Source organism: Cupressus sempervirens, chromosome 2 (assembly GCF_028749045.1).
Source record: "Cupressus sempervirens isolate cs-2001-9-10 chromosome 2, ASM2874904v1, whole genome shotgun sequence".
Taxonomy (NCBI): Eukaryota; Viridiplantae; Streptophyta; class Pinopsida; order Cupressales; family Cupressaceae; genus Cupressus; species Cupressus sempervirens.
Genome location: NC_143119.1, coordinates 81,055,427 through 81,127,515, shown reverse-complemented (window position 1 = coordinate 81,127,515; position 72,089 = coordinate 81,055,427). Strand labels below are relative to the sequence as shown.

General features: G+C 34.1%; 3 protein-coding genes and 1 long non-coding RNA gene across 7 annotated transcripts; all 4 read left to right on the top strand.

Annotated features, from left to right (window-relative positions):
* The first annotated feature begins 17,395 nt into the window (after nt 1-17,395).
* Nucleotides 17,396-19,597, top strand: LOC149571141 (G-type lectin S-receptor-like serine/threonine-protein kinase LECRK3). Its single transcript, XM_089812691.1, has one exon. It carries the CDS (start codon nt 17,614-17,616, stop codon nt 19,204-19,206), a length of 1,593 nt encoding a protein of 530 aa, XP_089668817.1. The 5' UTR covers nt 17,396-17,613; the 3' UTR covers nt 19,207-19,597.
* Nucleotides 19,340-54,834, top strand: LOC149571140 (uncharacterized). Of its 4 annotated transcripts, XM_089812692.1 has the most exons (9): nt 19,340-19,476; nt 25,832-25,891; nt 45,087-45,299; nt 45,403-45,466; nt 45,598-45,729; nt 47,932-48,001; nt 53,928-54,068; nt 54,183-54,245; nt 54,343-54,834. In XM_089812692.1, exons 7-9 carry the CDS (start codon nt 53,997-53,999, stop codon nt 54,712-54,714), a joined length of 507 nt encoding a protein of 168 aa, XP_089668818.1. In that variant the 5' UTR covers nt 19,340-19,476; nt 25,832-25,891; nt 45,087-45,299; nt 45,403-45,466; nt 45,598-45,729; nt 47,932-48,001; nt 53,928-53,996; the 3' UTR covers nt 54,715-54,834. The 4 variants fall into 4 exon arrangements, with proteins under 4 accessions (XP_089668818.1, XP_089668820.1, XP_089668819.1 ...); XM_089812694.1 differs by lacking the exons at nt 19,340-19,476; nt 25,832-25,891; nt 45,087-45,299; ... (1 more) ...; nt 45,598-45,729; nt 47,932-48,001 and adding an exon at nt 48,016-53,630 and having other exon boundaries at nt 53,722-54,068; XM_089812693.1 differs by lacking the exons at nt 19,340-19,476; nt 25,832-25,891; nt 45,087-45,299; ... (1 more) ...; nt 45,598-45,729; nt 47,932-48,001 and adding an exon at nt 48,016-53,822.
* An 8,893-nt stretch (nt 54,835-63,727) lies between these two features.
* Nucleotides 63,728-64,486, top strand: LOC149571139 (cyclin-dependent kinase F-4-like). The gene is made up of 3 exons (XM_089808542.1): nt 63,728-63,884; nt 64,093-64,171; nt 64,297-64,486. The coding sequence occupies exons 1-3, from the start codon at nt 63,877-63,879 to the stop codon at nt 64,417-64,419; spliced, it is 210 nt and encodes a 69-aa protein (XP_089664668.1). The 5' UTR covers nt 63,728-63,876; the 3' UTR covers nt 64,420-64,486.
* A 1,462-nt stretch (nt 64,487-65,948) lies between these two features.
* LOC149571138 (uncharacterized) lies at nt 65,949-67,135 on the top strand. Its single transcript, XR_016358427.1, has 3 exons — nt 65,949-66,812; nt 66,909-66,970; nt 67,064-67,135. It is a non-coding gene; the product is annotated as an uncharacterized LOC149571138 (long non-coding RNA).
* The last annotated feature ends 4,954 nt before the right edge of the window (nt 67,136-72,089 follow it).

The following is a 72,089-nucleotide window of genomic DNA, read 5'->3' as shown; positions in this document are numbered from 1 at the left end:
TTATCCCCAAGGGAATGGACTGGATGTGTCCTCCAAAAAAAATCTTATTAGAATAATAAAAGTGATAATTGAAGATAATCAGAGGTGTTGGAATGCCAAATTAAGAATAACTCTTTGGGCTAATAGGATTACACCTAAGAGAGAAATTGGAAACCTATGCTTCATGTTTGTATATGGGAGGGAAGCAAGGCATCCTATTTAACTCAAATTTCCCTTTCTTGAGTTAGCTTATCAATTGGAGCTAGTTGAAAATGGTGCCATGACAGTTAGGATGGATGAACTAGTGGAATTAGAAGAAAAATGCTAGCAAGCTATATAAACACTTAAGAAGTGCCAATAGAAGGTCAAAAGAAGTTTTGACAAGGGTGCTACTACTTGAATCTTTAAAAAGGGTAACCTTATTCTTATAAGAGATGTGGATAGAGCCAAACCAGGTAATTACTCCAAATTTGATTCTATGTGGAGTGGTCCATACATTACTACCAATTGTAAAGAGGCCAATGCTTGTCAATTATCCAGGCCTGATGGTGACGTTCTTCCAATCCCAGTCAATGAGATTCATCTTAGGCCTTACGTTTGGAGGAGGTTAAGTTTCTATACATGTAATATTTTAGATGTTTCATGTTTCCAAGAAGTGCATGAGCACAATTGTTTCCTTCCTAGAGGTAGTTGTTTTTGAAATTTTGTTAGGTTACAAAGTTGCTAATTTTATGTTATGATAGAGATGTACATCATGTTTTGACACTTATGACTCCATGCCCAATGAATTTCTTCAAGGCCACTGATCAAATACTTAGTAGGAAAGCATCCCCCTTGAGTCACCATAAATGTTGACATTTTTTGTCAACATTTATCACATTGCAAATAACTGATTAGAGACATCTTTCGTGGGATAAATTCTACAATTTTTGGCCAGGAATGATGGTACTTCATCAAATGAATCCAATATTGAATGAACACCTTTTTTCTCATTCAACATTTTGCTTTTAGATTGTGATCTTGCATGGTGGTAGAGTTTCAAGTGTTGAAGGAGTTGCATGTTAGATGAGTTTCTCATTGAATGAGAATTGTTTTTCTCATTTGATGCCTCAAATTTGTGACCTTGCAATGCACAACATTAGAGGGTCATTTTTTGTAGCATGTTTTCATGTTGCAATGTTGTGATTGGTGTATTTTTGTGCTCTACGCAGTGTCACAAGTCAGTTTGCCATGAGCAATTTGAACACTGTGATGGTGTGCAAGCCAAAAAATGCAATGTGGTTTTGTTCTCTACACAATTTTTTTGGTTGAATGTAACTTGAACCGAAAGCTAAATATTTATTATTGAACTGCATTCATTTGGCTTTTTTAGGCAATGTAAATGGTTGTCCTTTCTTTGTTTCCACTTGCAAAGGGCATGGGCATGATTTTCTCAATATGGGAGCATTTATTGGCCTATTTTATGTAACTTCATGAGTAGCTTTCTGTACAAAATCATTTTTTTTCTTAATTTCTTTCTTGATTTTCACTCTCTAATCTTAACTCTAGTTAGTGAGAGTTTGAGTTGTATTGTTGTAATTGAGTTATGTCAGATCTCTTTAAAAGGCAACTTTGTACATATTTTGTAAGTTCTTCTCTATTGTACTTTTGCAATAATACTATGCTTTGCAATAGTATTACTTTTTCCTACCATTAATGAAATATTTTATAATGTCCCATTTCAAATGTACTTCGAATTGTTATTAGTTTCCAACTTAAGGTGCTATGAATTACTTCAAGTATTTACTCAATACTTGAAATTATAGGAAATTAATATTTATTTTCAAGAATTTCCAATTTCTTGAATAATATATATACATTTAAGGAATGAAAACTTCATGTATAAGACAAAATAAAAATGAATATAATCTTTCCTAATAGTATATTAGTTTGTACTATTCTCTTTATGGATTTATGCCCCTTTACTTTATTGACAAATCAACTTACAAACTTATTAACAATACCCTCTTTACTTATGGGTCTTCCTTATAACATTGACCTTTGTCCATTTAATGTAACTTGTTTAATATTCCATTTGCATGCTTTTACCAAAGGCAATATTATGTATGGTGCTCCACAGTTTCGTATTAATGTCCACATGAACTAGATGATGGTGTCCCTCATACAGAGTTCATATCTTTGTTGTGAATGCAATATTCTATGTCTTCTCATGTCCAATGGAATTCGGTGATAATAGTCTCCTTGTTTTAAATGTGCCACCTTGATGAAAAATCTTATTGTTCCCCTTTGTCCTCGTTCTACACTTTTTTTTGTGAATGGGATATTCGATGCTATTCCCCTTCCTCAATCCTTTTTCAACTCTCATAACTACTGCTAACTCGGCGGTGAGAAGATGTGTCCTTTGAAGTGAGTAGACATGTCCTTTGTGTTATAGGTTATGTAATGCTGTCAATTTTTTTTATTAATATATTGTTTATTGCATTTAGTCATATATGTTGATTATATAAATATTGGTTAGGTTTATTTATTGGATTTGTGTATTAATTGTATTTTGTTAGTATATTGATTTAGGTATAGTTTGTTTGTTTTATTGGATTATATTTGGATTATTGTTTTATTGATTTAGATGTTCTTTTCTATGTTCTTAGTTTGTGTGTGTTTATTATGGTACTAAATGTTGTATTGTGAAGTTCTTCTTCCTTTCAATAGTTTCATAGTTTCTAACTTGCATACAAATCCTTTGGAGATAGATTGGAGTTTAGAACTATGTAGTTTGGTGTTCTATTGATGTGTAGTGCATTTATAGGTAGAGGCGGTAACCAAATTTCCATTTGGTGCATCTCCTTTCTCTTTCAACATTTTAATTTCAGTATTCCATTCTCTCTTTTCTCTCAAAGAAGTAGTTTAGGTGCATCCTTATTGTAAGAAAGACGAGCTTCTCCAAAGATTTAATCTCTCATTTCAAGTCCCACACTTGGAGATTGTTTCCATGTTACACAAGGTCGTTTGAGGATCTCACCTCAAGAAAGGGTGCAAACATGTGTCAACAGTAATCACTAAGGTTGGATTAGTGGAATAAGACTTATGAGATCCTTGGATATGCAATTGTCTCTCTAAATGCTAATGACTATGATTTAGACTTGGATCTCCCTCCCAAATATGATGAAGGATATTTGGATGCTGAGATATTTAAATAGTTACTATATGTTGTAATAGTTCAATGAAAAATTTTGTATGTCCAATAGCACTTTTGATCTAGTATGAACAATTGATTGGTTATTTACTTTTTAATATATAAACTCTAATGTAATTACTATTAAATGATTTATAATAGGAAAAAATACATATGAAAAATAATCAAAATATAAGCTTCTTAATCGATATCATACAAATTCTAAATCAAATTTAATACAAGAGGTGGAAAGAAGTTGAATGAAATTTTAGAAAATTATGAAACTTAAAAGTATTAACACTAGTTGCTTATTGGTTAGTATATTTTTAAAAAGATTCTTAATAAGAAGAAAATCAAACCCAATAAAATTAGGGTTATCTAATCAATTTTTTTTTAAATAGAAAAAATAAATAAATACTAAAAATATCAACCATACAAACTATATAATAAATTCATTTTTGGCATGGATTTTGACACAAACTATGACAACTAAAAACAATTATGTATGGGAGACTAAGAAGTTCTTTAATAAAAATTTTGTATGAAATTGTATTAAACTCTAATCTAAATATGGAAAATGTTTGAAATTAAAAAGTTTAGTCTATAATTTTAAATTTAGGACTTAAAAGTACTTTCAAACACTCTTTTATTATTGCTCGACATTTCCTATTTAAAACTGATTATACCAAGAGTAATGCTACTACTACGCTAAGTCAATCAATTGACTATACAATTATAACTATTACCCTAGGTCAATCAATTGACTACTATTGTCTACATGATTATAGACACATCTATGGGATATCCTTGGACAACGATATCTAATAATATGATTTGATAACTAATATTATCACAATTTTTCAATTAGTTTGAAAGTAATAATTTATTTTTATCGAAGAAAGTTGATAAAAAAAATATACAAACAAATAACTATAGTTATGAATATACAGAGAAAACTTATAGTGCTGAACAAACAAAACCATGTTGTAATCAGCCAAAAGGCTTAAAAACTAGAAGTAGTTGACCTGCTATGACATACAATGAGCCAAAAGGCCTAAGAACTAGAAGAAGCTGACAAGTAGTCACGTATAGTAACAACTATTACAAAATATCTATGTTTAAAATTAACAAGAGCTCTGAAAGAGCTAGAGTCCTTACCTTAAGAAAGGGTTCAAAGGTATAGAAAGCTATGGTCATTTTCATTGTACAAGCTTATTCAAAAGTATAAATATTTGAGAAATAATAGAAAATGATCAATGAATGTGATTTATTTGATTATCTTATGCATGTGATAAGTGATATAGAACATTAGTAAAATTAAATTAATAGATTACACAACTATCTATATATATATATATATATATATATATATAATTACACAATTGTTTATCATGAACATTTCAAAGTATATCTTTGCATTAAAATGTAACTAAGCCAAAATAAAATTCTTTCAGAAATTTGAGTAAAATTTTATTTCCTTTAAATTCTTTATACATATTCTTCTATTTGAAAAATAGATAAGCAACTTATAATTATTTCATTCTAAGTATAATTCAAATTCTCCCACTTTAAAGAATGAAAATGATTGTTAAACTCTATACCTCACTTCTAATTAGAATACTACCATTCTAAATTATATATAAAATATATCTTTCCAATGTTAGAATTAGATATGTAATTAATTTTATGATTATATTATCTAATTTAGAAAGGTAATTAAAAATTCTTCTCACACCAAAACATTTTGATTGTATTATATTGAATGTTTCTATAAATGTTCATATGAACAAACTACTTATCCCGTGAGTAGGATATGCTATAGAAATTTACAAATTAGAATCATACCTAAAATTTATCTCAATTTTAAATATATAAAATTTAAAATCAATGTAGTTTCAATGTTTTTGGTTTCTGATTTGCTATAAAAACCACTGCCTCATTTTTTTTAAAAATTGGTTGAGTAACAAATTAGCAAATTCTTGACACAAATTTCTAGCATCAATTTTCATTGATGACAAAATCATAAATTTTTGTGCAAATACCAACTCTAAAGAACCAATTCTAGACTAACTGTATCACATCATCATCAACCAAAAAATGTGGAAGAGAACCAATCACATTAAAGTGGAAAAGTCAAAACTATTCATTAACAAAAGATTATGAATACATCATTAAAGTGTTGATCATCAATTCCTCTTACATACATCCATGTTATATCATCCATCAATACAGTTTGCTAATCAAAATTACAACATTACAACAATTACATATAATTTATAATTTGTTGATCATACATATAGCATTTACATGTATTTACAATTTGAGCATCAGCTTTCTAGTTGTTCATAACTTGAGTTACAATGACATGATTAAGTACATCTCAAATGATGAGCAAAATAATCAAACTAAGATGACATTTCCATTGTGTTCTTTAGTGAATCTAGTCTCCAAAGCTGTAGGACGTCTCCCACCTGCTTCCTAAGACAAAAGTGTGGCCCAAGTGCTTAAACCTCACCAACCATGGAGTGAAGTAGTCCCTTGGGATTCTTCCTAACATGAAGAATTTCCCAACCCTGGCAGAAGAAGCCTAGCTTCTTGGAATAGGATGGATCGGATGGATCTAGTGCGACTATGTAACATTTCTACATTGCAACCATGTGCTTAGTAATCTAAACACAGAATGTAGCTAGGAAATAAAAATAAACTACACATCTAAAGATATGTAGTAAAACCAAATAAGCATAACCATGAACACATATCAATATCAAGAAAAAAAACTAGCTTGGCCAAGCACTTTTAAAAATCTAGAATTACCTATAGAAGAAACAAAAAGCAACATGTAACCATTCTACAGAACTAACAGATAGAGAAACTAAACATGAAGATATCCATCTATTTGTCCCATAATTGCTACATTACACCCAACCATGGTGGAATATACATTCTAAATGCTATCAATCAATGAGACATTCAATAATCTATCTCATAACTAAACATGCATATGATCATTCTTAAATATAAAAATAAATCATAGACTGCTGGTGAATAAAATATTGCAAAAGTCTTAACTATCATTGCAAAATAAGAGGCTTCTATGAAACCCACAACATTTAAGTTATCAGCTAAGGTTGAGTTTAGAATTTTAAAGAAAAAGTCAATGTCATAGTCTTTAAGAGAACATCTATCTTGGTTAAATCAAGTTATTGCCACATGTTTTACACCAGCAATTTAAAGTTCAACTGGAATGCATTCAAACATATAAGACATGTTGTATTTGTTGGATTGGCTTTAATACCATAAGATGTCATTGATTTCCACTAGTTTCATTACATAAAGTTTTGTTCTCACTATTGGTTACTAGGTAGTTCAACCTTAGCAGTATTCTATAATCACATGCCATATTTCATCAAGGAAAGCTATGATTATTTTTTATAATACCTAGAAGAAACTAAGTTTTTTTATATTTGAAGAAGAGTTTTCCTATTTAAGAAGCATTTGTCTTGGATTGATTTAGGAGACTAGTTTATTCATACAATTTAAACATAGTTCATAACAGCAACTAGCATTTAACTAATAGCTAGAAAGAACAGCTCAATGATTGGTTCAAACATTTGGATAAAACAAACATCAACACAAAAGGATGACCTAAATTCAAAGCATTCTGGGCAGTTCGTTCATGCACAAATAGTAGTTATAAAAATTATAGCTAAATACCTATGTTGGAAAACTTTCCAACTCCAAATTTAAATACTTATTCAAACATTTTAGTAGTGGTCTGAGAATTCATAAAAAGTTTCAAAAGAAGATGCATTTGTTGTTTCTGGGTCATTGTTCCAGCGTTATAGATGCAATGTATAAAAATAAATGAAGTGGAGTAAAATAAATATATAATCTAATCCCTTTCAATTCTTTTAATTGTGTTTTAGATGGTTGCATTTGTTTTCTTTTACTCTTTTATGATGGATTACATTTATCCTAGTGACCTCTATACTATTGTCTGAAGTTTTTGTATATCATATGCATAACCAAAATTATATATCAAGGAGACCCTAATAGTCTTGCTTTAGATAAAGACATAAAGAACATAGTTCATCATTTAGGGTTCGAATACCATAACATCATCATTAATTCAACGCTTAGAATCTAAAACTATAACCGATATTAATGTTATTTTAACTTAGAATAGAGACCCATTTAATGCTTGTGAATCCAGAATACAGTTATATATGCTACAATTAAGCGTAAGGGGTGGGGGGTCTTCTCAAATTTGCATTTTTGTTTGAGAAAGCAATGTTTAAAGGTAACAACAATAATAGTAATCAATAATAACGTTTAAAGGTAACATCAATAATAGTAACAACAATAATGTTTCAAAGTAACACAAGGGGTTTTCAAATACTATTCACCCATACCCAAAATTTAAGGAAAAGTTGTGGTTTTACTAATATTTTTAGTCGATTCCAATCATTATATTTCAAATCAATGACTAATGGTTCTAGCACAACATACAATATATCACTCACAAAGTAAATTGTTTGCAATATATTCTCACACAATGAAATACGCAAACAGAGAGAATGTATTAAACAAGAAGGGAACCTGAGATCATAGGCTCCCGTTGCTATGTCTTCTCCCACTACCCTCTTCCTTGAGTGCCGCCCCCTAGTAATTCTTACTGCTATAACTGCTTCTTCTACCCTCTGCCTTCACTCATTCCTTTCAGTTGTGTGTTCTCTTATTTTTCCAAAACCCTATTTTAAAACAACACCCCCCCACCCCGTCCCCAAACAAGGCTCGTAACTAACCTAAGTCCCTTCCTCCAAAGCTTCTACATAATAATATATATTCTCTGTTTTGTTTTTGCAAAATTTTCCTTTTTAATAGAAAGCTTTTTCACAAGTTATGTTGTAAGTATATAGGTATATGGTTATTAAAATAATAAAAGAATATTCTTCTAAGGTCTTATTTACCAACATCCATAAATAGGACTTTTCATATACAAAATCAACATAAAAACAAAACTCTTCCAACAACAAGTTAGTATATTCACATTCTATTTGCACTTTTTTTAAAAAAATATATCATTACAAATCAAATGATACGTCTAAATTCATTCCAATATTTTGAAAGGTTAACATTAATAATGCAGTGTAATATAAACGAACATATGAATCCTAAGTGACGTGTGTGTGTGGTTGCATGGTCATCTGACACATCCCCTTCCATGAGGCTAGCCTTCTCTACCTCAACGACACTTTTGTCGTAACAATCACTGCATCCACTCAGACACTTGCAACCATAACAAAGAGTTAGTATCAGTCAAAATCAAAGTATCACAACTTAATTACATCATCATTAAGTCGTAATCATTAACTAAATCATCGATATAAATATGACATGTAAACATATATCAATGACATCATCATAAAAAAGAAATGCCTCATGCACATCCATAGAAAACTAGATCATTTAAATTTTGGAAAACTAAAATATTAACTTTCATTTTTAATTGATTAACTTTAACCCATTTGACCAAGTCAACATAGCCACCTAAGCAAGAAAAGAAAAGGTTCTAGGGTGAGACGTGACATCCTTTTGTGCTAGGAAAAGGCATCATCCTAATGTCCTTCACAACAAAATTTTATATACACATACCAAAACTGTTATCTAATCTGAAATAGAATAGCTATTCAAAAAGATGGGGAAAAGATTTTTGTAAATCCTTAGCATCTTCCCAAGTGGCACTATCCACCCTGAATTGGTCCCATTAGACTTTGCACTAGAGTATATCCCTATCTTATACCTTGAGGGTATGTTGCTCAATGATTCAGGTGGGTTGAACTGCCATCACCCTTGGATTGTGTACCTATAATGCATGCCAATCAAGAATGTGAGATATAGCAAGATAATAGGATTTAAGTAAAGACACATGAAAGACATTATGAATGCAAGCTAAAGCAGGCAACAGAGCAAGTCGATAAGCAACTGGGTTGATGACTTCTAAGACCTCGAATAGGCCAACAAATCTCAGAGCAAGCTTTGAACTCTTGCTGAATGAGATTGAACTCTTTTGCAGTCTAACCCTCAAAAATACTTTATCCCCAATTTGGAATTGGTAGAAGGTACATTTCTTGTTTGCATAACTCTTATGTCGATCTATTGCCTCCTTCAACCCACTGCGGATTAGGGTTACCTATTCTTCGATTTCTCTTAGTATCTCAAGACCTACAATAATCCTATGCTCAACCCTATCCCAATTGATAGGAGTATGACATCTTCATCCATAAAGAGCCTCAAATGGGGCTATACCCAAAGATTAATGATAGGAGTTATTATAGGAAAACTCCACCAATGAAAGGTATTCCTCCCATTTGTACTGTTGATCCATGTAGTACATGCATAATAAATCTTCCAATATCTAATTCACCCACTCTGTTTGATCATCAGTCTCAAGGTGGTATGTTGTACTAAAGTTCAAACGAGTACCCAAAGTGGCATTCAAGGTTGTTCAAAACCTTGAAGTCATTTGGGTGTCCCTATTAGAAATAATGGTCTCTGGAATACCATGTAGTCAAAAAATCTCTTCAACAAACTTCCTTGCCAACACCAGAGATCCATCCTTCAGACAGCCAGGAATAAAATGAGCAACCTTAGTCAACTTGTCAACTATAACTAAGATGACATCATGCCTGCATCGAGTCATGGGTAAACCTTGTACAAAATCCATGTTGATAACTTGCCATTTATACTGTCCAATCTCTTGGGGCTATAGAAGACCTACTAGATGGGCATGCTTAGCGTTGACATGCTGGCATTCCAAAAACTGGGCTACATATTCTGTCACGTCCTACTTGAGTCCTAGCTAGAAATATAAAGCCCTCAGATCAAGCATCATTTTATTTTCCCCTGGATGGCCTGAAAATGGAGTGTTATACATCTCCTCAAGTACAACTTTTTGCAATCCTTCACAATCAGGAACATAAATCTTGTTCTGATATTTGAGTAGGCCATCCTCATCCAAAGAATAGTCATCAAATCATGAGTCAGAAGCATCCATATCCAATATTGACTTTACGCATTTATAATGGGTATCTCCAGGGAGGTACTGAAGGATATACTCTCTCATGTGTGTTTGATATGTAGAGATAGTAGCAATATGTCTTCTATGGCTAAGTGCATCTACTACTCTATTTTCTTTACCCTTAATATACTCAATGCCAAAATCATATTCACTAAGGAACTCAAGCCATTGTCTTTGTCAGGCATTCAGATTTGGTTGAGTGAAAATATACCTCAACCCCATATGTTCAGTCTTAAGCTCAAATGGCTTTCCCAATAAGTAATTCTGCCACATCTACAAGGCATGTATTATTGTAGCCAACTCTAAATCATGAGGAGCATAATTTACTTCATGAGATTTAAGTTTTCTAGACTCGTAAGTAACAACCTTACCATCCTACATCAGAACACCCCCAAGTCCATCTCCATAAGCATATGTGGTGACAACAAAATGCCCATTTGGGTTTGGAATAATCGAAATAGGAGCTATAGTGAGTTTTTCCTTAAGTAACTAAAAAGCTTTCTCACATGCTTCTATTCACACAAACCTTTTTCCTTTGCACTGAAGAGATATAATTGGTGTTGCTATGTGGGAAAATCCTTCAACAAATTTCCTATAATACTTGACAAGACCCATAAAACTCCTAACTTCACTTACATTCTATAGAGTTGGCCATTCAAGGATGGCTTTGATCTTTGCAAGGTCGGCGGTGATGCCTTTGGCTGATAAAATGTGTCCCAAATAATGGATCTCCTTTTGATAAAAGGAACACTTAGAGAGTCTCCCATAAAGTTTCTTGTTTCTCAATCGCTGCAACACTATGCACAAATTTTCTTCATGCTCTTCCAGATTCTTGGAGTATATTAGAATATCATCTATGAATATCTCCACGAATTTATCAAGACAATCTCTGAAAATGCTATTCATCAGGTTCATAAAAGTAGCTAGTGCATTTGTTAGTCCAAAAGGTAAGACTACAAACTCATAATGGCCATATCCTGTTCTGAATGTTGTCTTAGATATGTCTTCCTCTCAAATCTGAAGTTGGTGGTACCCATATCGCAAATCAATCTTGGAGAATATGATTGCCCCTTTCATTTGATCAAAAAGTTCATCAATCCTGGGTAGAGGGTACTAATTCTTTAAGGTCACCTTATTCAACATGTGATAATCAATGGATAGCCTTAAGGTACCATCCTTCTTCTTGACAAAAATTATAGGAGCTCTCTATGGTGATACACTAGGATGTATAAACCCTTTATTCAAAATTTCTTGCAACTAAGTATTCAACTCATACATTTCTATAGAAGTCATGTAGTAAGGAACCTTTGATTGAGGTTTTGCACCTAGTACAAGATCTATAGAGAAATCAAACTCCCTTTTAGGTGGTAGTTCAGGAAAATCATCCAGAAATACATCTCTGAATTCTTGTAAAATAGGGTGATCCTCTATCCGAGGTGGAGTCTTGTCCAGATTCTTAATATGGGCAATGTATAACTGGCATCCCTTCCTTTTGGCTTTCTTCAACCGCATTGCACAAATTTGTCTCAATTCCAAGGGTCGTTTGACACCATTTAGTATCACTAAATACCCAGTGTGATCAAGACATCTAATCACCTTATCTTGATAGTCCACCAAGGCTTTATGCTCACTTAACCAATTAATACCTAAGATGACATCATATTAGCCCAAAGGTGCTACATACAAATTGACCTTTGTTCAAAAGCTAGGGAGTTCCAACTCACTGCATGGTAAGCATTGCTCTACCCTGTGTTCAACCCTATTACCATACTCTACAATCCAAGGTTCAGCCATAAAACTAGCTTTAATAGGTATCTTGGCTAATATCTTAGGATCTACAAAACATTCAGTGGCATCAGTATCTATTAGGATAGAAACAGGGTAACCAAAGAGTGTACTAGTCATCTCAATGGGAGTGGCCTGATAATCCACCTATCTGTGATCAACTACAACATGGATATGATGTTGTAGAGGAAAGTCCTTCTTATCAACTTGTTGTGGACACTTAACAGCATAATGGTTTCCTCGACATACAAAACAACCTACCCTAGGTGCTCTTCTATTTTCATTCATGTTTTGATCTCTTCAATTGTTTCCATTCCTACCACCACCATTTCTGGGATTTTAGTTGTCATTCCAATTTTCCTTGTTCCTATCAAAATTATTTTGTCCTTTATCTTTCATGTTTCTGATTTGTTTCTTCTTTCCATTTCCTTTTGACCCATCATCCCAATAACCTTTGTTATCCTAATATGACCTATTATCCTGAAACTTCCTTTTATAGTTTTGGTTGGAGGATTTATATGATGAAGCATCCCTCAACCTCTGCTCCTGCTTAAGGGATTTACACAATGCAAATTCCATGGTCTCAAGCTCCTGCATCTCAACCTCACTATAGATTTCAAGTCGCAAGCCCATTACAAGCTTCCAAGTTCTAAAGAGTTCATCATGTTGATACTATGGAACATACTTTACCAAATGGAAAAATCTCTCATGATACTATGTAACATCCATGTTCCCTTGCACTAACTTATAAAAATCTATTGTTTTCCTATGATAATAAAGTTTAGGTGACCATCATTTACGAAAAAGCTACAAGAAGTCTTGCCAAGTTACCTCCCCATGCTGGAGTTTCTTCTCAGCCATGACATTTTCCCACCAAGTAGTTGCTTCACCCATTAGTTGATAGGTGGCCCAAAATGTTCTAGATTTCCCAATGTAGTTTCGCACTAGGAAGTACTTCTCCATGCTAGTAATCCATGCCTCTGCATCTCTCTAGAAGCTCTACCATGGAACATGGGTGGAGTCACCTTCTTGAGATCTTTTCTCAAATCAGCAGTTATCTAAATCCTATCAGAATTAAGGAGAGCACTTCGACGGTCAACTTCCACCTTTTTCTCTATCTTAGACCTCCTAAGAGCTTCATCCAACTGCTCATCCTCATGTTTCTTCCTTAACTCCTCTTCCTACTTACTTAGGACTTCAAAGCGTTAATCTTCATCATGCTTCCTTGCCTCTTCTTCAGCTTGTCTAGCTCGAGCCCATTGCTCTAGGTTATCCATCCGCTGACTTTGTTGTTGTAACAAAGCCCCATGTTGGGTCAATAATGCCATTATCTGATCCAACCTCTCATTAGGTTCCTCAGCCCGTGGACTGCTATTGGACCCAACTTTCCCTTTAGATCTTGTGGTTATGGTAATAATTCAAACACCTCTCAAACATAGGTGCAATTAGCATAGTAGCCTAAAGGCCTAGGTTTAAACCATGCTTTGATACCATATGTAAAGAACCAATTCTAGACTACCTGTACCACATCATCATCAACCAAAAAATTTGGAAGAGAACCAACCACATTAAAGTGGAAAAGTCAAAACTATTTATTAACAAAAGATTATGAATACATCATTAAAATTTTGATCATCAATTCCTCTTACATACATCCATGTTATGTCATACATCAATACAATTTGCTGATCAAAATTATAGTATTACAACAACTACATATAATTTATAATTTTCTGATAAAACATACAAAATTTACATGTATTTACAATTTGAGGATCAGCTTTCCAACTATTCATAACTTGAGTTACAATGATCTGATTAAGTACATCTCAAATGATGAGCAAAACAATCAAATTGAGATGACATTTCCATTGTGGTCTTCAGTGAATCCAGTCTCCAAAGCTGTAGGACATCTCCCACCTGCTTCCTGAGATGGAAGTGTGGCTCAGGCACTTTAACCTTGCCAACCACAGAGTGAAGTGCTCCCCTAAGATTCTTCCTGACATGAAGAATTCCCCAACCCTAGCACAAGAAGCCTAGCTTCCCATAAAATGATGGATCAAATGGATTTGGTGTGACCATGTAACATTTCTACATTGTAACCATGTGCCTAGTAGTCTAAACACGGAATGTAGCTGGGAAATAAAAATAAACTACACATCTACACATATGTAGTAAAACAAAATAAGCATAACCATGAACACTTATGCAATATTTGGAAAACAAAACGGCTTGGCCAAACACTTTTAAAAATCCAAAATTACTTATAGAAGAAACAAAAATAGCATGTAACCATTCTACAAAACTAGCAGATAGAGAAACTAAACATGAAGATATCCATCTATATGTCCCATAATCGCTACATTACACCCAACCATGGAGGAATATACATTCTAAATGCTATCAATCAATGAGACATTCAATAATTTGTCTCATAATTGAACATGCATATGATAATTCTTAAATGTAAAAATAAATCATAGATTGTTGGTGAATAAAATGTTGTAAAAGTCTTAACTTTCATCACCAAATAAGAGGCCTATATGAAACCCACAACATCTAAGTGATCAACTGAGGTTGAGTTCAGAATTTTAAAGAAAAAGTCAATGTTATAGTCTTTAAGAGAACATCTATCTCAGTTAAATCAAGTTTTTGCCACATGTTTTATGCCAGCAATTTAAAGCTCAACAAGAATGCATTCAAACATATAAGACATGTTGTATTTGTTGGATTGGCTTTGATACCATAAGATGTCATTGATTTCCACTAGTTTCATTACATAAAGTTTTGTTCTCACTGCTAGTTACTAGGTAGTTCAACCTTAGTAATATTCTATAATCACATGCCATATTTCATCAAGGAAAGCAATGATTATTGTTTATAATACCTGAAAGAAACTAAGTTTTTCCGTATTTAAAGAAGAGTTTTCCTATTTAAGAAACATTTGTCTTGGACTAATTTAGGAGACCAATTTATTCATATAGTTTAAACATAGTTCATAACAACAACCAGCATAACTAATAGCTAGAAAGAATAGCTCAATGATCGGTTCAAACATTTGGATAAAAAACCCATCAACACAAAAGATAACCTAAATTCAAAGCATTCTGGGCAGTTTGTTCATGCACAAACAGTAGTTATAAAGATTATAGCTAAATACCTATGTTGGAAAACTTTCCAACTCCAAATTTAAATACCTATTCAAACAATTTAGTAATGGTCTAAGAATTCAAAAAAAGTTTTAAAAGAAGATGCATAAATGCTATTTCTGGGTCATTGTTCCAGCTTTATAGATGCAATGTATAACAATAAATGAAGTGGAGTAAAATAAATATATAATCTAATCCCTTTCAATTCTTTTAATTGCATTTTAGATGGCTACATTTTTTTTTTTTTTTACTCTTTTATGATGGATTACATTTATCCTACTGACGTCTATATTGTCATCTGAAGTTTTTGTATATCATACACATAACCAAAACTATATATCAAGGAGACCCTAATAGTCTTGCTTCAGATAAAGACATAAAGAACATAGTTCATCATTTAGGGTTCGAATACCATAATAGCATCATTAATTCAACCCTTAGAATCTAAAATTGTAGTTGATATCAATGTTCATTTAACTTAGAATAGAGACCCATTTAATGCTCGTGAATCTAGAATATAGCTTATATATCCTACAGTTAAGCGTAAGGGGTGGGGGGGTCTTCTCAAATTTTCATTTTTATTTGAGAAAGCAACATTTAAAGGTAACAATAATAACAATAATCAACAATAATGTTTAAAGGTAACATCAATAACAGTAACAACAATAACGTTTCAAGGTAACATAAGGGATTTTAAAATGCTATTCATCCATACCCAAAATCTAAGCAAAAGTTGTGGTTTTACTAATATTTTCAGTCGAATCCAATCATTATATTTCAAATCAATGACTAATGTTTCTAGCATAGCATACAATATATCACTCACTAAGTAAATTGTTTGAAAGATATTCTCACGCAATGAGATACACAAATAGAGAGAACGTATTAAACAAGAAGGGAACTTGAGATTGTAGACTCCCATTCTTGCATCTACTCCCACTACCCTCTTCCTTGAGTGCCACCCCTTGGTAATTCTTGCTGCTCTAACTACTTCTTCTGCCCTCTGCCACTGCTCATTCCTGTCGGTCGTGTGTTCTCTTGTTTTTCCAAAACCCTATTTTAAAACAACCTGCCCCCCCCCCCCAAAACAAGGCTTGTAACTAACCTAAGTCCCTTCCTCTGAAGCTTCTACATTATAATATATATTCTCTATTTTGTTTTTGCAAAATTTTCCTTTTAATAGAAAGCTTTTTCACAAGTTATGCCGTAAGTATATAGGTATATGGTTATTGGAATACTAAAAGAATATTCTTCTAAGGCCCTATTTACCAACATCTATAAATAGGGCTTTTCATATACAAAATCAACATAAAAACAAAACTCTTTCGACAACAAGTTAGTATATTCACATTCTATTTGCACATTTTTTTAAAAATATATCATTATAAATCAAATGATACCTCTAAATTTATTCCAATATTTCAAGGTTAACATTAATAACACAATGTAATATAAACAAACATATGAATCCTAAGTGTAATGTGTGTGTGGTCGCACGGTCATCTGACACATGCCCTTGCATGAGGCTAGCCTTCTCTACCTCAACCACACTTCCATCGTAATGATCCCTACATCCACTCAGACACTCGCAACCATAACAAAGAGTTAGTATCAATCGAAATCAAGGTATCACAACTTAATTAAATCATCATTAAATAGTAATCATTAACTAAATCACTGATACAAATATGACATGTAAACATATATCAATGACATCATCATCAAAAAGAAATATCTCATGCACATCCATAGAAAACTAAGTCATTTAAATTTTAGAAAACTAAAATATTAACTTTCATTTTTAATTGATTAACTTTAACCCATTTAAACAAGTCAACATGGCCACATAAGCAAGAAAAGAAAAGGTTCTAGGGTGAGACATAACACCACTTGCTTCGTGTCATGTCATTTGTTTTTGTTTCTGACATAATAAATTCATCTCTATCCCTTGCTAATGCAATCAATGCATCATGGTCCGTCTGCTGTCAGAATTTATCCCTATTTTTAAATTTGAAAAAGCACGAAAACCTCACTATTTTTCGATTCCTCAAATCAGAAATTAAGAATATCCATCTAATAATTGTTTTCTTAAATATTGCCTTCCAAAACTTCACAATATGACATCTTACAAGCCCAAAAAAATGAAAATGAAAAAATGAATCAGGTCCATCCAAAACATTAGATCCCTGCCTTAAAAGTAGGGACTAATAATTGAATAATATCTATGACAAAATTATAACATAATGGGACCATTGTCCATCCCTTACCTTGAACATAGCTTTCCATACATCTTCTCAAACGCTAAAATTTATTACTTTTCGTACAACTAACTACTCAGTCCAAACATGTGATGTTCATTAGTCCGCTGGAAAGGAGACGGCTTAACCATACCGCGTTCAAATCTTCTTTTAACAGACGGCCCTCTGCCTTCACCATTTGGCACAGCCATGGCGGCCACTTTGGTAGCAGTCCGCGTGATATGCGTTGCATATCTGATTCTGACGGCAGTGGGAGGAGTGATGGGAAGTCTCTGTGAAACGAATGGAGAGTGCGGTCTGAATGGAATTTGTAAGCTGGACGGAGATTCCTCCTCTTGCATTTGTCCTCCTGGATTTCACCCAGTCGATGCCAAGAACACTTCCAGAGGATGCTTGCCAGACACGCCTCCCCAGCTGAACAAGTGTGGAGCAAGCGCAGAAATGAAGCCGAGTGGGCGCTACGACTGGCCGGGAAACGATTACGAAAACATGGAGAATATCAACGAAACAGCGTGCAGAGATGCGTGCCTCAGGGATTGCTTCTGCACAGTCGCGATCTTCGCCATTTTGGACAACGTAGGGAACTGCTGGAAGAAGGCGTTGCCGTTGATAGATGGCAAAGCGAGGGGCACCAGAACTGGCTTTGTCAAGGTGTACGTCGAAGAATACAATTCGGTCCCTGAGCAGCGCGAGGAAAGAAGAGGGAAAGTAGTGGCAGGCGTTGGAATAAGCCTGGCGGGCTTCTGCGTGGCCCTCGGAGCACTTTTCTCGGTAATTTGGCTGCGTGTGTGGCGTCCCAAGCTGAGGTTTTTGCGGGGATCGTTTAACTCGGAGGGATTGAAGGCGTTCAGTTATCGGGAGATAGAAGGCGCCACGCAGGGGTTCAAACAGGTGGTTGGAAGGGGGGCGTTTGGGAAGGTGTACAAGGGCGTTTTACCCGACGGAAGGCCGGTTGCCGTGAAGATGCTGGAGAACGATATGAAGCAAGGGGAAGAGGCTGAAATTGGGGAAAAGGAGTTCAGAACGGAGATGATCGCCATCGGTTCGAGTCGCCACAAGAACCTGGTTCAGCTGTACGGCTTCTGCAATCAGGGTTTGCACAGAATTCTAGTGTACGAGTACATGCCCAACGGATCTCTCGACAGGGCCCTGTTTTACGGCGAAGTTCATCTTGATTGGGAGGTGCGCGTTGAGATTGCTCTGGGGACGGCGCGAGGATTGCTGTATTTGCACGAGCAGTGTAGATACCACATACTTCACTGCGATGTGAAGCCTCAGAATATACTGCTGGACGAAAGTTATAAGGCCAAGTTATCTGACTTTGGGATAGCCAAATTGGTGGGAGCGGGACAGACGTGGACTTTTACGGCAGCCAGAGGAACAATAGGGTACATGGCGCCCGAGTGGCAGAGGGGAGCCGCGATTACGGTTAAGGTAGATGTGTATAGTTTTGGAGTAATGTTGCTGGAAATCGTGTGTTGCAGGAAAATGTGTAGAGACGACGTTCCAGAGAATGAGAACGTCTTGTCTGACTGGGCGTACGATTGCTTGAAAGACGGAGGGCTTTTCAAATTGGTGGAGGAGCAGCAGACGGGTGGAATAAATCCGAGACAGCTGGAACGAATGGTGTTGGTGGGACTGTGGTGTGTTCAGGATGATCCGTCTCTGAGGCCGTCCATGAAAAGGGTCGTTCAGCTCTTGGAAGGGACCCTCGAGATTCCTGTGCCCCCGCGTCCAGGGTTTTCTTCACAGCCTTCCCTCCCGTCCAATTTTGGCTTGTGATTAAAAATTCGCCAAATGTATGAGAAAAATAGAGTTGTTCCAACAGGTTTAAACACGTTCTGTGTGTAGTCTGTTGTTGTTAGTTATAAATTGTCATATTTCTTGTCAAAACATTGTAAGTCTCTCTGAAGAATGGAAGATAACCAGTAACCAGTAAATTTCTCGGAAGGTCATGAAGTCACGGGTCTCCGACGGAACCTGCATTTCACGTTGTTCGAACCGCTTTAAGTAACGTCTCATTCTAGCGTGGGAATATGTCTGAATAAGCAGGTACGACGTACTAGCCATCTCTCCTTCTTTGAGGGGTTTTATTTCTAGTTTTCGAGTTGTTTTTAATCTATGCTGTTTTAAAGTCCATAAAAAAACAAATGATTTTGTTAAAGATGAATAAGCTTAGTATAATGGGTATGTTGAAGAGGGTTAGAAATTTTCTTAATGTTTCAATGTCAGTAGAGGATTTATAAATTTTTAAAGGTCTACTTCATCATTTCAAATATTTTATATAAAATATTTGGTTGAGCTTGTAATAACGTGAATAATACTAGTTTATATGATTTTAAAGATGCATATTAAATTATTTAAAATCATTAGTTTTAATTAATTTTGGTGATTAAAAAATTGAGATTGTTCTTAGGATGTTTCTTTATTACAAAAATTAGAAAGTTGAAACATCATTGTTAGCGGACAAAAAATATTACATATATTTATATGTTACATTTTATTTTGTTTCAAAAAAACCTATCCCTTATCATACTACATTCAAAGAAACGCAATGTGAGTTGGACAAGTTGATTTTTAGGATGGATATATCCATGTCAATCATAACAGATTATCAAAGTACAAAATCAAACCTATAGTAATAGGGAAAGTTAAACTCATAATTAACAAGAGATCCAAGGGTACTGATATGCTTTTAGAGACAAGGATGCCAATCAAATTGGGTATGAGTGTGAACAAATAAGGAGATGGTTATTTTACATGTAAGAGTAGAAATTATTAATCAGAGGATAGGTATGTTGCACACATTCATGTAATGGAACTTATTAGCAAATACAATTGAATGCCTTTTTCTTTTTTATCAGTGAAAGGGATAAAGATACTTAAATTGTAAAATCAAATTTCTAAAAAGCTTAAGAGAATAAGGAATAATATTTCATAGTTTTATCTTTCAATAATTCCTATACACTTTAGTCATTTTTTAAAGAGTTGTTTTTGACCTTTGTCTATAAGCTCATTTGTTTAGAAATAATTTGACATTATTAAAAATTTAGTTCGAGGTTAAAGTCTTGGGAGCTTCATTTAAAATATACTTATAATTCACTACAAAATCAACCACAAATAATGCAATTTGATTGTTGTTTCCTATTGCCATGTATAGCTAGTTTTAAATTTTATGAGTCAAGTGTTCAATCAAATCAATGTGGCTCAAGTTTTAAAAAAGATAAACAATTAAAGTTATTTTTTGAGACTTTGAACAAAAGAAATTAATCAAATTTTCTTGTGACTCTCCATCTTCACTTTTAGATTCTTTGGAATGTAAGATATAACAAAATGAATTTGAAATATCTCTTTCACTAAATATAGTATACAAATAGTTAGATACAATTTAAAGTAATTGTCTTTATTTGACATCAATCATATCTAATTTCTCCTTTTTCTTTTACATATATTGAATCATTGCAATAACTTAAAATAAAAAAACTTATTTAATCTCATCTTTAAATTGAAGTAAAAAACTTATCGATTTTACTCCTTTCCAAACAACTATATATATAAAGCTTGTAAACCATTACTAAAAATATATTAATATTCATTTGGAACACTTTATAAAATGAAATGTGAACAGATTGAATCATTTTTTTGGGGGGCTAATAGTAATAGTACATATTCAAATTTCTTTTATGTTAAGACTAGAGAATAATTGTTATTTTTGAACACGAAGAGCAGCAAGAGGGTGTTGCCCTGTGGAACAAAATTAGCATGATAATAGAACATTAATAGCACTAGCACAATTTTAGCATAAACAACCACCCATGTAGTTTAGAGAAAGCTCAATAAAATCAACAAGGTTAACTTGACACTTTGACAATTGAGTTGGAGAGCACATTGGAAAAGCTTATCCAACTATTCCAAATGTTGTGTGAAGTACCCCACTTAACACGAGATTTTAGGTAGGATGAGAAAGCTTCAAGAGAAATTGAAGGAAAGTGAAAACAAATTAATTGAGGAAAATGGTTAATCTAGGTTCATTATTGAAAGGTGAAGCATATATGAGATTATAATTAGAGTTGAGGAGAGAGGAGGACAAAATAAGAGCTGAAATATTAGAGCTACAAAGAATCTTCATACCATTGTTGGAGCTTGTATAGAAGAATGTCAAGAAGGAAAGAGAGTTGATCATAATTCTTAGGAAATGTCAATGATAGATAACCTATTAGAGCTCTCATCATAGTTACATGTGCGATAACTAGTTTTGCAAGCTTTAAAGGAATCATGAAACTCCACCATGGACAGTGAAAAGAGTGCACATTTAAATATTTATTTGATAAATTGCAAGTGTATCATGAACATAATTTCAATTTTTTCATTGTGAATTTTTTATATTATTGTAAAAAAGGGGGGATAGATGAGGATAGTTGTATGGTGAATAAAAGAGGATAGTATAGTATGTAGAAAGGCATAGTATATACAACAAAATTTGGATATGGAGATATGAGGAAGGGAGATATGAGGATGATATAAATTTTGAAAAATATTTTGATAGACTCAAGTTACCAAGAAGCATAAGTTTAGGGGGAGCACTCCAAAATTTTCACTAAGTTTAGTTTTGATTGCATGAACAAGTTTTAGCCACTAATGCCAAAGGGGGAGAATGTTACTCTTGTTTGCATTTGAGTGTTATCATTAGTGCAAATTTATGATGAAGAGGAAAGTTGGTTAATAAAAGATAGAAAGGTTTGTGAACCTCAACACCGAAATAATCAATTATGTTACCCAAGAGGCACTCAATCACTGAGCATGTATAGTTACTAAACTGAAGATCAAGACAATAAGCATAATGATAACCAAGTTGTATGGAGACCGAGCACAAAGATTACCGAGAAGATCAATCAACACTTACCAAGTGAGACAAAATGCCTATAAATATTTTTAAATTCATAGAAATCATGTAATCCAATCTTATTGAGCTAGAAAATGGTTTACCAAGATCAAGGCAAAGATTAAGTAAGATTTATTGGGACTAATGCATGACTTAATGGATCCTTAGGTGCAAGTATTAACTAATGGTAAAAAGGCATAATATTCTTGATGATAAGGATGAATATGAATTATTGAGATCTATTAAATCGTATGTTCCAAAAGATACCAAACCCTAATTAGGTCATGAATGGAAGAAGCCAAAGGTTTTCTATATAAAGAGGGATCAAGAATAGATTATGGATTGATGAAAGATGAAGTTATGTTGAGGGAATGAAATTTTGATAATATTGCAATAGAATAGAGCTAAGCAAGGAACACATGCATATTAGTTGAAATCAATCATAGGAAGGTGATACTAGTGTAGAGAAGATCATATCTTAATTAGGAAAAGTAAGTTGCACATTGACATATCACTTTACTATTACTTTCTTACCATTGTAGCAAAAAATCTCCTAACAGAGTGGACTTAATAGTCTTTATGTAAAATATCCTAACTGAGTCTACACTAACAAAGTGCTGCTAAATCCTTTAAAAAGGTGAACTTTAATACGCTCTATTGTATTAATCCTAACAAGATATGTCACTAGAAGTAAGGACTTTGTATGTCCTAATTGGCAACCTTATTAGTATAGTAGTGAAGGATTTGTGGGTACCATCCCCAACACAATTTTCCCTCTAACCAAGGGTTTCTACATGACCAAATATGTGTGTCAAGTGTATTAAATGTGTTGATGAATGCTTGTGATATTATTATTATTATTATCCTTAAAGTTATTCATTAAATATTATTATGAATTCGCACACAAATTGAGTTCGGTAATCAAGAGGGTGGAAGTTATTAAGGAATAAAAGTGTTAAGAGGCACTGATTCACCCCCTCTCAACATATCACCTTTCTTAAATATTCCAACACTTGCTTCGGTGGATGAAGTGACTTGTCATCATACGTGTTGAAAAGGAAATCATTCGGCTAGCGGGTTGGCTTCTCTGGGTAAGTACATAGAGTACATTAAAATACAAAAAGAGATAGAGTATCCCTATAGAGGATAGTGTGGTGATCATGCAAGATTGCACCAATTAAACTATTGATGATAATGCATTTAATAAAAATTAAGATAATTGTTTCCTTTCTTTTTTCTTTGATTTTGAGAATTCTCATATTCTCTATTTTGGGTTGTGAGTTTCCTAATTTACAGTGGAACATTCTTTGTAGTAACTGCAACCATTTGAGGTATCATGGTTTCAATAGGCCCAAGGTTTTTAGTAGGGTGATTGCTATGATTTTTCAGTTCTATGGCTAAGATAGGTCAGGTTCTTTATCAAATCAAAGAAGATACATGAAAATAGTTTTAAAATGAGCCTAATGTTTGGGAAATAATCTAGAATAGATGTAGATGGTTTCTTTTGTGGATGACATGAAAGACTATAATCCAAGTCTTTTACAGAAGATCACAGTGCCTTGGGAGGGGGAAAAGGTCTCTATTTGTAGTAAGCCCTAAGACTATAGTAGTAGTGATTGGTCTAAGCACTAGTACATTTGACCCCATTTTTAGACCAAAATTTTTGACCATCTATTAAAATGTTTTAGATTGGTTGGAATATGCAAGGAAAAATATCTTTTTAAAAAAATCAATGCCCGTGTTGGTCGAAATTTCGACGAACACGGGCTTCATATGTTAAAATTAAAAAGGTCAATCTATTTCATTGTTATGAGAAGGCCACTGCACATTTTAACCGATACCTGGTGTTCCTCAGGCTCATTTGACAACAATGGATTGCTCGTCTAGATTGGCGGGTGGAGCACGGGCAAGAAGGTCATTCGCAATTATAGTCTCTTTTGGTTGTTTTAGTGCCAATTTTTGTGGCTATACTGGAGTCTGTTTTGCTTAGGGTTTTCAAGTCATGCCATGGATTGAAGATGGACTGGAATATAGCCTACAATTTTCATTCTTCTTTGGTCAACATTCCTTTCATTTCTCTAATTCGATCCATCATTATAATTTGTAAGTTTGTCTCAGTGTTTCTCCAGCAAGTCCTCACAATTGGTTTATTTTTGTATTTTGCTAAAAAAAACTATACATTTCGGAGCCCATTTTGAGGAAGTGAGATCTCTTCCTTCTCATGACTTGATCCCTTCCTTTTTGCATATTGAGTTTCGAAATTGAGCCATGACTACAGTAGCCTTTTACTCAAATTAGATTAAAGAAGAACTCAAATTACCCTCTTCCTCGCATCCTTTCACACTATAGCAGTTGAGATAGCTCCTTATTAGGGTTTGTCTCAATCATTTCAAATGCCACATTATTAGGGTTTCTCTAGTCCATTCTTCTATTTATAGTGGGTGAGCTAGGATTCAAAGACCCATCTTTATCTTCTAACAATTTAGACAAGTCCTCATTAGGGTTTCTCTGGACTGCTCTATGGATTATAAGGGTTTTTTGGACCAACTGAAGCAAAATCAATTGAACCAAGTGTTGGCATTATGGAAAACTTGTTAATCTATCCAAGCATGTTACATGACAGCACTGTGTTACCCCTATTTTAAAGGATATTTGGGTGTTATTTTCTCTTTAGTAATTCCTCCTCTATCATGGTTTGTGGAGTAAACCTCTCATCTCCATAGCTTAAGCTATCCTAATCTGACATTTCTAAATGGATTGTAGCAAACTAGTTTAGTTAGACTGGGATAGACCAAGGTTTTAAATAATAGAATGTGGCTCAGTTCAATTTGGAAATGTTTCTAGCTAAAGCAGAGACCACCTTGGTTTGCAAACACCATTGAAAAAATTTGAAAATAGTTGGTGGTGACTATCTTATACATAACCTTAGTCTTCTTACAATAGTAAACTTGAACCTTCATGCTGGAAGAACTTTTCTTGAACTTTTCGTTTCCTGTTGTATATTGTTGTCTCTATGGAATGCCTAATCTAGAACTTTTCCTGTGAAAGGTATTGATCCAATATGGTGGATTATTCAAGGCAAAATGGAACTTTTGTTCGGTATCCATTTAATATCACTGATCAACACTTTGACATTCACATTCATTATTGCACAAGGAAACATCAGTTTTCTTGCACCCACAAGAAGATTGAATTTCCTTTAAGATGAGGTCCAAGGACTACTTCCCAGGTGACCAATAAATCAAAGTTGAGAAAGAGGAGTTTGAATCCACAGGTCTAGCCCTACATAAGCATAGAGAAGTTTTTAGTAAAATGTTTGAAGTACTTGCTATGTATTGAGTTTTACATATATTGTCTGGAAAAGTTTTTAATAAAATGTTCTATATACCTTCTATGGATAGAGTTTTACAAATATTGTATATGCTTGTATGGAGATGCAAACAAATGGATTTTTAGTCATTGTTATAAATATTTTGTCATTGATTTTGTATTGTTAAACATATTGAGAGATTGTTTGCCTTGCAGATAAAAGAAGCCATTAAGAAGCTTTTGAATCTTGTGTGTGACCCAACTACAACTGCACAGGTGATTGTGTATCTAATTGTTTGTTTTCTAGTTGTATCACTTTAAAGTAACATTTTTGTATCATCCTTATAAGGGTTTTTGTGAACCACTCCAGGGTTTAAAATGGTTTTCTAGATAAACTGAGGCAAGGCCTTTTTAGGGATTGTCTGGACCAATTGGGAAGCTCCCTTATTGGCATCACTCTGGCCCATTCTAATGTTTGGCTCAATGGGCAGACTGGGATTTAAAAACCCATCTTGATCTTCAAGATATTTCTCTTCATTTCAATCATTAGTAGTAGCATGAGGCTTGTTGGACATTGTAGAATGTAAAATCCCATCCATGCTTGACATCCCTAGGGTTAGGCTATGGATTTGGGATGTTTCAGTTTTAGATAAATTGTCCTCCTCCAAGCTTGGCATTTCAGCTTCAAGATTAAGTTTTGAGTGCATAAATTGATTACAAAGACTATGATCCATTAAAGAATTGATGTCAGATATCATACCATCATTGTTGTTTCTATTTTGGCTTCCTAGAGTCTGAGTTGTAGCATCCTTGCAGTCCTTCAAGGCAACACTGAGGTCCCATGGGCTTCAATGGAAGGAGATGGCCACAAATTTGTTCTTGTATTTTTCCCTCTCAGAATACAGGCAACTTCATCATAGGCTCAGGCAACATCCTCTGTTGTGTCAAAGGTGCCCAACCAAAGCTTGATCTTTTGAATGGTGTCTTTAATCTCAGCAACCCATCTCCCTGATGGCCTCTGTCTAATTCCCACAAACTTCTTTCTCTTTCTCCCCAGCATTCTACCCAAAAATGCAGCATGTCCCAATGTTGAATCAAAAGAATAGGTGGCAAACCTACTATTACAAATCTAGAAAGTATAGGATCAAATGAATGATCTCTAAATTTTTTGGGAGAAAGTATAAGGTATATAGTGAGAAGGCATCCTATACCCAGGTATATGACATCTAGATTTCCTATACCCTCCAAAATAACTTCAAATTCAAATCCTATGTTACTGATGAAATGTAGTTTCTATTTCCACTCATTACAATTTCATGTCTGATTTTTGTCTTTTTTATTATGTTATAAGTTTCCATTTAGCATAATTAGGCTTCTATCTTACATCAATTTGTTGTATCTCCTCAAATACAACTTATTCCAATTCATTATCATCAAACGATCATTTAGTAACTTAGTGCTTAAGTCATATTTGAGCCTATTGGGCCATCATCCTTTTGATTATACATTTAAAAAAAAGTGGGTCACCTCTCCCTCCTCTTCTAATATTCTATCCTTCCATATTTCTCTTTAATTTACACCAAATAATATCAAATATTTTCAAATGGAAATAAACTTGATGAGGCTATAGGCTTTATTGAAGTGCATGTTTCAGATAGATCATTCTTTAATATTGAGGAGTTTATTAATCCATGAAGGGTGTGAAACAAGCACACAAATCTCTTTTCATTAGTTAAAAGGGTAAGAGTTGTGTTATTACAAGAATAAATTACATCCCTTTTTACTCATGTTTTTCTTACCATCAAATATTATTTGGCTATGTTTAGAATATTGAGATCTCATTGAGCTGGTTATTAGAAATAGAAAACTAAAAAGGAATACATATTTCTATTTTTTTCGAGTAATTTTTTTATCATTTAGCTCTACTTCCTTTTACTCTATCATGGATAGTTCAAGAGCATCATTTTTAATAACTTCATTTGAAAAATGTGATAGATTGACTAGACAATAAGCAAACATGTCAAAGTCTCTTGCATTGATTCACAATTCAAGGGTAAAGGAAAGATGAAGAATAAACTTAAGATAAGAATTAATAGAACCTCCTACCTCTTCTCAGGATAATATTTACCTAAGAAGGAGAGTTTGAATTTTAAATATAGCTATTTTTTAACAAGCTTGAGAATGTTGAAAATTATTGTTTTAGGAAACAATTTGATGACATTAAGCAACTTGTACCATGGGTTAGTTATTATTATGATGTAATATGAGTTCTATAAGTGATACACAAAATCAATAAAATAGAGAGCAGGAGGCTTTTCCAATTTAAGAGGAAGTTCATCAACAATGGGACAACATTAGAAAACATGATTAGTTTGAAGTTAGTTAATAAATGATTAGGAGCCTAGTTTTGGGATTGACACTAACTTGGTCACTTTAGGCTTTGGCATGACAAGTTAAAAACTATATTTCAAGATAAATTGTTTTTTCATAATTTTCAATTCAAAATTATATTAGTAATATGAATAAAAAACGCAATTCTTCTCAACAATCTAGAGCAAGTTGCAAATTTTTATTTTTCAATAGACTAGTCATTGTGTTGCACTTAGGAGATAATTCAAGAACTACTTGTGATACAATGAATTTGACATCATTCATAGATTAGGGATTGACATTGACTTGGTCACTTTAGGCTTCAACATGACAAGTTAAAAACTATATTTCAAGATAAGTTGGATTTTTATAATTTTCCAATTCAAAATAATATCAGTAATATGAATAAAGAATGCAATTCTTCTCAAAAATTTGTAGCAAGTTGCAAATTTTTTAATTTCAATGGATCAGTTGTTGTGTTGCACCTAGGAGATACTCAATTGGAGAACTGCTTGTGATACAATATATTTGATAGCATTCATAGTTCAAACAATCTACAGAGAATTTAAAGAAGCTGCTATTGAATAAATAACCACTTATGATGAAGATGAGTGTTGTAAGTTTTTTGTGTTTGGGACTTTTATTTTTAATAATGTTTTGAGCTACTGAAGCAAGGTGCGTCCAAGATTAATAGAGTCTCAAACAAGTTTGACCAAAAGAGGAAAACATTTAGAAGCCTTTGTAGGTTTCTAAATTAAGATAGCAAAACTTTGGCTACTGGATCAGCTCAGGTCTTTTCAAGTCTAGCACAGATTTTAATAGTGTTTCTTTGAGTTTTGGAGATAGACAGATTGGTTTCAGACATAAGAATATTTTCTAGATTTGTAGATGGATGTAAGAATAAAATATGAAGATTAATCATTGATTTTTAAAAACTTCATTACAAAAACTACTAAAAGAGCCACAATCTATCATTTATTTGTGTCCAAACTTTGAATAAAAAAAGCTTAAATTTATATTTTGTATTGGTGTACAACATTTTGATCATAGATAGAATCTTAATGCTTTCATCATCTCAATATGGAATTTTACCATAAAGCCAATTTGTTCTATGTTGCTACACCCTAGAAGTCAAATCTTGATGAATGACCCACAAACCCTAGGGATGTGTGCTTATTGTACACATGTTTAAGCATGCTACAATTTTCATAGCTAATGCATCTATGACAATACTTATCATCCAATGTACTACCTCTTTGTAATATATTGTGGCGAGATTCTACCAACTCTTTCCTGGTTTTACACAAATATGTAGTGCAGGCTTATAAGTGAAAGCCATTTTCATTCTTTGTTATCATATAGTCACAAATTTGTAACATGATTAGCTAATAGGCTTTCCTCTACAATTTGTCTCACATACATAAGTAGTAAGCCTGACATCAATTGTCTCATGCCTGCTCCCATGGCTTCTGGAAACATTTCATAGCATTAGACATGTCCTAGGACTTTAGGAAACAAGCCCCCATTGCTTGCAATCAGTGAAGTCAATGAATGCAATCAGCACCTTACTTGAGTTTCTAGCATTGATGATATAAAGGATAAGAGTCTATTTGATAGAAATAAGTGTCAAATAATTTATTTTAATAAAATATATTATGATTTTATTTATCAATAGGTATCGACTATTTGATACACCAAAAGTTTCATATCATCTTGAGAGATTTATTTTCACCAATCATTAGTCAAGTATTTCATTTGACTTAAGCCACTATTTAAAAAGTAAACTTGGCAACAATACCACATTTAACATCTTTTTTCTCCAACTTGTCAACAATTTTATAACAATAGCTCTTTCAATTGAGAGTGTAAGCAAGAAAGAAATATAATTAAATACTAATTAATCTTATATACAATATGAATAAAAAAATATATTCTCCTCATTGTCAAATAAAATCTGATATATGCACAAAAGTTTTCCAAATGCTTCAACCTATCCTTTATACTACATACAAAATTATCCTTGTTTTTAATCCTTAATCTAGTTAGAATGATGAAAATAAAAGTTTTAAATTCAATTTTATAATTTATCTAATACAAACATTATAAATTGCATGTATAATAAATCTTGTCAATTGAAATAAAAGTAAACCTTTGTTCTATTGTAATTTCTATTCTTTTATTAAGACTGTCATGTGTCCTATAATCTATAGATTTTGTATTTCATTTATTATAACTCAGTAGAGTGACTACCTTAAGACTCATTTGTATTGGTCCATGCAGTAACACATATTCAAAATAGCCTTGCAAAGGTTAATGAGAGGCCACGTATAGGCAAGGTGTATCTCCCTATCTAATAAAATATACTTATGTTTAAATGGTGTGTGCTATTTTTTTTCCAATTCCTTCCTATTGGAAATTCAGTATTCTAGACTTCACTCGAGGTTTCTCCTGAAGTTTTTTTTTGCAATTCATTGTATACTGTTTATTGTCATCTTTTTATATAAAACTCACACAAAATCATTGATCATAAATTAATATGTATTTTTTGTTATATGCTACCAACACAATTCATAGTTGAAAAAAATGCATAAAGAGCTAATTATAAAAAGTGAATCAAACTCTGTAGACCACGTACTAGCTGGATATCATAGATTATTGAATTTTACTTTATTTCACCTATTTTTGTAATTCAATTGAACTTTCTAGTTTGGTCAGAAACATTATTTTCTATTAATATTTCTAAGCAAAGATCTGTTGCAACATTTGGTGTTTGGAAACTTTGCAACAAGCAGATATTGCATTTGCATAATCAGAAGATACTGCATGTACATAGTTAGAAGATACTGAGCACTATATCTTACTTTAGCTATCCAATTTGGTAGATCTATGAGTAGAAGATCTTTATGTTTTAATTTTAATTTTCCTTGTGATATTGCTACCATAATTCAACTCTGTAGTTTTTGAGTCAAACTCATTGATTCATATTTCATGAGCAGTGGCTTATACAAACCCTGTTTCTCATGTAGAACACTTAGCACTCATTAGATCTAGGTAATGCTCACAGAGGTGAACCATAGACTTTCTAGAAGGTCACCCCATCTTAGTACTACTCTAACTCGAGCGCACTTAACTACAGAGTTTCCTCCATGATTAAACCCACTCTACTTGTAACCCCATTTGGTAGAATTTCTAAGAAATTAAAATATTTCTTTTCTAGTCTAAAAGTACTAGCATCAAATAGAATCTTAAATTCAAAGAAAATTATTACTTTTTGAAATCAGGATTAGTCAAGGCATGCTGCTGATAGCACCTAAGTAACTTTCACCTTGTGACATCTCTTTGAGGTGTTTTGCAAATAATTAAGATACATTTTCTATAAATCCACATTTTGCAAACATCTAGGCCTTCTAGAAATTATAGGATCATTTTAGTTACATTTGAAAATATTAATCAAAAATTTCCATATGTGTAGGTATAAACATTAACTACAACATGTCCAATTTATTTGTAGATATATTGTCCTGTGAAGATAGACCATGCTTGACAATATGAACCCAGAACAAAATAATGAGACAATGGCTGCATTGTGGGCTCAGTTCTGAAGAAAACTTGATAAATGTTATTGTCCTTGCAAAAAGTGAAAGGGTAAAGAATCAAAGAATTCTAATCATAACAGCTCAGAGTCATTGTAGGCAACATGGTCACATTGAAGGAGGCCACAATTTTCGTCCATTGCTGAGTGTGGATTTGCTATTGGAGAAACATGGAGGTGTGAATATCCAAGATGAGCATAACACTCCCATGGAAGAAGATAATGTGTTAGAGGACATGATTGAAGAAGATGGTGTTGGGGCAGGTGATGAAGACGCTCACAATGATGGTACTAGCAAATCTGATAATGATGATGAAGATGGTCTTGATATACCTTTACTTGAGAAGGCACACGACCCCTTATATGAAGGATCCCAAAAAACTCTAGTCTCGACTATAGTGTTGTTGGTGAACTTAAAGGTTATAAATGGTATATCCAATGTAGCAATGTCACGTATGCTAAGGTATGCTATTTCTATCATCTTCAATGTTAGCATACAATTACTATTCATTATATTAACAATGCATATTTGTTGTTATAGGTTGATTAGTGAGTTTTTGTTACCACCATCAAACATTTTACCTCGTCTGTATTGAGAATTATCTACCATTATGGATCAGATTGGAATAAAGTATTAGACAATACATGCATGTCCCAATGATCACATTCTATATTATAATCAACATGAATTTGCAACAAATGGCCCTAATTGTCATATTAGTAGATATTGGTTAGATCAAATAACAAAAAAGGTGCCTCAAGGTTCTTTAGTACATTCTCATTATTCCACATCTTCAACTATTATTCAGGTGCACTAGTTTGGCACAATTTATGGATTACCATGTATACAATAGAAGTCAAGATGACATTATGCAACTACCCACCAATGGTTCTATATTTAAAGAGATAGAAGAAACATGGTCACACTTTAAAGAAGAACCTCATAATCTGCAGCTTTCATTGGCAGCAGACGGTGTCAATCCATATGGGGATATGAGATCTATTTACTCAGTGTGGCCCATTTTTGTTATTAACAATAACATTCCTGCTTGGATGTCCATAAAGAGGGAGCACATAATATTGTTAATGATTGTGTCAGGTATTTTTTCATTTTATAGTTATCTAAATTAATTTATAAACAATGCATGAAAATGGTCATAATAATTATGTAATGTTTATGTTCATTCAATTACTAGGAAAGTACCAAATTAAAGATATGAACTTGTATATTGAGCCCTTAACTGACTAGTTGTTGAAGTTATGGAATGGTGTCACTATGTATGACATCTCTAGACCGATAGGACATCGACAATTTCAATTCCATGCAATATTTGTATGGATAATACATGATGCCCCTGGGCTAACTCTTTTTTGTGGTATGTTATATTATTAAAATCACATATTTTTGTCTGTTATAGTGCTTACACATTACTATCATATGCTTAAGTTGCACATGATTATTGTACATGATCCAATTGTATATGATCTTTTAGGTCTTCAGACAAAGAGAAAATTTGCATGTCTAGTTTGTGGTCCGAAGATGAAATCTCATCATTTGAGAAGTTTAGGAAAGTACATGTTCGATGAGTTTACTATTGGAATATTCAAAATGGGAAGAGTACTTTTGAGAGAGGGGGGGTGAATTAGAAGTATCACACTTTTCACCTTTTCTAATCCTTTAAATCAAATAACTAAAAAGTAAACTGCATGCATGTAAACATATAAATGAACATAAAGTAAACACATACAATAACACATAACACTAGATTTGGTAACCCAGAAACCCTCCAAGAATAAGAAGGTAAAACTAGGGTGGGGATGATACCCATAAAAATCACTACAACAATAGATGTTTGACCACTTCTAACATTCTGCCATGTGAAAGGCCTGCCCTATTAAAGGCTTTACACTATGTCAATAGTGACCTGGTTAGAGGATTTACAAAAACTTTACATGAAGTGTTACCCTGTTAAAGAATTTAGCGAACCTCTTCAAAAGATCTACAAAGTAGTTGTTAAGCTAACCTATCAACATAGGATTTTCACTTATCTAATACAATGGCTAGAAAGTATTAAGAATATTTGACCTGATTGCTTACAATCTTCAATTGCTGATTTCAGGCATTTGATTTGCTCCTTCTAGTCTTGATCCTCTGAGATTTGATAGCTGATCATGTTCCTTGTCCCTTGTACTGTTCTGATCATCTGGATATGTAATTTTTTCTCTGTTCCTCTAAGTCTTTCTCAATTTCACACTGAATTTCACTATAGTTTACCCATACACTGCTCTCTTCCACATATGCAATGGGTTTTTCAACCTCCTTTTAAAGATTGTGAAGACTTAGGGTTAGGTATGGATCTATGATCCATATTGAATCTTAAGTTCCTACTCATTTTTTGTATTTTCCTCATTGGTTGCATGCCTTCTCCATTTTTTTGATTGGTTGCATGCTGATTGCATAGGAAATGTAAAAGATTCATTCTTATCCCTTTTCTCTTTCGAAATCATTCTATGTCGGCTCCAAAAATGGTTTACATGTGAGTTTGTGAGGGCACAAACTCATATGTTGATTCTGTGTTACTTTGCACATATTGGACTACTGGTGCTCGACACATATACTATCTTGGTTTGCTCAACACCTATTACACTCTGTCTTGCTCAGAACATGTATGATTTTGGCTCACTTGGCATATGAAGCACTCTGACTCGCTCGACATCCACTGTGACTCAACACCTATATATCACTCGGCACTTATATACTGCTTGGTACCTATTGGAAATCTGACTCAACACACATTATGGCTTGGTATACATAGTGTACTCGGCTTCAATGTAGAAAGGGATTAAGTGTATTGACACTCAAATGTCAAAACCATCTAAGACCAACAATCTCCCCCTTTGACATGAGTGTCAAAACCACTTAACTAATCATTACTAATATGTCCTGATGAGTACCTTATCCACAAAATTTCAAAATTTGTTCAAAATACCTTATAACTCTCCCTGAGCTAATTGTGCCTTGACATTCTTGCAACCAAAATTTTGTGTTGAATGTGCCTAATGCTCTTTTTCCTTTGCTCTATATCTGTAGTTTGTACCTATATGATGTTTTATTCAATCTCCCCCAAAACAATATATCTCCCCATAAAAGAATGTAATCAAAATTTAGTATTTATCTATATTATTTCTCCCCCTATCTTCCAATCTTCCTCAAAACATTATTTAATCTCCCCCTTTTTGACACTTATATCAAAGGGTTCTAAGGAGTAATACCATACTTAGCCAAAAAGTTACTATTTACCTCCATTATTGTTTTCAGAGCTTCATCCCAATTCTCCAAAGCAATGTCAAGTGACTTGTGTTGGATGGCAGTCTCTACAGCAAGGTGTACAAGTCTATCAAGTGTAGAAATATTGTGATATTTCTTTAGAACTGTTTCAGCATATACTTGCTCCTTGTGGAGGACTTCCAAATGTGGGGCGATAGAGGATTGAATTTGCATCAATTTAGCCTTAATATTGGCTTTCTCTACTATAAGTATAGCTAACTCCCTTTGAGTGTAAAGTGATTGTGCAAAATGCTTCTCACTTTGAGCTGGATCCTTTAATAGTTGCATGCTAGAAATTTTCAAATTTCTTTCCAAGCTCATTATTCTCTGATTTGTTTCTTGTGTGAACTTGGAAAAATCATACAGCTTCTGTACAATGAGAAAATGTTCTCAAGTACAACTTTGACCTTGTCTATTTTCTTGGCCAACTCTACTTGTTCAAGTGCTATTCCACTTGATATCTTCTCATTTACTTTTCCTTGAAATTTTCTCTTTGACCATTCCATGAGTTTAACATTCGTATCTTGGTCTTCATTGGTCACCTGGTCAACTATATCTGGTAGTTGCTCTATTATTGGCTTTGCTTCATCTGGTGACTGCAAGCTAAAGGCATCCATAAAGATGTCCTTAATGTCATGTAGTGCTTTCTTGTGTTTGAACTCCTTCCTGAGTACTTTCTGCTTCATCCTTCTATCTAATGCATTTTGCATTCCATTGATTTGCACCATTGTGATGGTCTTGGAATCATAGGAGGGTATTACAATATCTTCATCTAATTCAGGGTCTCCATAGTGAAGTACCCTTACCACTCTGGTTGAACTCGAGCTTGGAGTTGAAATTTGAAAAGGCGTGACTTCAATGCTCAGCTTATGAACGGTCTTTGTAGGAGTGCCAGTCTTTGGTAGTTCCACCAATATCTGTATGGCGGCTTCCTCCTTTTCTCTTGATGTATCCTCCTTCTCATCTGACTTACCTTCCACTACACTTGGCTTCTGAATAGTATCATTTGTTGCACTTGGTGGAGGTGGTGGTGGAAGTATCATAATTTTTATGCAAGTAGCTATATAGGTGAAAGGTGGTTCCTTTGGTTTCACATTTTCTCTTTGTGGCGTTGCTACTACCTTTTGTAACTCATCTACACTCACCAATATAGGGCTTATGCATAACTGTTAGATTATGGTGACTGACCAGGAAATTACTATACATACTTCATAATTAGTGGGGTTTGGGGCATCGCCCCCAAAAAAAAATTTGGTACGATTCGCCATTCATAGCAATTTTTTTGGTACTATTCGCCATTCGTAGATTCGCCACTAAAGTTATGGCCAACATATGGCCGACATGTTGTAACCCTAAAATGGCATAAAATACTTGTATAAAAGGGTTTAGGGTTAGGTATTTTTTTTCATTATGTTGTGATGCGAAATTGGTTCTTGTGGCGGTATTGAGCTGTAAGGGATTACAAATTGTAATCAGGTTGTAGTCACTGGATTGTAATAAGATCGGACTTTGCTGTTTGGTGGACGTAGCCCAAGGATTGGGTGAACCACGTTAAATCTTGGTGCCTTGTGTTCATTTCTATGTGATTTATTATTTTTTGTTATTGGTTATATTTGCATGTAGTTTTATTTCTGTCTGTGGTTTATCCTAACAATAACTATGTCTATAGAGTGGATTGGTGAAGAATCTTTGAGAGATCCTCTACAGTAAGGGGATTGATGTTCTGAGCTGAGTTGTCAGGAACATCCTTAATGATTATTATCTCTGTAGGTGTAATGGTTACATGAGGTGGACTGGGAGGTGGCATTTGTGTGTTTTGCACACTCTATTCTTCTTCTTGTTGTTGTTCAGCTGTTGCCATAGTTTCTTCCTTCTGTTTTGCTTCCTCCTCACCTTTTTCTTTATCCTCCTCAACTTTCTTATCTTCCTCTTCTTTCTTCTTTTCTTCTTCATCTCTTGTTGTTGCTTGCTTCTCCTCCTCTTGTTTCTCTTCCTCTCCTTTCTTCTCCTCTATTTTCTTTTCCTTTATCTTTTCCTTGGCACTAGTTTCTGCCTTATTTGCTTCCTCTACCTTGTCATCAGTTATCTTATATATTATTTTCCACAATTGTGTGGATTTATTCACTACATCCTCAATCTTGTTTTGAAGGATGCTAAAAGCTCTATACTTGGGTGCAAATTTTCCACCATGTTTCTTATTTGCCTTTGTTATTTGACCCTTTGTCATGTCAGGCTTTACTTGAGCCAAGGTAGATTCTTTGATCTCCCTTTCCATTTCTAGATAATAATGTCATTTATTCTCAATTATCTCATACAATTCCTTGGGCATGGTATTGTCAAGTTCTAGAGGTGTTTTTTTAAATTTTGTCATCATGGCATACACAGATTCCTCTACTTTATTTTTCTCTTCTCTACTAAGCTTATTAAAATCAAGAGTCTTTAAATTATTCAAATCTGCACTCCTAATCTTTTCACAAAGTTTGTCAATTGCAAATTTAGGAGGATGATTTACCACTCTAAATTGGCTGATATCCTATGATTATGTTCTTTCTTCATCATCTATATCTGGTTGTGCCACATACTTACTTCTCTTCTTTGGCTCTTCAACAGGTTGTTCAATGGCTTTCTTCCTCTCTTTTGATGCTTTTTTAACCTTTTGAGTGGATGCTCTTGTAGTGGCCCTTGTTGCTAGAGCTAGCTTAGTGACCTTCTTAGGCTTGGGCTGAGCTGTAGGCTGAGTTTTTGCCTTTATCTTCTTTTGCTCGGCAGGTATAGGTGTTTTCTTAGCTTCTTCTCCCTCGATACCTTCCTCCTTGTCTTCTCCTAAATCTTGTGTCAGCTCTATTGGGCCTTGCCCTTGCTCTTCTTCTTCTTCACTATCTTCTTCTTCTACTACTTCTTCTTCTTCTTCACCTACTTATCCTTCAATGCTTGCTCCAAATTGCTTCTTTATCTTCTTTACCATCTTATCTTTCTTCTTGATAACAATGGTTGTTTTTAATTTAGTCTCAACTTTGGACTTGAAAAAATCATATGTTCCAAAGTGAAGAGCCTTCTTGTCTATCTCTTCTGCTAGCAATGTTGTAATTGTTGTTGAGGCTTCATCTACATCAAGCTCATATCCCAATGGCCTTAGCCATCTTACTCTTGGTATTGTTGCCTGGATGTAGGTGTAGTCAATGTCAACCAAGAAACATATGTCATTGACATGTTGCTCTACTAATGAGACTATTATTCTCATTCTCTGCTTCATGAACTTCTTGAAGTCCTCAAAATAACTAGTCATCTGAACCTCAAAATTATCTCCCATTTGATCAATGAACTCATTAATTTGTGTGAATGTAGACTTGTTGGAATTCCAATTTACCTTCCTAATTGAAGATAATTCTTCCATCACATAAAAGAATATGTAGACTTATATTGATCCAAATTTGCATCGTGCTCCCTTGGATCTTCTTATAGCTCCCAAATTTTCATTTATTTGCTGAAGCATTAGTTCTGCCAGATCATAGGTATGATCTTTCTTTACCAACTTGTAAGCTACATCAACAGCTATGCAAGGTACGTCGTTCAGTCTACTTGATTGGTAGAATTTGTATGCAATTATTCTCACAACAAAGTCAAGTAGGGGTTCAGTTATAGTGTCTATGGTCTTTCCCCTATTGCTCTATTTGGCTCCTATATTCTTCTCAATGACCTCCTTTCTATCGCTTCTCAAGGTCTTTGGCCGATCTAGGGTTGGGAGTCTTGTAACCCTATGTACTATCCTTTTTGTAATCTTTATAGGTCCTGTCTCCAACCATAGGAAACCATCATGAATTCAACTCCAAACAATGTGAATCCATTCAGTCTTAAACACCGTAGGAAAAATTAGGGTTTTCGTCAAACCCTTTTTCTCAACAATCTGGAATTCATCTTTCAATATCCTGTTGTCACATAACTTGTCATAGGCATGGAAGATTTCAAGATCACCTATGGCACCAATTTTGCAGTTATAACATTTTCTCACATCTTGAACCATGACAACTTTAGGTGGAATGATGGATAATGCACTAGCTAGGTCATTTATGTAGGCAACTTCAGGGATTGGCCTAAATTTGGGTTGCTTTACCTTATTGCTAACTAAGTGGACCTCATGACTCTCTTTTCCTTTGGGGTTTCTTGAACTAGAGACCATTTTACCAAACTAGGGTTTAAATGTATTAAAACTTTTAACTTCTACGTAGCTCGAAACTTGATAAATACCTTTGAATTGATGAATCTGTGCTGAATTGTTGTTGAAATCTAGGAAAATGGTTGTTAGGTTCCTGCTTGATCACTTCTTCGCTCTTTTTGTCTTTTCTCTATGTTCAAATGGCATGAAAATGAGTGAAATTCAACCTTATACCTGTCAAAACCTAGCATTAAATGCTTAGTGCATATAGTTGTAAACTCAGCACTTGAAGGATTCAACATGACTCGGCTCCCATTGTATTTCATTTACTCAGCTTCCACTAGTTCTCTTCTTCACTCGGCTTCAACTAGCAATTCAATTGTTATTAGAAACTCGACATCCATTGGAGCTTTACTCGGCATCTGAGGACAATTCAACAATATTTGCAAAAATTTTAAATTTTGTCCCGGCATCTTTACTCATACAGATTTCTTCCTTGTAGTGCTTCTTTGTCTTGGAACTAATGTATGATATAACTTTTTATATTAGTCCCATACACCTTTCTTTTGCTTAGTTGGATGAACTGTGATCACTTGACCTCTTGGGTGAAGTGATCTCTCCATTTGATGTGCTACACTCATCTTTCTTCTTCAAGGTTTTATTCATTTGCCTTCTAATTTTTTCAACATTAACCTTTTCTTTTCCTTTATTGACTTATTTCTTGGGTGCTTTTGACTTTGTTGGGAAATTCCTACTGATATGACCAGTTTTCAAGTAACTAAAACATGTAGTTTGGCTTAGCCACATGCTATAACTCCCTCTAAAATGTGTCCTTATAATGCAATTTTATGGAATGTGTCCATACTCCTGACAATAGTGATAGCTATACCTAGTGTTCTAATACCAGTTGTAGTGATGTGCATGGTTGGTTCTTCTTGCACGTTGATTAGGTGTCCACATAGGCTTTGATCTGTACTCAAATGATCTATGTCCATATTTTTGGTAGTTGTAGTAGTGACTTTCAAATCTTTGTGTCCTTATGGTCTTGGTTCTATAGTCATGTGCTTGATGTCCTTGCTTTTTGCACTTGTGACAAAAGCTTGCATTTGTAGGCTTATCATGCTGATGACTATTCTTGCTCCTACACACATTAGAGGTATGTCCCTTTTTACCACATAAATGACAATTAGGTTTAGTGTTTTTACTTTTGTTACTCCTTTCTTTTGTAGTCTTGAATGATTCTCCTTGTTTAGTATTGGTGTAACCAAATCCTAAAGTATCATTACTAGCCCTTGGTGATTTCAGTAGTTGCTCAAAGTACTTGATAGCCTCATTGGGTTTGTTGAAGCTTTTTGCTATCTCCTTTTCTCTCTTCAATTCATTCTGCATTATTAGAGTGGAAATCTCAATGTCCTTCATGTTTAGCGCATGATGAGCATTCATCATCTGACTTAAGGTGTCTAACTACATATTTGAGATCCTTTCAAACTCAATTGTCTTCTCCTCTAGTCTATTGGTAAGATTTCTCGCCATCTTCTATCATGACCTTGTCTTCAATGGCTCTCTTCTTTTGACCAGTCACTTCACAAAGCATTATAGCTTGTGATTCTTGTTCAAGCTTGAGTAATCTGATTTTTTCAGCTTATGCTCTATTTTTCTCCATTAGTTCTGCTATTGTTGTATACAATTTCTTGGAATCTTCATTTGAGAACACTTTTGTGTTATCAATCTCCTTGTAGTGTATGTCATTTTCAGCTATGGCTATATCATTCCTTCTTTTTAAGGACTTTCTCAATTCTTCTCTAGCTTCTTCCAATTTGTGTGCACATCAATCATATGATTGTCTATGATCTTCCCAAGTTTGAAGACTTCCATCTTCATATCTTTTCTCTAAGTGGTTAGGCTTCTCCTTGTAAGAACCTTTTCTCTTATACCAATTGTTGGAATGTTCAAAATGGGAAGAGTACTTCTAAGTGTGGGGGGGGGGGGGGGGGCGGGTGGTGTGTGAATCAGAAGTATCACACCTTTCACCTTTTATAATTCTTTAAATCAAATAATTGAAAAGTAAATTGCATGCATGTAAACATATAAATGAACATAAAGTAAACACATGCAATAACACATAACACCGAATTTGGTAACCCAAAAAACCTCCAAGAATAAGAAGGTAAAATTGGGGTGGGGATGATACCCACAAAAATCACTGCAACAATAAATGTTTGACCACTTCTAATTGTCTGCCCTATGAAAGGCCTACCCTATTAAAAGCTTTACACTATGTCAATAGTGACCTGGTTAAAGGATTTACAAACACTTTACATGAAGTGTTACCCTATTAAAGGATTTAGTCACCTCTTCAAAGGATCTACAAAGTAGCTATTAAGCTAACCTATCAATATCGGATCGTGTCCCTTGTCCTTTGTACTATTCTAATCAACTGGATATGTAATTGTTGCTCTATTCCTCTAAGTCTTTCTCACTTTCACACTAAATTTCACTATAGTTTTCTCATACACTGCTCTCTTCCACATATGCAATGGGGTTTTCGATGACCTTTTAAAGATTGTGAAGACTTAGGGTTAGGTATGGATCTACGATCCATATTGAATCTTAAGTTCCCACTCATTCCTTGTATTTTCTTCATTGGTTGCATGCCTTCTCCATTTTTTTTGATTGGCTACATGCTGAATGCATAGGAAACGTAAAAGATTTGTTCTTATCCTTTTTCTCTTTCGAAATCTTTCTATGTCAGCTCTAAAAATGGTTTACATTTGAGTTTGTGAGGGCACAAACTCATATGTTGATTCTATGTTACTTGACACATACTAGACTATCGGCGCTCAACACATATACTATCCTAGTTTGCTCAACACCTATTACACTCTATCTTGCTCGACACATGTATGATTCTGGCTCACTTGGCATATGAAACACTCAGACTTGCTCAACATCAATTGTGATTTGACACCTATATATATCACTCAGTACTTATATATCACTCGACACTTATATACTGCTTGACACCTATTGGAAATTTGACTTAGCGCACACTGTGGCTCAACATACATAGTGTACTCAACTTTAATGTAGAAAGTGGTTAAGTTTATTCACACTCAAATGTCAAAATCATCTAAGACCAATGTTTATGCACTTTCTCCATGATAATCATAGGTATCAAATTGTTGAAAACATATTTTCAATAGGAAAGAAGAGACATCATCAAGGCCACGAAGAATGGCACCTCATCTATATAAGTTGGAATACGATCAACTAAATCGTCGAGGTAATGTCCAATTTGTCATCTGAAGTTTAAAATTTGTATTTTGATATTGTCTTATATTTACTAATGTTGTAATTGATGCTCGTGAAGGTCGTTAAGGCATTAATGACCAATTTCTTAGAGGAATGAAAAGTTATCCTACTCAATTTAGTAGGTTACTATACTACAAGATCTCCCAATCATGCTTTTGTTTGATGCTATGCATATTGGAAAGAATGTAATAGAAACACTATGAAAAATGTTGGATGAAAGGCGTGATAGAGAATAAATTGCCAAAATTTGTAATGACATTCATGAATCCAATCATGCAGTAAAAGATTTTATTGAATCAAATAGCAATGGAGACCGTATAAATACAAGTGTCCTTCCTTGGTTATTAATGGAGCAACAAAGTGATGCATTAAAAGAAGTCATAAAAAAAGGAAAATTTTCAACAGGATTTGCTGCAAGTATAAGGACTCTTCTTTCAAAGAAGGGTGATTTTGGATCAAGGTTGAAAACACATAATTGTCATACCTTCGTCAAGGTAAATCATGTTCTCTATTTATAGTATATTTATACAATTAAAAGTACTACCTATTGTATTATTTAATAATATATTAAAATGATAATTTTTTAATGGTTGTAGTACGTCCTACCTCTATCCCTTCCACACTAGTTTGAAAATAGTATTAAACAAGTTATATATGATATTAGAAAATACACGAGGTTATAAGTGTTTTTTCTTAGATTTATAGCTTTTTATTTGAAATCTATTGTATTAGTTTTTTTGAAATCTCATTTATGTGTTTTTGTGCATTGAATCTCTTTTGGATAGTTATCATCTAAAGAAATTGATAAAAAAATATAAAATATTGGAAAAGAAAAATTCCACAGCTTATGTGTGAAATTCAAAAGTGTTTACCTCCAACCTTTTTTAATGCTCAATAACACTACCTCATACATCAAGTTGAAGAGATTGAATTGTGTGAACCTGTACAAATTAGGTCAATGTGGATGGTTCAGAAACACTTGAAATTTATGAAGGGCTTAGTTCGACAAAGAGCACGTCTTGAGGGTGCTATGGTAGAAAGATATATGGTATACTAGACCATGGTGTACACTAGTGAATATCTTTCAAAATTTACAGTAGATATTCATATAGATCGCATTTGAGATCCCAACTCTAATGACAAATTCGAATGAGAGTACTTGACGAGGAAAGGTAGATTGAGGAGAGTGAGAGGTAATTATAAGTTATTTTTTTGTAGTTTAATAATTCTTATCCATCATCAATATATATATATATATATATATATATATATATATATATATATATATATATGTTTTTTGTAACTGATGTAAATTTTTTTTTTTATAGTTGGTCATGAGTGGGATGCACTACATTTGTATATTATAAACAATCTTAATTGAATGACGGTATGGATTGAATAGTCTCAAAAAATGATCATTTATTAACATGAGATGGTGTTTCATTGTTGGTTAAAGAAGCTCATCGTAATAAAGATTCCAATATTATGCTAATGGTACTTGATCTAGTATATGGCTTAAGAGATATAAAGATACGCATAAGATTACTAATCATGAGACATAAGTTTAATATCAACTCACACATTGATGCAAATAATCTTGACATGTTTGAATAATTTCAAGTCAAACACCACAAAGCTATGTACTACCATGGCTATAAAGTTTGCAAAAAAAAGTTAGACAAAATGAAGAAAATGTGTGATTCTAGGATAAGTGATGTCTTCATGGTCACCAATATTTCATCTAGAGCTGAGATACATTCTCAACAATCTAAAAATCGATACTATGGCATTTTGGATGATATACTTGAGTGCGACTTTAATTCATTCAAAATAGTTCTATTTTTCATCAAATGGTTTAGGCTACTACTGAATCAAAATGATCCAGATAGGATTGTTATTGAACATGATAGTGGATCTACTATGATTAATACAAGGTCATTTGAGCCAGTCAGAGATGAGCTCTATGGTCTTCCAAGCCAATGCGAGCAAGCATTTTAGTTTGGTGTTCCACACAAACTAGGTTGATCATTTGTTGTTAGAGATGACCCAACGGGAAGACCAGTAAAGTATAATGTGATGGAAGAAGAAGATATTGAAGAAGCACAAGACAAAGTAAATGATTATCAAGAATGATAGTTATCTAGTGATGAAGAAGAATAAGATGGTGATGATTTTTCTCATGTTGACGATAATGGTGATAATGATGATGTTGATGATGATCATGATCATGGTGATGAAGATGGTGATGATGGTAATGATGATGATGGCGATTAAGATGGTGGTGGTGACGACGATGATCAAAGTGACAAGTACAATGATGGTGATGATGATGATGATAATGATGATGACACGGATGAAAATCATGATGATCAATGAAATGTCTAGGTAGGATCAATGTTAACTATGATAAATGAAATTTTTGGCTAACTTAAGACAAATGATTTACATATACAATCTAGTTTATTATTATTATTATTTTTGGTAAGTCTATTACTTTAATTTCATTGTTGATTTCTAAGACTTACTAATTTTTTCTCACAGGGTGACATGGATGCACCATCTCAAACACCTTTAGTGGAGATAAAAATTAATTATTGTAATTTTTAATGTTAATATAGAAGCAAATGTCATATTATTATTATTATTATATTTTTTTTTTATGGCTTTGGAGTTATTTTGATAAAAATTTACTAATATTTGATGTCACAAATGATAGGAAAAAGCTAGAATGACTGCTGATCAAATGCGATCTAAAATACAGGCATCATTTCCACATGACATCGCCCTTAGTGTTGACCCTGTGTTCATCACCCAACAAATTAAACAAAGATACACTGATGAAATTGTTAACATTATCATTTAGGGTGACACAAGCGAGGAGAAAGAGGCATTGAGAAAATAATTAGACAGTAGAATCCAATCTTTGAAGGTAAGCAGTAATTCGACTAAAGCAATAATAGAAGTTCAATAGATGTTAATATTTTATAGTATCTTATGGATCATGATCTCTATTTTTATGTGTTCTTGTATAGAAATATGTGATAGTTGTGACATCACATGGTGAACGTGGTGAGGGTTGTAGCACACAACTTTTGTGTAAGTAACACTTTGTTTGTTTGTTTTCATCAACATTATAACACTTTTTTTTTTGTGGATGCTTCTAGCTAGTATCCCATTTGATCTTTATCCATTGCAAATGTCTTTGCTAACAATATTGTATTCTTTAGCTCATGATGAAGTATGGACGCCTTCTTCAGTCGTTAGTCCAGTATTGCTCGTGCATTGTCGGCAACAAAGACCATGCAAACATCCTTGTCTATACCCACTAGAACTAGTAAAACCTTGTTTGGCTATATTTTGTAATCTCTATGCCCTCAAGATGTTATTATTCTATTTTGTTATCTCTGTCTTGAGCTTATACTTCTGATATATGATCTTTGGTATTTCATATGTAAGTTGTAGGTATAATGTATTTGTTTTGGTGTTAATATGAGCACTTTCTTTGATGACTCAATAGTTTATTTTAGTAATTATTTTTATCTTGTAAAACAATTGTCAGTATGAGATAACTATCTTTATTGTTCTATTTCTTCTCTGTGGAAGGGAAGTCACTAAACTAGAGTTTCCAATTTTTTATGAGTTTATCTTCATCTTTTTCTTTTATTGATACGATAGCTCTCAATGGCTTGATGAATTGTTTTTGGTATTTTTTGAAGTCATTTCTAATATGTATTATGTAGGTTCTTTCTGACCAATTTGATTTTTTTGTTCAATCGTCAACTGTGGTTTAGCTAGCAACAATTTTTTAATTAAATTGGTTACTGTGAATCTATTTTGTGTTTACCATTTATTTAGAGCAGGACATTTTAGTAGCTCTGATTGCTTAAGAAAGGCTCTATTAAGTGATTCATCTTCATTCTTGAAGGTGATTATCAACTTGTTTGTTTATTAAATCTTGGTTTTTGCTTATTTATTTGCTGGGATTAACCATTTCTAATATGACCCACACCCAAACTAATGTGTTTTTTTTCTAAAAATAACCCTTTTCAAATAATCATATGTAACTTTTAGTCCATCATCTACCAAATATTCCTACAAGGTTTGTTTTTGCCAAATTGGTTTTTCCTCAAAGAGCTTAGACAACAATTTACAAAATATAGTAATTTGAACCCTTCACTACTTTATCCTCCTAGTTCATCTTTTGTGAAATTTATTCTATCGTGAAGTCAAGCCTAAAGCATGGAGTTATATCCATCCCCTATTGTTGTTGCATAGTTTTCTCTTGTTCCTATTTGCTTTACAATTTTAGAAGGCTTTACCTTTAAATCTTGAATAAGAACTACTTCCTTGTGGCATGCTCTCACTAGTTTATTGTGGTTGTCAATAACTCTTCTAATTCTTTGCATATTTGACCATTTATTTTCCCAATATAGTAATGATTGTTCTAGTATTGGCCTATTTTTAGTGTTGGTAATCTATTTCTCTACTAATAATAGTTTGAATACTTCGATTTCATCGAATTGAGAAGGGTTTCAAATTTGTAAGCCTTTCTAGCATCTACCTCAAAAACTCCAACAACAACCATATTTTTCTTAACAAACTTTGTACTAACCTGAACTCATGATAGAGCTTGTGTCAAAAATATAGGGTACTCCTAAGTTGGAACAACGTGCTAAAAAAAAATCAAAACTCCTATTGTACTATGAGTTTATGATAACTAGTGCATGATAGGATTATTGTGTATGATGTAGAAAACATTCTTTGACATTTTCCTTTGTTTTCTAGCATCTTTTCTAAGCCTCCTACTAGTATTCTTCTTGAGAGTTATAGCCTATTTGATTTTTCTAGTGTGCACCTACAAGAACAATGATCAAAATACCCTTATTACAAAATTTCCTAACTATACTAGTTGTGATTAACAAATTATATGAATAAAGCATTGAAAATAAAGTCTCCCAAAACTTTGAAAATTAGGCCTCACAATCAAAATGAACATTAGTAGCCCCATTCAATTTCATGATATTCACTGCATAGGTTTATTTTTACTTGTATTCATTATTGTTGTCAATGTTGAACATTAATTGTTGCATTAAAATTATGATTCTTTCCATGATGCAAATGTTGATTATCATTGTTGCAATGTTATTTCCTTTCTTTCACATAGGTGTTCTCTATTGCTCAATAGATGTTCTTTTTTACTATGAATGCAATAAAAAATAAAATTCATCATTTAGTACATCTAGATTGTAATTTTGATAAAAGTGTGACTACTGGTGTCTCTCTGTCGTTCATTTCATTTGGTGTGTGCTTTAATTGTCATGATGTTTTAGTTGATAGAGCAACAGAGAGTAGTACTACTGAAGCTGATCCATTTCTTAGAGCAGTCTATGTGATTAGTACTAGTTCATATGCAGGGACATTGTTGCTGAATAAGAAAACTATGTTTTCGTTAAAAGAACAAAAACTTCTAGGTGCTTTAAAATTGTTATTATTTAAAGTGTAAATTTAATTTACTTTTACATTACTCATTTTGGACTGATATTCCCTTTATGTTTTTGTAGGTAATAATGATTTCTTTGATCATCTTTTTGATATGACATTGAGACTATTTGGACCCACCATACGTAAAAGGTACATAGTTTCCTATCATTGCTACATAATTTTTATTTTCTTCTATTTATTGTACTATATTAAAGCTATTGATCTAACAATCTAATTTTTTTTTAAAAGAGGAATTTACAAGCTGTGGAATTAAAAAATCCGCTAATTACATCTTTTGAGAAGAAATTTGTGTTGAGATAATGGGTGTTGCACACATTGCATAATATTGTTATTTTATTATTTTATTTTTATTATGTAATGTTGTACCTAGATGGACGTGCAACATGTAAAGATTCCCATAGAATATTCTTGATAAGTTGTATTGTAACATTGTGATAATATTTTATGTAATTATTTAATATTGGGGAAAAGAAGTAAATGCCCAATATTAAATGTGGGGTCAGTGGGTTAGGTAGCACATGGTTTTAGGACATGGTTTATGTAATACCACTTGGTGGTTTTGTGGGACTTGCTACTATATAAGTAGCCATAAGGGTAGTTGTTGTTATTTTATTATTTTATTTTTATTATGTAATGTTGTACCTAGATGGACGTGCAACATGTAAAGATTCCCATGAAATATTCTTGATGAGTTGTATTGTAACATTGTGATAATATTTTATGTAATTATTTAATATTGGGGAAAAGAAGTAAATGCCCAATATTAAATGTGGGGTCAGTGGGTTAGGTAGCATATGGTTAATGTAATACCACTTGGTGGTTTTGTGGAACTTGCTACTATATAAACAGCCACAAGGGTAGTTGTTGTGACAGAGAGAGAGTGACAAAGAAAAGACAAAAGGCAAGAGTCGAGCGGGACAAGGTTTGACAGGTTAGCCAACGGAGCATTTGTGAAGGTTGAAAGCATGGCATGAGATGTGTGGATTCATGCTTGTTCACATAGTTTGCTCGGTTGTGGCTATGGCCATGAAGACTTCCATGGTTGTATAAAAATGGTATTTTTTGCTGAATAATACATGATGATGGATGCTTTTGGAGGCTGGGTTTTTTTCCTCAATGAGGGTTTCTCAGGGTATATCTTGTGTCACATTTTGTGGGTATGTTGTCTATTCTCTTGCATGTGGATTTTAATTCCGTGTTTATTTCAGATCTATTATGAGTTATGTGGAAACGGTTATAGTTTTTATTGCCAAGTTTTCTTACAAGTGGTATCAGAGCTATGGTTTTATTATTGTAACCCTAGATTGAATCCATGGGAATGCATGAGAGGATAAAAGAAAAAGAGCAAGATATATGAATGATTTATTGCAGATCTGAGGGTTTTGGATTTGCTGTTATGATGGGATGTTAAAAGATTTGGGCATGTGAAATTGTTGGACAAAAGAGTTTTTCAGATGTTTCATTTAAATGAGGGTTTTGGGGGGTAGCTTGCAAAAATGACCTCCTGGGTAAAAACAGACCTCACCATTGGATCCGGATCGACATTTCCATAAATTTTGATATATAATATGCTCTAGTTTGGCCATGTTCAGAGGAAATGAAAGAGTTTTTTTAGTTTCAGCCCATGATGGCCGTCAAATTTAATCCCATCAGAATTTTCGTCACTGAAAAAATTTAAAAATGAAAAATCGTACTAAAAATGGTAAAAAGACTGTCTTAGTAAAATGGCCATAACTTTCTCTCAGAATATCGGATTTCAGAGTTCTTATAGGCGTTGGAAAGCTAATTCAGAGCACTACAATATGGTGTAGGTTTGGTTCTATGATTTTGATATTTTGTCAGATTTTGAGAGCCCTAAAGTTAGATGTTGTTTATTTTGAGCACGGATTAGGGCATAACTTGGGCATACAGAGTCAGATTTCGAACTTCATGTAGTCAACGAAAAGCTCTTGGAGAGCTCTACACATTGGTTCAGATTTGGTGCAGGTTTGGCATGATTTATTTGTTAATATATTGATCTGAACAGTTTATAGGTATATTTTGACTATGGTAACATTGTGAGTTTATGGCATTGGAGATTTAAGTTTTGATGTCATTGTATACTCAGTTCATATTTCAGATTGGTCTCATGATGATATGGTTATCAGTGTTTTGTTTGGATATGTATGATGACTTATTGGATCTACAAGTTGTGCAGTGTTGTAAGCGGTCTATACTTACAGGTTGCATTTATAGCTTGGTTATGGGTTGTCTTTGCCCATTGATTTTTCATTATTGATGCATATTTAAATTGGTGGCTTGGATTTGGGTTGTCTATGCCCTAAGTCACATGATTTTATCTTCATGTAGAAGAGATGAGATGTTGTTACCAGGTACAGTCATGGTGAAGGATTGGGGTTGACTATTTTATGCTGACAGGTTGGACACTTTGAGAGCCAGATACTCAGTTCATGGATGTGATCATGGTGCCATGGATTTTGGCATGACATGATTGGTTATACAAGTACATCCTTGATGTTCATTAGCTTGGATTTTCTGATTTGGTTATGGTGGTATATCTTTTTGGTTGAGGATCATGGTTATTTGGTTTCTTTTGAGGAGCTCATGATGTGCACTTTGAATTCTTTGATAGTTTGATGCCTTGGTTTATTCTCATGGTTAGAGGATGGGTTTTTCATCATTATGTCATGGATAGCTTGGATACACAGTTTAGTGGGAGCTTGTGACAATGATGGGGTGACAGTGCAGGATTAGTTCCTAGTTTGGTTTGGATCTTCAAGTAGGAGATGGATTTTATGATGCCATAGGTGACTTGGTACCACAGTTGAGTGGGAGTTGTTGGCATTGATATATTTATTGAGTGTTTGCAGATGTTGGAGGTTTGTCTTAGATCCTGTTGCTGCAGAAGCGTCTTTGACATTTGCATGGTGCACTTGTTATCTTCATGGTGTTTGAAGATGGTTAGATCTTGAGGACTCATGGAGTTCATGGTTATCTTCATGGTATGTGGAGATGGTTCTTCCTAGTATGTGGAGATGGTTTTCTTCATGGTGTGTGGAGATGGTTGCATCTTGAGGACTCACAGGGTTCTTGGCAAAGGTGTGGTTTATATTTTTTTATTTATTTGGCATGTTATCCTTAGTATGAGGATGGTTTCATTATTATGTCATGGTATACTCTTGATACACATTTAGAGTTGTGACATGTTATGGTGTGTTCATATGGAGCATGTTATCTCTTTAGTTGAGATGGTTAGATCATGTTGTCATGTTTATGTTCTTGAGGCCATGGTTGGAACTTTGACATTGATCTTGGTTTAGTTTTTTGGTATTGAGTACACTGATCATAAGCTGTATACTTCATGATATTGCTATGTTGCATTTGGATTTGGCATGAATTGATTGGTTACAGGTGCTCATGGATACTTAGAGACGATGGTGATGCTGATTTCTCTTGGATTAGAGAAGTATTTGTTGGGATGGTTGATGGTTTCAACAGGAAGTCCGAGGGGCAGTCACCTGATATGGACTTGAGAGGAGATTGTTCTTAGATGAGTCTTGGTTGGAGACTTGGGTATCTTGATGAGCATTCTCATTCCCCACTTTTGGTCTACTCGACAGTTTGCTACTTGAGAGGTATAGCCCATTGTTTCTCTCAGTTGCATTATATTTATGCTTGTCTTTCATGGATATGGATCTTGAGCTATGGTACATGAGTTAGTTCTGGAGGGTTCATTTGAGAGATGATTTAGCATTGGTTATCTCCATGTGCATATGTTGTTATGCTGGTTGAGTTTGGGAGATGGTTTTATATTGGGCATATTCTTTGGATTAGGAATGGTTATTCCTTGGTTTAGGAATGGTTTTATTGAGTTTGATCTTCTTGTGAGAGGCTTACATCCATGATTAGTTATATGGTATGGTTTGGGTGTTGTTGAGGCTTCTTGTTGGGGTTTTATGGAGGAGATCATACTTGCACAGTTTACATCTAGAGGTGTGTGTAGAAGGACATGATACAGGTTATGATTTGCATGGTTTCTTTAGTCTTGGTTATCTTCCTGGATGTTCAATTTTGCCTACATTGGATTTGAGATTGGTTAGAGATTGTGATCACTGGTTTGTGCTCATGTATGTCATGTGAGAGATGACATGGTTATTACTTTATCTCTTTCTTTTGTTAGTTGTGGAGAATCTGGGAGAGCATTGGAGACTTGTTATGAGAGTTGCAGGATATTAGTTTATGTATTGTGGATGTCCTTGATACTACATGGATTCACTTCTTTGAGATGTGTTGAGTGGATTGGTTATAGATTTGACATTATCTTTTGCAGTGGGAGCTTCTTGGTATATATGTGGCAGGTATTTCTCTTGAGGCTTGTGATTGCAGGTTGCAGATTGGATATGTCAGTGATATGAGATTCACTTGTTATACCTTTGAGGTATGGATAGTTGGATGGTTTTGGCACTTTGTTGTGGGTGCTATTTCAGCTATGGATATTTTGACAACTACGGATACATGTGATTACCTTTGGATTAGATTTTTGTGCTCGAAATTTTTAGTTGGTACAGGATTTTATGATCTTCTAATGCGACAGGTTGGGTGGCTTTCTCTTTGGATGGTTTTTATGTATGTCTAGTGGGAGTGGCATAATAAGAGGTGAGATCATTCATTTTCGAGATGCTGGATACTTTGATTTTGTTGCGGGTACCAGGATGGAGCACTTGGTGTATTTTGATCCATGATGGTGGATGTGCTGGGAGGGATTGTTCCCTTGTTCATTTATGTGGCTACGGATTGACCCTATGCAATGTATACAACAAGTGGGAGATTGTTGAGATAATGGGTGTTGCACACATTGCATAATATTGTTATTTTATTATTTTATTTTTATTATGTAATGTTGTACCTAGATGGACGTGCAACATGTAAAGATTCTCATAGAATATTCTTGATGAGTTGTATTGTAACATTGTGATAATATTTTATGTAATTATTTAATATTGGGGAAACGAAGTAAATGTCCAATATTAAATGTGGGGTCAATGGGTTAGGTAGCACATGGTTTTAGCACATGGTTTATGTAATAACACTTGGTGGTTTTGTGGGACTTGCTACTATATAAGAAGCCACAAGGGTAGTTGTTGTGAGAGAGAGAGTGACAAAGAGAAGAGAAAAGGCAAGAGTCGAGCGGAACAAGGCTTGACAGGTTAGCCAAGGAAGCATTTGTGAAGGTTGAAAGCATGGCATGGGATGTGTAGATTCATGCTTGTTCACATAGTTTGCTCGGTTGTGGCTATGGCCATGAAAGCTTCTATGGTTGTATGAAAATGGTATTTTTTGCTGAATAATACATGATGATGGATGCTTTTAGAGGCTGAGTTTTTTCCCTCAATGAGGGTTTTCCAGGGTATATCTTGTGTCACATTTTGTGGATATGTTGTCTATTCTCTTGCATGTGGATTTTAATTCCGTGTTTATTTCAGATCTATTATGGATTATGTGGAAACGGTTATAGTTTTTATTGCCAAGTTTCCTTACAATTTGGAAAAATCCATTTTTGACACTGGCCTACTTCTCAAAAGAGCATCAAATCATATAAAGACTGTGAGGGATCAATATAGAAGGGCTCTTAAGGATAACCCAAAGTACGACCATCCTCCTATGATTCCACCGATAGAGTGGAATGAAATAATAGAAGATGCAAAGGAGAAAAGGCTATGTGAAAATAGAGTAATGAAGCAGCACAAGACAAAAAAAGGTATGTCATGATAGTATTAAGTACATTGTAATCATGCACTAATTATTGATATTTGAAATATATAATCTAAGATGTTTGAAATTGTTCATAGATTGTAGAACACATCTGTGGCTACAATAGTGAGACTACAAAAGGTTGACCAACACAAACTTGGCTCTAGTGGCTATATGAATCTCCAGTCTCGACTTCTAAGTAGGAGCAATAAAATTTCATATTAATTTTTTATATAATGCTGCAAACAATTTTGTTTAATGAAACTATACATGGAAAACTAATGATATTAAGCAAAAAATATAGGGCACAGTATTCAATGTGGAGCTCACAGATGAAGATAGAAAAATTTCCTTGAAGGAAGGCTATAAAGTCATGGTTCCACACCTACACGAAGAATTTGAAAGCTTTGTCCAAGAATCTAGTGCACCAAATGATATCTCACAGGTAAATTGGTTAAATGAAAAGTAAATGAAATTGAATAGTTGAGAAGATTCTTTTTTGGTATTAATTTTGAATGTAAATTGATTGCATAACGATGTGCATAACATTTTACTGTAGCCTTCATATCCTATCATAGAACCTACTTGTGACAAAGGCTATATGTGCTTTATAGTGGTGGAGGTATTAATTTGCTACTGGAAATTAATTATGCAATTATGAATACAATTTAACATCTTCAATTGCAATTTGACGTGTATCCTTTTTTTGAATATTTTAGAGCATGTTGAACATCATGGTGAAGGAGTGGAGCATATTCCAAGTGTTCAACATGTTGACATGGCGGCGGATCAAAATGTTAATGTACATGATGTGGCATTGTCAGATAAGAAAAATGCATGTTATGTTGTACTACTACTTAATTACAGACTTGAAAAAAGAAAAAGAGTATGTCAATTTATCTCATTTACTTGTTCTTGCAACAGAGCCCCCTTTAGTGCAACAACCTCCTGCTTCTCAAAAGAGAAGGAGCCATTGTAATTTGACATTACACATGCCAGAAGAGGAGGAGAATGAGGAAGATATGGATGCTCCTATGAAAACTTTTCTTAAGAGAGCTAAGAAAAACAAAAAAGAAGAAATGATGTTTTAAAAATTCTCTTTGATAAGCCTTATTGGATAATGAAAGAACTTTGTTTTAAGTAACTATCTATGAATGATGCATATTAATACTAATTTTTATTTTATCTTAATTAATATTGGTATGTGTTAATCAAGTCTTGATTAGTATTGTGTAATAATGAATTTTATATCATATTAATGAATGTTATGTGATTGTATTGATTGAATGTTATAGTTCATAAATGGATGAATGAATGAATGAAGTATGTACTTAGATGATAATGGGCAATTTAGATTGATGTTAGGGGGAGGGGGGTGAGGCCAAATGAGCTTCCACCTTCATGTGGTTGGCCTTGTTAAGTAGAAAATATTATAGTATTTTTGAAACCAAGTGAAGCTCAAACTAACATACCAAGGAATCACAATACCCAAATCCATCTACCTCTCATCTTCTCATCCTAATAAGTCATATTTTCTGCCAATTTTATTTGGAAGAGTCTAAAGCTTGATCAATTCATCATCTACATATCCTGAAATCATAACACTCCAAAGAAAAGAATGATGTGCTTGAATAATGTACACTATTTCTTTCACCCACTTTATTTGGATGCTCAAGGTAGCTTTCACCTCCACTGGGGTTTGTTGTTTAGGCTTTATAAATTCCACATGGGTCTCATTCTGCAAAATGCCTGAAATTTGACTATGGAATTGAACAACCTTGACTTCCCCTTATTTCATTTGCTATTAAACAATTGTAGAACACCCATGATACCCCCAGAGACTCCCCTATTTTGAGTACCAGAATTCTTCCTGACCGAAGAAAAAAACATTAGAATGAAGACCAACTGGAGCTGGCTGATGAAACTTTTGAGGTCTCTGATGATTCTACTAGAGGGTCTTCTTGGGAGACAGAATCTACTTGGACTCTGGATCGCTCTACCCATTTCTCTACTCCTAATTCCCCAAATATTCCTTTGTTTCCCCTGTCCCCTAAAACCAAATTGGGTTAACTTGGGGACCTTGAAATTCCTCATTTGGGCTCCCCTTTGCTCCTTCCCAAATTTGGAAAATGGTGGTGTTGATTTAGAGGTTCTGGCTTTACACTTGGACAAGCTTGCTATGTGTTATAACAAGCTTAAGGCGATCACCAGGTGGTTGTTGTTTGATAAAATTTATGTGTGTAAGCTCTAAGATTAATAAAAGAATATCTCTAGTAGAGAACCATACAAATGTTCTCATGTTTTCCAAATTTTGATAGTAATATTTAATGCATTTTGATTTGTCTTTGTCAATTTACCATAGGGTTATGTTGTCACTGCTATCATGAAGGTCTGCACCTTTGAAATGGAAGCTAAAAAGAAAGAAGATCTAATACTAGAGGTACTGAAGCTCTGTATATGTGTACTTTATGTCTTTTTAAATAATCTTGGAATTCATCACCTTTTGCAAAATAACTTATTTTTGGTATGCATTTTGTTTGTATGGTTATTCTTATCCAATGTCTACTTTTACATATAGGTATATACTTCTATGTGCCAAAAATTACATTACCATATTATAAAATTATCTGTTGTATATGTATGTGATTGAGGCTTTAATTGATACTATTTGTTTGCTTATGTTTCCTTTATAAATTCAAGATTGTACCTATGAGAGATTCTCAAGCTAGCTTCATGGACTAGCTTTTTGTAATATTTTCCTTGATTGTCTGATTCATCAATAGACTTCTGAAAGGAGGATTCATACCTACCTTCTTGTGTGTTGCTATCTAAATAATACTTGTTCTGCATTCTATCTTTTTAACTTTATTACATAGATTAATTTATTCTGTTAGAGTAATCCGACAGAGGCACACTGAAATCTGTCTTCATCATTTTGAATATAAGCACTAGCCTACAACTATTTCTAAACCTAAGAATCGTATAATGTTGATCATAAAGAAGCTTATTGAACTAGATTTATAATTATTAGAGAGTAGTAATAACTTCTATACAAATTGGATATGGTGATTTCAACTTGGATGCTTTACGTTAAATATATTAATTATCATTTCATTGTTTAGCTTTGATTTTTATTTAGCCAGGTGGGCTAATGATAATATCAGTAGCTTCTTTATGGTTCTTTTAAAGTGAATATGGTAGAACTCACTTTCTATGCATAGGAATGGTCTATAGAAGAGAATACGAAATAAGCTATGTGACCAAGCATTATCCCCCTCCAACAAAGAGCAACTGATCTAGGTACTTGGTTTCTTTTCAATTATGGGATGGCCTAAAAGTGATTTTATTTTTTGTTTTCTAGAACTAGAGTTGGGTTTTTTTGGCAGTAACCCAAGGACGGTTGAGGGAATTTGTACCAAATCTCTTAAGGTAGGTCTCTTCTTGAGTGCTAGGGATGTCAAACCTAGGGCAAAAACCTACCACATTGTGACCAAGTAGTGCCCTTTAGGACCAATTATTGAGGAGGGTAGGACCTCCTCTTCTGGCATTGGTTGACCAAGGGAGACATTCCTAAGATGCACTACAATAATTTTGACTGCAATGACTAAGCACTTACCATGACACAAACCATACTCATTGTGGAGTGCACCTCTATAATCATCATTTCCTACTTTTCACACCCAATTACATAGAGGGAATAGCTCGCTGTTTGAAATGCCTTTTAATATAGCCACTTCTGTTGATTCATGCATTGATATGCCTAGAACTACTAAAACACAAATCATGCAATGTTTTAAGATTGATTTCTCTAGTGTGTTGTGAGATGATGGATCCATCATTAAATGACCTACAAAGCCTTAGGGACTCATCCTTCCATCTCATTGCCATTAAATAATACTAGCTAAAGTTGTCAAAAGCTTAGACTGTTCAAAATCATGCTTATGTTTATTCGACAAATCCCCTTTTCTAAGAGATACCTATCCAAGCTCCAAAAAGATACTACCTTTCAAACTGTAAGAGCTCAAGTTCAGGCTTATCTAGATCAAGAAAGTGGTGATTTTCTCACTAATGAAAATCTAAATCTTTAAACCTTAACTCCCAAGATCAAAGAAAATTATAACAAGAGCAGAGCTATCTTTATTAGTGTCATACATTCCATGTAGAAGAAGAACATGGATCTCCATTACATTGCATTGAATCAGGATTTTGAAAAGATTCTTTCAATGCTTTCATAGCTAAAACTTCTAATGTTTCAGTGTGAAATCCATTGGAATCAATGCATAGTTCTCAAGACCACTGATTACTGGAGTTCTAGTAAGAGGTGCTAACATTATGCTCATTGTTGGTTTGGTAAAGTTGTGAGCAGTCTACTGCCAATAAAATGCAATGAAGCTTCCTACTCCCTTGAAGATATCTATCATGTGTAAATTGATGCCATTGAAAATAATGTCAAACACTTGCTTACCAACAATAGTAATACCTGAATCAATTTCTAAAAGGTGAGAAACTAAAGCATGTAGTGCAACCTTGTATCAACATACTCATAGTCTACATTAGAAGTCAATGTAAGAGGAGTTTGATACAAATTGAGCTGAGAAATAATCATGATCTTGATTTGTACTCTTTATTAGATTCTGGATCGATAATGCCTTGCTTACATTGAGGTTATTAACACCATTGATGTTCGATTGCCAGGCACACCCAGAATTATCTATATCATTCTTAAAGCCATGACCAAGAGCCACATGTCAGGTGGCAACAATTCACCAAGATTACATGCTTACCAATTGAGGGTGAAGCATAAGACAATGAAGTTACCTAATGATTTCAAATGACCCAACAATAGGGGTATATGTAGCAATGCTATATAGGCATACTGTAACTATAGGTTCTTTATGGACCAAATTTCTACAAAGATATTCCCATTCTAGACCATCTTGATGTACAGTTGTAGATTTGATAGGATTCTACTGGTTGGAGAAGGAGACTTCCACCATTAACCTCTATGCTTTGCTTGATGTCCATACCGTGTTCCCAAGGTGCCATTTTACCATAGGGGATTGAGCTCCCATTTTGGCATTTCACCATTTAACCATTTTACCTACTCTAGAGCTCCCATTTTGGCATAGAGGGGGAAGATGCCAATGAAGGTTGCATAATTTGGCTTTGTAATATCAATTTAATTTTCTTGAAAGTTTTTGAAGTGTTTTAAGGAAATCTAATTTTTGAAAATGCAGTTCCCATTTCGGCCTACCCAGGGAGAAAAATGACCAAAATCGTCTCATGTTTCAAAGAAAATTAAATCAATCATCTTGGATTCAGAGAAAATAGCTAGCAGTCCAAGGTCAACCATTGTAAATAGAGGATACTTTCTACTAGAGCTTTGTGGTTCTCTTAACTTTGAAATAGTATGGCTGGTACAATGCTCGTGAGTGACATGTAAGGATTGTTTTGTGAATCCTTACTTAGGCTATGAAGTTTGACATTATCTAAAAAAATTCCTCTTCTTTGGCATCCATAATTTGTATCAGTAATCACCTTCTTTTTCATTCTACAAATCAAAAGCATATCTTTATGTTCTATTTTTAAAGTTTTCATATGATTAGCTTCATAAAATTGGAATATATATTTCACAATATTTAATATTACTGCTACTACTATCACATTGCCTAATACCATCCTCCATGACAAGAAACTAGAAATGGCATCACCTTTTTTAACAATCTTTTAACAATAACTAACACCTTATTATATTTCTCATATTGGGGCAAACAACTTTCTATTACTATGTAACAATCTTAACCTCTAGCCTGAAATCAAATTTTAACTGACATCCATATTTTCATTCAGAGGCTGCAAATTTTTTCTCTCGAGCTCAAGAATCTAGTAGCTCTAGAACCCCAATATTTTTAGATCTACTTCTCATTTATTGGAAATAGATTTGAGCAGCAGCTCTAGAGAGATAGGCTTTGGTTCATCTCATTTTAAAAATAATTCTGCTTTCGTAGGGTTATGAACTTATGTGATAGTCCAAAGTCTAGCCATTATTTTCTCATTGGTTTTGTTGATAGCATGACAAAGTTTTTGTACCACTTGTCATGTTTTTAGTGACTTTTTTTTGGAGTTAGTATATGTATGTAGTATGTACACACATTTATAATGCATGTATGTAAGCATATCTGGATATGTATGTATGCATGCATATATATGTATGTACATATGTATGTACTTATTGATGTGTGTATGCATATGTGTATTTATATATGTACTTGTAAATATATTCATATAATGTTTAACAAAATGCCTCAAAAGAGATGGATATGTATGGGAAAACATGCATTCATGAGAATGGGATGAACATCAAATGTTTTAAATGACACTTGTAGATCACCTCACACTCTATGAGTTCTACGAGTGATAAAGTTTACTGTTAATTAGTATTGTATTAGTGTTTCAAACTGATTACATATTAAATTAAGCTTGATAAACAACAGGCTGATGTGAAAACACAAAACTAAAACAAAATCAGAAATCTTAATCAAGGTCCTTAGATATGATACTCTCCTATGAGTACTTGGTACTTGGGGTACTCGTACCGGGTACTTGTGTATGGATACTTGGGTACTTGCACTCTACAAGTTCTATGAGTAGTAGAATTTTCTGTTAATCAGTATTGTATCAAAGTTTCAAATTGATTACGTATTGAATTAAGCTTGATAAACAATAGGTTGATGTGAAAAGAAGAAACTAAAACAAAATGTGAAATCTTAATTAAGGTCCTTAGCTATGATGCTCTCCAATGAGTACTTGGTACTTGGGGTACATGTACCCAGTACTTGGGTATGCATACCCATGCAACCAAGTTAGATTTATATTGAAGAAAATAAGTTGGAAGGTCTAAATATTTCACAACATTTTCCAGCATCCTCGCTATTTGTGCCAAAATTCAAGCTTTAGTTTGAGTATGGATGTCCCTCAAAGCATAAATAATAAAGATTTTGTTGCATGTTGTAGCTACCACTAGCCTGGTGGACATGTATGTAAGTTGTGGAAGAATACACATGGCATGTATGTGTTTCTGTCTATATGCATGTTTTTTTAATGCATGTACATATATAATATCTATATGTATGTATATAGCTGTGTGTGTACATAGATGTATACCATTTTTAATGGAATGCCTCAAAGAAATGTGGTTTTATAGCATTCCATAATTGTAGGATATGCACAAATTGGGATATATATGTGGATACATGCATGCACTACAATCACATGTACATATGTAGATTTATATGGGCATGTGTGTTGCATCTATGTATACATATGTGCATACATACACACATAAATATATAAGAACACCCTAAGAACACTGTAACCCTTGTCGCATTTGAGCAGCACAATTTGTGGCACCAATATTTTTGGTATTGACTACTTGTCAGAACTAAGTTGCAGCACAATTGCAACCTCTGCCCCAATTGTACAACATTCCCATGGAATTCATATATTCATTTAGTATATCTGCTAACACTGATTATGGTTTTTGTTGTCCTGGTTTGTGAGGTTTTGATGTATAAAGCTATGTGGGATTTGATGAGAAATAGCTAAGATTTTTCCAAGTTGGGTAAGAATATAAAGTCATGAATGACCAGGCACTGAATAGTGTAGTTCATTATTGTACATGGATTTGATGTGTTGTTCTGAGCATAGGCTCTTCTATCTCTCCTTTTTGCATACACAGAAATCAATGATAAAGAGAAACTAGGGGGCTACACAATGGAAGCTTTTGTTGAGTTGGGTGAATGGAACAGGAATTAGAAGTCATTAAATTTTGATTGATTTTGTTATAACTTACGCTGCCACCTAGTTTTTCCCTTCATTCATTCATTTGTGATTCAAGAGTGGATATATATTATGTCTTTTTCTATGCCCTTATGATCTATGTTTCTGCAGTGATCTTTTTCAGTGTAGAAGGAAGAAAGGGAAAAGGAAAAGGAGGGGTCTTGTATACATTGTGTAGTAGAAGTGGCTTACATATAATATTTTATTTTCTAGCAGGAGCAACAGAAGGCTAGGTTAGTTAGTAGTAGTGATAGTAGTAGTAACAGTACTAACTATACCATGCTATATTGTGCAAAGGTAGACTATGATTCCACATTTTGCATGCATGTCTACCAAGCTAATGGCAACAACATCCAACAATAGTTCTCTATCATTTATGCTTTGAGAGATGTCTAACCCATTTCAAAGGTTCCATTTTGGCATAGACAAGAGATGTTGGAAAAGCACATATATTTAACTCATTTTCTTTGATATAAATATACACATGTATATGTGCATACATGTGTGTGTGTGTGTGTGTGTGTGTGTGTGTGTGTGTGTGTAGATGTATTCAACAAATCAATATGCATATCCTGCAGTATTGGCTTGCCATTAGATGACATTTCATGGAGGCAGTCAATAAAATAGTTCAAATGCCTTACCTATGATTCCACATTTTACATGCATTTCTAATAGGATAGGTGCAACTTAAAAAAATATATTCTCTCAATATATCTATTTTGTGCATATCCAACAACCATGGCTTTTGATGACCACATTACATTCAAGCACCCTGTCAAAAAATTCACATTACTTATCTATGCTTCCATTTTGCAAGCATGTCTCCCAAGGAAAATGCTACTACTTCATCTACACCATCTGACAAAATCCTTTATGCTTTGATGCTCATGTAATCACAAAGCTAAAATCTATGTGTTGTGGATGGAGCTACAATTGTGAACACGTTGTTTTATTATGTTCTATTTATCTCAAGCACTTTGGTGGTCTATTCAAATTTTATTTCACATCCTTAGTTAGATATGTTTCCTAAATCCTGATTTGTTATGAGACCATGGAAGACAATTTAACATGAATATTGGTGCTCTTACTACAGTATAGTACAAAGAGTATATTTTTGAAGTTTCTTTATCTATGTTGCTTTTGTGCTATTGATTTCTTTGCTATGATGTTAGTGTAAGTATTATCATGCAATTTTTAGTGGATTATCAATTATAAAAATATTTGGAGTATTTAAAAATCCTAAGTTTATATTATTTGTACACAGTGTACGATAACAGGAATCTAATGACAACTGTTATCATTGCTAGAGTGGTAATAAGTTGGTTGCCCTTTTATTTTCATTTTCATGTGGTTCATTATTTGTTCTAAAAATAGAGGATGCATTCTCCCTAGTAATTTTCTAATTTTTAGTTAAGTTACTTTTAGGGCTAAGATTTTGTCAAAATTTGGATTTTTTGTTTTTTGGTTTGATGACTATATAAATTCAAAACCCAGTTTGATCAACTGGATATCTTTCTGTAACAGTTTGTGAACATGCTATAGATTTTTTGTTGTCTGTAAACATATTTATTTCAATTTCTAGATTTAGATTTGAGTCAGTGAGTTTTGAATTTGGTACTTGATGTTTTCAATGTGGGTTGGTCTTTATTTTGTAACTATTTGGCTTATTTTGGGAAATCAATTGATGATATGTGGAGAGTGGAAATTGTTTCTAACATGGATGCTTTTAATTTGTTCTTAATGTAGGAGTTGAGTTTCCTTGTGATTTTGTCCATGTAGCATATCAGTTTTTTCCTTAGCAAATAATTTTGGGTCATATGCATTTAATCATTGCAAAATTTACTATAACTAAATAGAAGAACAAAGCATGTAAATCTACAATTTGTCGAGAAGAACAAACTTGTATAGTTGTAAGCATGGGAGCCACTAGGGGCTTTAAAATCTTCATTTCAACTTTAGCATTTTCACACTTTCAAAGACAAGGGGTGGAAACAAAGGTGTGCTTTGTAACTAAAAAAGCAGTTGATGCATGGAGACTCAATCTTTCGCCCTTCCCATAAGATAGTGGAAGTATATTTGTAATCTCTTTACATAAATATTATTATGCACACAAGTAGTAAATAATTGATATGACTTGAAGAGGCCATATATTGTTTGGAGCATGTTTTAGACTCAATGCCTATTGTGGGTTGCATGTTAATGGCTGCTAGTTTCCAGCCTTTTAGTGAATGCCAAGTTGCCTTTTTAGCATTATGACTATCAAGATTGTGCATATCTCAGGAATGGAGAGCCATAGGATTGTATTGTTTAGATCATCCTACTTCCTTTACGAATAATCTTCAACTGAACAATAAGGTTTTTTGCATCCATTTTTGAGTTCCATTGACTCCATCTGCTCATCTTGCAACAACAAAATGGAGCGGTGAGTAATCATCAAGAAGATATATAAGTTCCTATTTTTTCAAAGTAGCTTTAAGGTGGATTATTCTCATTTGTTCATAAATTTCATTCTACAACGAGTGAAGATATTGGATTGAACACTTATTTATTCTTTCAATATGAATTGGATAAATTCATATTATTTAAATATGAACTTGATAAATATTGACATCTAAATTTTTATGGTGTAGGTATAAGGTAATCAAGCTATTGGGGGATGGCACATATGGAAATGTTTGGAAGGCTATTAATAGGAAGACTGATGAAATTGTAAGTAGTATCTGGCATCAATTTTGATGGTATGTTGGGAACATACAAGACAACTAGTTTGATTCTAGTATCTGTTTTCATAGGGCATTTTCTTGGATTGTAAAAGCTGGTGTTTGTTGTCTCAGGTTGCTATTATGAAAATGAAGAGAAAATATTACTCTTGGGATGAATGTATGAATCTTAGAGAAGTGAAAGTATGTTTTTCTTCAATCTTTGAAGTCACTATTATTTTTCCTAGTCAATTTTGATTAAGCATAATTCCATCAGTCAAGTGGTGTTAATTATTCTTTGGATGCAGTCTTTGTGCAAGTTAAATCATGCCAATATTGTAAAGCTCAAGGAGGTTATAAGACAACATAATCACTTATATTTTGTCTTTGAGTATATGGTAGGTTCAACTATTTTAATACTTTATTTTCCATCTCATTTCACGCTTGTTAACTGTAGCTCCAAAGAAATGTAATTTGTTATAGAACATAGCAGATATTTGGTAAGGACCCTAATACTTTCTGTTTGTTGGATAGGTATACAATCTGTATTAGATTATAAAAGATAGAGGGTATGTGCAGGATCATGGCATGCCAAAAAGTGGCAATGTGAAAAAAATAGAGTTTGAAAATGTCTAAAAGTGCTTCAAAATCTGCTTTGACTTTTTTTCACCTATCTAAGTACCAAACCTAAAAAGCAAGGCTCAACCCTTATCGGATATCCGATATAATTTTGGATACCCAATAACGTTAAAAATATATAGTATGAAATATATATAAAGTAATATGAAATAATAAATTAGTTATTACATTATATAATTATAAAATAATAAATATATATTATATTATTTATGAAGATTAATATTTTTATATTTCGAAAATCATAATATAATATAATAGTATAACATAATATAATAGTATAAATTACTAATATAATATAATATAATAATATAGATTATAATATAATATAATAGTATAATAAAATAGTATAATATAATATAATATAATACATTAGTAATAAGTTATTTTTGACCCGCGGGGTGTTTCAAAAAAGACAACCCGTGGGTCGTGTCAAATATCAAGTTGATCTTTTTTTTTTAATAACACTATCACTTTTCAGGTATCCAATATTATATTGGATATCAGATACCCGAAAAGTGACAATGTTATTGAAGAAAAAAAAATCAACCTACGAGTTGTATTTGCATAGTCCTATATTAGTTTTGAGTGCTGATATCCATTTTGCTATTGGATATGCAATAATAGGTTGGTTTTTTTTTTGTTTTTAATGAATTTTAATATAAATTTAATAAAATTTATTATAAATTTTTTTAGTTTTAGTTCAATTTGTTAGAATTTAGGATTTTTGATAAAAATTATTAAAATTTTATTTTTTTAAAATATAAATTATGTTTTGCAAATTAATAGGAATGACTGATCAAAATGGTGACCATGAGGCAAGGAATAATATTCCTTGTAACCCCCCACCAAACAATCCAACGCCCCTACAAAATCATCCACCAAATGATCCTTTACCCCCTCGAAACCCTTCTCAAATTGAGGATTTGATAATTGAAAATCTCACTGAATTGAGGGGTTCGCAAAGAACATATAATAATGTACCTACATTGACTCCTATGTTATTCACATTAAACACCATAGTGGGTAACATTGAAACCCTTACTGATGAACAAAATGGTGCTCTTCATTAGCGTGACCAAATGCATGAGATGTTTGATGATGGCTTAGACTATGATGAGGTTGCGGCCCTCAATATAACCAAAGATGATTTGGTTAGCCTTTTTGTGAACCTAAAAATTGGTTTTCCAGTCAATCGTAAAAAAACCCAAGTTATCAATTGAATGGTGAACAAATGATGACATATGTGCAAACTTTTGGGATCGTTGGTGGATGGATTTTGATATCCCTCCACATAGCAATTTAGAGGTGCCATTTTATTTCCTAAAAAAATTGTATGTAGAATTTTTGTTGAAACTCAAAGTGAATTATTGGAACATGAAGCCCAACATGGGTGTAGGACTAGGAGCTCCTCAAGATAGACCCTCTTCCCAGTGGAAGAAAGCTGGCACTTTTGTCCTCTTACTATTGTCTTCCCCCCTCCTCGAGTGTAGCATTCTAATATTATCATAGAGGCTAGCTCTCATACCATTAGAGCCATTCATAGATTGAGTAGCCTCTTGATATCTTAGACTAGGTCACTCTTGCCTCCCCATGTTGATGATGCTAGTGCTAGTTCATCATCAGCTAGCTCATCACATGTTTGTGTGCCTCACACTTACATTACATGCAAGAATATTTTCTTGGGTCCCATAGGTGCTCTTCTTGAGAATCATTTTATATTAGATGAGGATACACCAGATGTAGATGCAGAGGCTACAAACCCTAATGTGAGAGAGGAGGGGAATGCAAAGGCATGAACTCCTTCTGTGTCGGTACATGTATACATTTTTTCTTGTTATGATATATGTGATTTACAGTTCATTTTTATAATAGAGTAATTTTAATTTTCAAGCCATACTAACTTATACATGTATGTGATCTTCATTCATTTTTAGTTGATGACAGAGGAAGAGTTAAGACAGGTTGATGATGCCACGCTCTTGGCAATTTCATTTGGCCTTGAGACATCTATGGTACATTATGTTGTGTTCTCATTATTTTTTCTATTTGATATTGTAGCATATATGGTTTCTAATCTTTCTTTTATCTTGCAAATATCACCTACAAAGGAAAGGTAATTAGGTGCTTTCTATTTGCGGGGGATGAGCCAACACCCATCGACAAAGGAAAGGTAATTAGGTGCTTTCTATTTGATTAAATATCAATGCATTCTTGTAAAATATTTATGGTAATAAAATTTAATTAAATTCTTTATTGTATATAGGTCGTGGCTACTGGCGATGAGCCCATACAGATTCCTCATCGTAGACGCTTAGGCATTTCTATTCGCATCGAGAGCCCCATTGTATGTATAAGTATTATTTATTTTTCATTTTCCTTATCTTCATAAATAAGTTCAAAATTGAATTCTGTGATATTAAAAACTACTATTTTGTATCTCATAGGTGTAAGGAAACTTGGCAACAAAGAATATAACCATTTCCACATAACCCATAATTGATCTAAAATAAATACGGAATTAAAATCCACATGCAAGAGAATAGAAAACATACCTACAAAATTGTGACACAAGATATACCCTGGGAAACCCTCATTGAGGGAAAAAACCCAGCCTCCAAAAGCATCCATCACCATGTATTATTCAGCAAAAAATACCATTGCCATACAACCATGGAAGCCTTCATGGCCATAGCCACAACTGAGAAAACTATGTGAACAAGCATGAATCCACACATCCCATGCCATGCTTTCAACCTTCACAAATGCTCCCTTGGCTAACTTGTCAAGCCTTGTCCCGCTCGACTCTTGCCTTTTGTCTTCTCCTTGTCACTCTCTCTCTCTACAACAACTACCCTTGTGGTTGCTTATATAGTAGCAAGTCCCACAAAACCACTAAGTGGTATTACATAAACCATGTGCTACCTAACCCACTAACCCCACATTTAATATTGGGCATTTAATTCTTTTTTTCCCAATATTAAATAATTACATAAAATATTTTCACAATGTTACAATACAACTCATCAAGAATATTCCATGGGAATCTTTACATGTTGCACGTCCATCTAGGTACAACATTACATAATAAAATAGAATAATAAAATAACAATATTATGCAATGTGTGCAACACCCATTATCTCAACAATAGGAAACTCCTAGAGCATGTGAGGTTTGACAGGAGAGTTTTGTAGATTTGATGACGCAACCACTATATCCTGAGGAGGAGGCTACACTAGTAAGTTGTAGTTTAAATTCATGACTAAATATTTTATAAATTTAGCATGCTATGAATTATAATGTTATATTTTAAGTTGTAGATTCATCTGACAAATATATTTGAACATACATGTCACAATCAGCGAGGTACGAGCATTGCCGAGGGCATACGAGAGGACTCCTAACTGACACAGGAGGTCGATGAGAGAGCTATTTATTATGAAATTTTAATAGTATAAATATTCATTTAAAAAAAGATCATTATACATTTGAGTAATTCAATGTTAGATACAAAGAATCATATAAATTTAGTAGTTCAACTTTGGTTTTTCCTTTATTGTTTATGTAAGAGGCATCTAATCCATCTAGTGAAGCAAAGAGGCTGCATTTTGATCATCCAGTAGCACCCTAGGATAGTATAGTTGTCATAGGATGCATCATGAGACATTTTAAGATGGCATATGCCACATTGTTTATAGAAACATTGATATTATACACTTTCTGATGGCATGATTAGCAACATTTTATATCTGGATCTGTGTATTTTGATATATATATTTGTGTACTTTGTCTATGGATACATGATCTTTGATATATATTTATGTAATTTGTCTATGGATACATGTATTTTGATATATATTTTTTTCATTTATGTGCATAATGATATACATATTAATTTAGTATCTAGTATTGTTTAATTTATCGTGGATCATGTGTATCGTTCATGTTTATGGAATATCACTAATTTTGATCATGTTTGTTATATTCGATTCAAAGGAAATAATTTGTAAATAACATTTGAACAACTTTTATTATCAAATTTGGATGCAATGTTTAATTTGAAGTACTATCATCACATAAACACACTTGTTAACCCCGTACACAAGGTTCACATAACCCATTCTGATCCACTTAACAAAACTGGCTTCATTAATGCACACTATAATTTCACACCTTATATATGTGTTTCCAACCTTGTATGGTTGTGCTCAAACCTCTAATTGACTCTTTACACTCATTTTCACTTTGCAAGAAAAAGTTTGCAACTTTTGCAATTTTGAAATTTTTTTGATATAACTTTAAATTCTTAATTAGAAAAGTTAACCAAACTTGGTAAGGGATTATTGATAGCCCTTACGAGCTTCGAGTTATGACCCTTAGAAGATCAACCTTGAAACACACTTACAGCACCTTGGAGACTCCTTGATATGGGGTGGCCACGAACGATGAAGGGTCTCTGTGGCTAGAACAAGAGTGTCACTAGGGTTTACCTGCCCATTCGGAGCTAATGGCATTGACAATTCAATGACAAGATTAACGGTTTCAAAGTTACATTGTGGTGCACCTATGAACTGAGGCACACTGCAAGTTTTGGCATCAAGAAAGATCCCTATGTTGAATCCAAATAGAATATGATCTCTAAAAAATGAGTTATGTTATTTTAGGCCTTGGCATCATCGTTCTGTAGAATTCAACATTTCATTGATAGCCCTCACGAGCTCCAAGTTACAACCCTCGAAAGATCGACCTCCAAATGCACTTAGAGCACCTTGGAGACTACTCGGTATGGGGTGGCCATGGATGATGGATGGTCTCCATGGCCTGAAAAAGGGTGTCACTAGGGTTCACCCACCCATTTGGAGTTAGTGGTGTTGACGATTCAATGCCAAGATCAATGGTTTCAAAGTTACATTTTGGTGCACCTATGAACTGAGGCACACTGCAAGTTTTGGCATCGAGAGAGATCATTGTGCTAAATCCAAACGGAATGTGATCTCTCTAAAATGAGATAGGTTATTTTAAGCCTTGAAATCACCATCCTTTAGAATTTTACATTTCAATGATATCCCTCACGAGCTCTGAGTTATGACCTTTGAAAGATCAACCTCGAAATGCACTTAGAGCACCTTGGAGACTACTAATGGGGCTAACAATTTGATGCCAAGATCAGCAGTTTCAAAGTTACGCTATGGTGCACCTATGAACTGAGGCACATTGCAAGTTTTGGCATCGAGCGAGATCACTGTGCTAAATCCAAACAGAATGTGATCTTTAAAAAATGAGATAGGTTATTTTAGGCCTTAGCATCATCATCCTATAGAATTTGAAATTTCATTGATAGCCCTCACGAGCTCTGAGTTATGATCCTCAAAAAATCAGCCTCGAAATGCACTTAGAGCACCTTGGAGACTACTCAGTACAGGCTACCTGCAGATGATGGAGGGTCTCCATGGATAGAAAAAGGGTGTTACTATGGTTCACCCACCCATCTAGAGCTAATGGTGCTGACAATTCGATGCCAAGATCAGCAGTTTCAAAGTTATGCTATGGTGCACTTATGATCTGAGGCACACTATGAGTTTTGGCATCGAGAGAGATCACTGTGCTAAATCCAAACAGAATGTGATCTCTCAAAAATGAGATAGGTTATTTTAGGCCTTGACATCACCTTCCTATATAATTTGACATTTCATCGATAGCCTTCATGAGCTCTGAGTTACGACCCTCGAAAGATCAACCTCGACATACACTTAGAGCACCTTAGAGACTACTCGGTACGGGCTGCCCGCAGATGATGGAGGGTCCCGTGGCTAGAACAAGAATTTTAATAGGCTTCACTTGCCCATCTAGATCTAATGACACTAACAATTCGATGCCAAGATCAACAATTTCAAAGCTATGCTGTGGTGCACCTATGAACTAAGGCACACTACGATTTTCGCATCGAGCGGGATCACTGTGCTAAATCCAAACAGAATGTGATATCTCAAAAATGAGATAGGTTATTTTAGGCCTTGGCATCACCATCCTATAGAATTTGACATTTCATCAATATCCCTCATGAGGTCTGAGTTACGACCTCCAGAAGATTGACCTCGAAATGCACTTAGAGAACCTTGGAGACTACTTGGTATGGGCTGCCTACAGATGATGGAGGGTCTTCATGTCCAAAAAAAGGGTGTCACTAGGGTTCACTCGCCCATCTGGAGCTAATGGCACTAATGATTTGATGCCAAGATCAACGGTTTCAAAGTTACACTGTGGTTCACCTATGAACTGAGGCACACTACGAGTTTTGGCATTGAGTGAGATCGCTGTGCTAAATCCAAATGGAATGTGATCTTTCAAAAATGAGATAGATTATTTTAGGCTTCAGCATCACCATCCTATAGAATTTGACATTTCATTGATAGCCTTCACGAGCTCTGAGTTACAACCCTCAGAAGATCGACCTTGAAATGCACTTAGAGCACCTTAGAGACTACTCAGTACAGGCTGCCCATAGATGATGGAGTGTCTCTGTGGCTGAAACAAGGGTGTCACTAGGGTTTACTCACCCATCCAGAGCTAATTGTGTTGATGATTTGATACCAAGATCAGTAGTTTCAAAGTTACATTGTGGTGCACCAATGAACTAAGGCACACTATGAGTTTTGGCATCAAGTAAGATCGTTGTGCCAAATCCAAACGGAATGTGATCTCTCAACAATGAGATAGGTTATTTTAGGCCTCAACATCACCATCTTGTAGAATTAAAAATTTCATCAATAGCCCTCATGAGCTCCGAGTTATGACCCTTAGAAGATCAACCTCGAAATGCACTTAGAGCACCTTGGAGACTACTCGGTACAGGGTGGCCACAGACGATGGAGGGTCTCTGTGGCAAAAAATGGGTGTCACTAGGGTTCACCTGCCCATCTAAAGCTAATGGTACTGATGATTCAATGCCAAGATTAGGGAGTTGAAAGTTATGTTGTGGTGCACCTATGAACTGAGGCACACTGCAAGTTTTGGCATCGAGTGAGATTGCTATGCCGAATCCAAATGGAATGTGATCTCTCAAAAATGAGATAGGTTATTTTAGGCCTTGGCATCACCATCTTGTAGAATTATATGTTTCATCGATAGCCCTCACGAGCTCTGAGTTATGACCCTCGGAAGATCAACCTCAAAATGCAGTTAGAGCACCTTGGAGACTACTCAGTACGGGGTGGCCATAGATGATGGAGGGTCTTTGTGGCTAGAACAAGAGTGTCACTAGGGTTCACCTGCCCATTTGGAGCTAATGGTG

Bases quoted from the DNA above. Each gene is read 5' to 3' on its own strand.
- LOC149571141 (XM_089812691.1), top strand. From the start codon at position 17,614: ATGGCGGCCACTTTGGTAGCAGTCCGCGTGATATGCGTTGCATATCTG.
- LOC149571140 (XM_089812692.1), top strand. From the start codon at position 53,997: ATGGTTCCACACCTACACGAAGAATTTGAAAGCTTTGTCCAAGAATCT. The intron at 54,069-54,182 runs GTAAATTGGTTA...ATTTTACTGTAG, and splicing joins CACCAAATGATATCTCACAG to CCTTCATATCCTATCATAGA. The intron at 54,246-54,342 runs GTATTAATTTGC...TGAATATTTTAG, and splicing joins TGTGCTTTATAGTGGTGGAG to AGCATGTTGAACATCATGGT.
- LOC149571139 (XM_089808542.1), top strand. The intron at 64,172-64,296 runs GTAAGTAGTATC...TTGTTGTCTCAG, and splicing joins ATAGGAAGACTGATGAAATT to GTTGCTATTATGAAAATGAA.